Here is a 72,089-nt window from a genome sequence, read left to right on the forward strand (position 1 = left end):
AAGAAAATCTGAGGTCTGGGTCTGGGTGAGGAACCACACAGATGAGTTCAGCTCTGGAAATACTTTAGAAAGAGATGAGCACGCTCCTGGATGGGAAGAACGAATATTGTTAAAATGTCAACACTACCCAAAGCAATTGACACATTCAATGTAATCCCTATCAAAATAACACCAGCATTCTTCACAGAGCTAGAACAAACAATCCTAAAATGTGTATGGAACCAGAGAATATACCAAATAGACAAAGAAATCCTGAAAAAGAAAACCAAAGCTGGTGGCATCACCATTCCAGACTTCAAGCTGTATTACAAAGCTGTAACCATCAAGACAATATGGAACTGGCACAAAAACAGACATTCAGATCAATGGAACAGAATAGAGAACCCAGAAATGGACCCACAAACATATGGCCAACTCATCTTTGACAAAGCAGGAAAGACTATCCAATGGAAAAAAGTCTCTTCAGCAAGTGGTGCTGGGAAAACTGGACAGCAACATACAGAAGCATGAACCTGGACCACTTTCTTACACCATACACAAAAATAAACTCAAAATGGATGAAAGACCTAAACATAAGACAAGAAGTCATCAAAATCCTAGAGGAGAAAACAGGCAACAACCTTTTCGAACTCAGCCACAGCAACTTGACAAGTCTCTGGAGGCAAGGGAAATAAAAGCAAAAATGAATTATTGGGACCTCATCAAGATAAAAAGCTTCTGCACAGCAAAGGAAACAATCAGCAAAACTAAAAGGCAACTAATGGAATGGGAGAAGATATTTACAAATGCCATATCAGACAAAGGGTTAGTATACAAAATTTATGAAGAACTTATCAAACTCAACACCCAAAAAACAAATCATCTAGTGAAGAAATGGGCAAAAGATATGAATAGACACTTTTCCAAAGAAGACATCCAGAGAGCTCACAGACACATGAAAAAATGCTCAGCATCACTCATTATTAGGAAATACAAATCAAAACCACAATGAGATACAATCTCACACCTGTCAGAATGGCTAAAATTAACAACTCAGGCAACAACAGATGTTGGCAAGGATGCAGAGAAAGGTGAACACTTTTGCACTGCTGGTGGGAATACAAACTGGTGCAGCCACTCTGGAAAACAGTATGGAGGTCCTCAAAAAGTTAAAAATAGAATTACCCTATGACTCAGCAATTGCACTACTAAGTATTTATCCAAAGGATACAGGAGTGCTGTTTTAAAGGGGCACATGTACCCCGATGTTTATAGCAGCACTACCAACAATAGCCTAAGTATGGAGCCCAAATGTCCATTGACTAATGAATGGATAAAGAAGATGTGGTATATATATACACAATGGAATATTACTCGGTGATCAAAAAGAATGAAACCTCTCTGCCCCTCCCCTGCTCGTATTCTGTCTCTCTCTCTCTCTCTCTCTCTCTCTCAAAAAGTAAATAAACATTAAAAAAAAAAGGAATTTTGTTGGAAAGTCAATAAGCAGTATTCACAAACTCTGGAAGGCTGTGGCTGTCCTGGAAGAGTTGGGCTCGAGATCGGTGTTGACTTACAGAATCAGATATTCCAACAGAAGCTAAATCTGTCTTCTTGTGTTAGGTTGGTTTTGTGTTCTCTGTTTCAAAGAAAAGGATGCCTGAAGGTCACCCGGGTGTCGTAGGGAAGGCAAGTCCTGAATGTGGGCCTCTGCAGGAGTGAATGTAGGGACCCATGAAAGGTTCCAAGTTTAGCTTCTTTTGGGACAAGGTAGTGCCATTGTCCCAGGGAAGAAGTGAGATCACACATCTGGTGTTCTAAGGTTTGTAAAGGAAAAGCTGCCAGATCTTGAGGGGAACACTCTCCTTCCTCCTCAGGGAAAGAGACAGTGAGGGAGTTCAGAAACAAGGCTAGTCTGATGTCAAACCCCAGGTTCCCCGGGGTAGCTGGTACCCTGGGAGATGCCTTCACAAGTCACTGAAAGAGCTTCACCCAACTGCAGCATGGGCAGTGGAAACAGGACAGTATCCTTCAAAGGACAGCAGAGCACAGACCACTTCAGTAACAAGCAGGCAGGATGTGGTTGGAAGGTACAAGCCCCCAGTTAAAAGATACATAAGGGGTGGGGATGAAATGTACATGATCACTGTAATTAATACTGCCCTCTGGTTATGTTTGAAAGCTGCCAAGAGAGCAAATCCTAAAAGTTCTCATTACAAGGGAAAAGACGTTTTTTTTCTTTTTTTAGACATCTATACGAGAGGATGTGTGTTAAGTAAACTTGTAATCATTTCACATTATGTCTAAGTCAAATCATCGTGCTGTACACTTTAAACTTATATGGTGCTATATGTCAATAATGCCTCAATACACTGAAAGGAAAAAAAAACTATAGAGCCTGAAAAAAGAAAAACAAAGTCAAGTACTTACAACAGAAACTGTCCTTCCCTGCAATGTCTAACATAACCATCTGGCTCCTGAGATAAAAGTTTGCAAACCCCTGCGTCAAAATAACAAATATACCTTTAATACCACAAAATTTAAAAAATATGTGCAAATTCTGGCTTTTATATAATGGCAAGTAAACTAAAGCGTAAAGATAACTAAATTCAATTATTATGTCGCATGATTAGTCTTGTGGTTGTGGCCACCAACATTTGGATGAGTAATGATAGAGATGTATTACATTTATAAGTTTTTTCATAAATATTCCATTGATGTGTTTAATAAAATTAACTTTTATCACAATTTAAGTAAAATCAATATGTTTTATAATCTAGATTTCTTTATAATACTTTATGTTGATAGTAAAGATTGGAGGATTAAAAATACAATAGAACTGTAGTTAAAGTATTCAATATTTCTGGGGTTCCTGGGTGGCTCAGTCCATTAAGTGTCTGACTTTGGCTCAGGTCATGATCTCGCAGTTTGTGAGTTCAAGCCCCACGTCCCACTCTGTGCTGACAGCTCAGGGCCTGGAGCCTACCTCAGATCCTGTGTCTCCCTCTGTTTTTGCCCCTCCCCCACTCATACTGTCTCTCTCTCTCAAAAATAAAGATTAAAAAAAAATTTTAAGTATTCAATATTTCAATAAGTTTTCATAAAACTTGCAAAGTCAGTGTGAATTGTAAATTCTTTTTCATATTTTGCTTCAAAAACTTTTTGTTCTAGAATATTCAAAATGTGCTCGATTTTTAAAATTAGACACGTGATTAATTTCAAATTTAAAACTATATAAAAGTCAAATGCGTGTTTACTTTTTAAAATTTAATAACACCTTTAAAGATATTTTTATAACATTAAAAAAAAGGTTGACCACGGTGGTCTGCTGAACTGTTTACAACCAGCTTTCAAACTCCTCCCGTGGCATCATGGGAATCAATGGAACAGTTAACAAATTACCAGTGTTTTTTCCCTTGGGAAAAGACAGAAGTCAGACTGAAGACTACATCCGTTCCACCAGGTCTGAGCAATACAGAAAGGAGAGAAACCCGAGATGGAAATCCCAGATTTCTTACTAGTTTTTCGTGTATCATATACCTGGGGAAAAAAGAAACATGATCCTTTCTGGACCCCAAGGTTGCACCCTCAGTCATGCCTACTGCTTTGGGAAAGAGACTTTTAAAAAGGTTTGTTTTACATTTTATTATTTATTTTGAGAGAGAGAGAGAGAGAGAGAGAGAGAGTGCATGAGCAGGGGAGAGGCAGAGAGAGGGAGAGGGAGAATCCCAAGCAGGCTGTGCACTGAAAGTGTGGAACCAATGCAGTGCTTGAACTCACCAATCGGGAGATCATGATCTGAGCTGAAATCAACAGGAGCTTAACGGATGGAGCCACCCGGCGCCCCAGAAAAAGACTTTCTAATTAAGGTTAGGAATATAGCTTCTGTTTATTTTTTCAAATGTCTATTTATTTATTTTGAGAGAGAGGGAGAGAGAGTGCATCTGGGGGAGGAGCAGAGAAAGGGAGAATCCCAAGCAAGCCCCACACTGTTAGCACAGAGCCTGGGGGGGGGGGGGGGTGGGGGGGGTGGGGGCGGGTTCTATCTCACAAACCATGACTCCACCCACAAAACGTGAGATCATGACCTGAGCTGAGATCAAGAGTTAGACGCTTGACTGACTGAGCCACCTAGGCTCCCTTAATTTTTATTATTAATTGAATTGTTAACAGTGATGAGTGATAAAAGGGCCAAATTATATTTCCTTTGTTTAAGTGTTGTTCAGTAAGTATATCATTTGGACAGGGGGAGGGGTGGAAATAAAATTCATTTTGCTTAGATTTAAGAGTTTAAGTACATAGATATGTACTTATTCTGATATGTTTAATAGCCTAATGAAACAGAATAGTCCAGGGTTATGAGTGCAGATTAAAATTAGCCTTGGCCGAATACCATTTACCTGACAGCCGCCAAATCTAATTCTAAGGATGGTAAATATCCAAAGAACTTGAAGTTGAAAGCCCACAGTAAATACATATTCCCAAGGAGTGAAACAATATTGTGACTTTCTAAGTACACCTCACCATTTCCACATAATGTCTGAGCATGTATTTTCAGGATTTTTAATATTTTTTCTACGCTTTTCTTTTGCAGCCAAACCCACGGTTAACCAGCTTACATCCTGCTGGGTTTAAATGGATCCCCGTTCGATTCCCCTCTTTGACCCAGATGTATTACATTTGTGAAGTTTATCACTAGTGTTATTTTCTTGTTTGTTTGTTTCATTTTCCACTCACTTTTCTAAGATATTAAGGCGTGAACATAGAATTAAATATTCAGATAAGTGAGGTGCCTGGGTGACTCAGTGGGTTAAGCGTCTGACTTCAGTTAGGGTCATGATCTCACAGTTTGTGGGTTCGAGCCCCATGCCAGGCTCTGTGCTGACAGTGCAGAGCCTGCTTATATCTTCTGTCTCCCTCCCTCTCTGTCCCTCCCCTACTCATGTTCTCTCTCTCTCTCTCAAAAATAAATAAATACTGGGGCACCTAGGTGGCTCAGCCGGTTGAGGTCTTTGAGGACTTCAGCTCAGGCCATGATCTCCCAGATGGAAGGCTCGTGGACTCGAGCCCCACCTCGGGCTCTGTGCTGACAGCTCAGAGCCTGGAGCCTGCTTCGGATTCTGTGTCTCCCTCTCTCTCTGCCCCTCCCTCACTGGCACTCTGTCTCTCTCTCCCTCAAAAATAAATAAACAATGAAAAACTAAGTTAAAAAAATATAAATAAATAAATAAATAAATAATGTTAATAAAAACAATATTCAAATAAGTGCGCAAATAGTGCAAGGAGAAAACCCTAACAGCTCTGTGGAGACTGAGCTGGCTCCCGGTGGGTGGCCCCTATGCGATGTAGTGCACAATTTTCATTGGTTCGATGATACATGCAAATCCCATGTGCGGTTTGTAAGGCAGTCTAAGGGCATCAATGCATCATTTTCGGAAGAATATGTCCTACAGCAGTCAAATATGTGAAAGACAACAGACGAAATATGGAAGGACCAAAAAAGACCTCTGGAAGGTTAAAATTATAAAGTGAAACACTTTACAGAGAGGCATGTGGTTAGGCAGGGGGAAATCTCTTCATTTCTCTAGACTGTTCTGGAAGCCAGTAAATACCTCCCGCTCCAGACTGAGAGTGGTGGGGAGTTAGTCCGCCCTTCCCCTCCCGCCTCTACAGTCCCCTTCTGTTTCTCTCCTGGCTCAAAGCCAAGCCGAGGGAGCAAACTAAGGAAAAAGTAGGATCTGAGGCTCCCAGGTATACCTGTGGTGAATCCAACTTGAGCCTGACAGTAAAGTTCATGTCTTAGAAAGAGCAGGAAACACGGAACATTTGCTCTGGCTTCCCTAGCAAAAAAAAGAAAAAAAAGAAAGAAAGAAATTGGTAATGAAGCAGAAGCACCGTGTCAATTGCTTAAAGTTCACTCACATTTAACATTTCACACACCATTTGCATTCCTGTTCTCTCTCCACCAAGTGAAAAAGGCAGCGGTGCCCTTTGGGGCTTAGCGGCCTGGTTCCTTCCCTCCCTCCCGGATGTGCCTCTCTCGCTCCGTCACTGTCTTCCTTCCCCCTTTTCCTGCCTCAGCGGTGAGAGGACTCCACGCCAGTGGAAACCGTCTGTGGCTCAGGGACACCCCGCCCCAGACCGAGCACCAAGAAATCACCCAGGCCCTTCCCGCCTGAAAGAGACACCATCCAACACCAGGGCCCTGGTTAGCTTTGCAGATGCCTTTGCGAACTCGGCAGAGCCTGCTTCTGAGTTTCGGAGCTGTGATCGCCAGTCTCGATCAAGGAGTCTCACCCACAGCGCTGGTGTCACGTGCCAGGCGTTCCATAGAGACCTGACACATAACTTCAACACTCACTGAGCCCCTTCTCTGTTCCAGGCTGTTGTCGGCGGCATTATGCCCCTGCCCCCAATTTCTGTGGTTGAAATCCCAACCCCCCCCAAACTCAGAATGTAACCGTATGTGGAGATGGGGCTTTAAAGCAGTGATTAAGTTACCAATGAGGCAACTGGGGCGAGGGGACCCTAATCCAATCTGACTGGTGTCCTTAAAGAGGAGGGAAGTTGGACACATGGCGAGATACCCGGAATGCGTGCCCTTGGAGGTGAGCCCATGTGAAGAGGAAGCAAGAGGGGAGTTATCTGCCCGCCATGGAGAGAGGCCTCAGGGGAAAGCAACTCTACCGGCACCTTGATCTTGTGCTTCCAGCCTCCAGAGCCCTGAGAAAACGTCTCTTGTGTAAACCACCCAGTCTATTATACAGGCAGTGTTCTGAAGAACATACATATATGCACTCAACTCAGTCCTGCAACAACCTGTGTGTGTTTGGAGACGGAGGAACATTGTTATTTTTTAATTGTTAACATTTATTTATTTTTGAGAGACAGAGAGAAACAGAGTGCCAGCAGGGGTGAGGCAGAGAGAGAGGGAGACGCAGAATCGGAAACAGGCTCCGGGCTCCGAGCTGTCAGCACAGAGCCCCACGCAGGGCTCGAACTCACCCACCGTGAGATCGTGACCTGAGCCGAAGTTTGATGCTTAACTGACTGAGCCACCCAGGTGCCCCTGGAGGAACATTATTAATATCCTTTTTGCAGACAAGGAAACTAAAGCCCAGAACAGTTTAAAAAAAGAAGTTAAAAATAAAGATTAGGTGGTAAATAAGTGATTGAGCTGGAATTTCAATGCCTATACTCTGGCTCCAGAGACCACATACTGAACGAACCACTATCCCGGATGTCCCTCTGCCTTCAGAGGGGCCCTTCCTTGTGCAGCACTGTTTTTCTTGCAATGTTTAAGGAACAAAGAAAATTTTCTTACTCAATAAAGGAATGGATAATTGTGTCTGAAAATAAACAAGTAAACCAGCTCCTCTGTTTTCTCACTTTATTTTAAAATTCCCCACAGATGAATTTATCTTCATATTGAAAGAGAAACCCCAGCTCAGATGGGCCTAAATTTAAAAGAAAAAAAAAAAGTGCCCCCTCACCTTCAAACTTTCCCTGAAGGAGACAGAATGGCTGTTGGGATTCCAGACTTCGTGTTTTCACACCATGCCACTCAAAGGTGACACCTTGTCTTTCTGCTTTGCTTCCCAGAAACCTCAGCAAAGATTCCTTTCCAACGTTGCAGCTTTCAGTTTTATACTCATGACTGAGACACTGCAGCCAGGGGTATGGAATAGAGTAACTGATTTAAGACCATAAGGTTCCCACCCAAAACACAAGAGCTGAGGGTCTCAGGATAGAGATAGGAGAGACTCCTAACACTGTGTTAAATAAGTTTCCAGGGGCTCGGGGGAGGGGGAGAATGAGGAATTCTTTTTCAATGGGCACAGAGTGTCTGTGTGGGCTGACCAAAAAGTTCTGGAAATAGCCGGTGGAGACGGTGAACAACATTGTGGATGCGCTTAATGCCACTGCACCACTTAAAAACGGTTATAATGGCAAACTGTATATTATACATATTTTGCCACACAAAACTAAAGTAATTCAAAAATAAAATTAAAAAACTTTCTTAACGCATTTCACTTCCACGCCCTCTGAAGCCAGTCAGTATTTCATCCCCAGCGTGCCCCTTTGCCTTTGAAATTAGCCCTCGGGAAGCCCCCCTCCCCACTGGGCCAGCGCCGGGCCCAATGGGCTAAAAGGAAACCTGCCAAATGTCAACACAGGAATTATGCTTGGATTGTATTGAACACCAGCCTGTGACAGGGCTCTGGAAATACCATGCTATTCATGAGAGCAGAGAACCCTTATCTTAGACTGCCAGAGATTTCACGCAGGGAAATAATTAAGGTCAAGTCACTGACTGGTGGTTTGAATGGGAAAAAATAGTGGGCTTTTTAACAAATATTTTCCAGTGGCATTTTTAGTGTGGAGAGAAGGGAACAGTTCCAGCGGGGGCAGGTGACAGCTATAAGCGGGGAATGAGCTGAGGCATCTGTTTTGTCCTGTGACTATGTATAGTGAGGTACATACCCAGAAGTCTCAGCCAAACCTTCCAGAGAGCAGGGATCTTGCCTCCCGACAGCTACAACAAAGGTGAGCAGATTGCTCTGTGATAAAAGCCACGCGCCAGTGCATCCTGTCTCCAGCAAGTGGAGGAAAGGTCCAAGGTAGCCATCTAGCTGCAAGGTGAGTTCACAGTAATCTGATGTTCTGTTGGCTGTTGCTTGAAAACAATGAATTGACATCCATTACGCCCTGTGTCAACTTCAGAATGATTTTATCATGCCGGCTCTTGTGCAGCTAAGCTGCAAAATGTGGACTGTGACATACTGAAGTAGCAAAGAAACAAATTTGCATGTTCCTGGGCTGGAAGAGCCCTTTGATTGTGGGAGACTCCCGATGATGCCATCAAGCTCTGGCAGACAGGGCACTGGGGACGCACCAGATCTCTTCTCTCTCATACAAATCATATTGTATGATAAATATCTTTTGCTGGCTGACAGCAAAAGATTTAGAGTCAGCACAAGATCAAAGAGTTGGGACTATCTCAAGTAAACGTGCTAAAAACACAAAGAAGGCGGCATCTTGATGAGAGGACATTGAGAGGAGAGAAATGCACAGAGTGAAGGAAAACGACCTTGAGTTTATAATATGTTACAAGCCTCGGAATTGTAAAATGCCCAAAACGAAAAGAAAATGTGTAGCTCAAATGAGGGTTTCGGAGACGTAGAGGTTGGAGGTTGTATGCTTGTCACGGCAGAAGAAGAGACAGGGGCACAAGACAGTACTGTAGGATTATGACTGAGATTACATGTCTGTCTGTGTTCAAGGCTGGTCACTTGTTGCATAAATAGGTCTGTGACTTAAAGCTTCAACACATATGGTTTTAGCTCAGTGTGCCTCTTTGGTGCCAAGTGCAAGACTTTTGAAATACAGATACTCTTTTAAGAAGAGAAGAATGGATCACTGTCAACAGTCAAGTCAAAGCTTGTTATTTAAAGAAGCAAATAAAAATATTGGAAATGAGGCTTTCAGTGGAAACGTTAATAATAAATTTGCCGCTTTGAGAATTAGGTTTCCAGCAACATGTGTCATATAATAACATATTTATCAATAGGGCACATATTAATGATTCCCTTCAAGAGAAGCCTTCATCCTCTGGCAGCTTTCTAAGTGTTTCAAATCTGACTCCGCAGTTTTGTTTTGTTTTGTTTTTTGCCTTTTTCCTACTCCCCACAAAAACAGCTACCATCACTGTGTCTGGCATCCCCCTTCGAGAGAACCACCAAAGATAGAGAAAACAGGTAGATTCAGCTGAAAAATTTTGAACCCCCACTTTTCTCATGTAAACAAAACCCAGAATAAGGTGGGGTGGGGGGAAGCCTTGCCCTGTATTTCTCCCTCTAATCTTTACCTGGGTATACATACTGGAAGGGGAAGCTTTACAAAACTAGATAGAAAGCTTGGTTTCTTGGGGCGCCTGGATGGCTCAGTCAGTTAAGCGTCCGACTTCGGCTCAGGTCATGATCTCACGGTTCGTGGGTTCAAGCCCTGTGTGGGGCTCTGTGCTGACAGCTCAGAGCCTGGAGCCTGTTTCAGATTCTGTGTCTCCCTCTCTCTCTGCCCCTCCCCTGCTCATGCTCTGTCTCTCAAAAATAAGTAAGCACTGAAAATAAATTAAAGAAAGCTTGGTTTCTTTACTACTTAAGTCCCTTTTTCAATCACCTAATATAAGCTAAGCCACTTGTGGGCACCCAAATAAGTATTTGCTGTTGGTGCCATAGTGCCAATAGTCTAGTCTTGAAAAGTGAATTTTCCATAGTGAAGGATATTTCCTGACCCTGTTCACACCCTCACCCAAACTCAAGTATTTACATCTGGTTTCAATTCATTGATCCAGTATTTTTTCAGAAGACCCCTAACACCTTTTCCAAAATTTACCAGCTTCTCGGTAACAGTTTTTAATTGAAAAAGAAATTTCCCCAACCTCCAGCTGTAGTATGATCCTATAAATCATATTGTATGATAAATGATAAAATATCCCCTGTGTATGTTTGACAAGCATAAAAGAATTTTGCCCAGCAGCTGAAATGTTCCCTGAAACTTTTATAGTTTACTGTTGAACATTTAACATTTCAAAATCTGTTAAAAGGGAAATTCTAAGAGCCTTAATTATCATTACCTTGCCTCCACAGGAAATAATTTCCTTCTAAATATTGTGCTTTATCTGTCCTGATATCTGAATTCATGGCAAATCTTTTAGCGTCTGGATTGTTTTGTTTTGTTTTGTTTTTCCCCACCCCAGGCAATTAACCACAGTACAGAAAAAAAAAGCTAGGACTTTACCACACAGTGCAATTTTCTAATAAAACACAAGAGGGCAGTTTTTGCTTTATTGTCAGCCTAATTCTACTCTGCTGTTAATCAGGATGGTCTGCTAATTACAAATTCAGAAATGCTTAATAACATACAAAGTGAATGAGTAGTCAGAGTGGCTACTCTGGCAGTGAAATATCTACTATTTTAATAAAGGACAAGCTTAAGTCTTTCTATGAGGCCTTGTTTACAACACAGAGCACAATTCCATGTGGGAGATGAGGTGATAGTTATAGCAGAGAATGGCTTGAGAAACGGCCAAATTCAGTCATATTAATTACATTCATGAAGTCTGACTTGAGTCGGTGGGGCAAATAACACAAGTGGGTTAACGGTTTCTGCCAAATGGACATAATCTTGATGAAAATGGAGAGACGTACATGTCTTCAACAGGAACCTTGAATTTTGTTTTGTTTTGTTTTCTTTTAGAAAACTTTAACTTATCCCATTCCTCATCATTTTCTTGCATGCTGTTTTCAAGATTTCATTAAACTACCTGCCAAAGCGTAATTACATTCACAGGGGTTATCTTCAGCTTGAATTGCCATTGTAGCTAAAGTCAAAGTATCATGCCATCTTTGGGGAGTTTCTGCACAAACTCCTGGGTCTATCTGCATAAGAAAGGCACTAATTTGCCACTAACACCTTCCGCTGAAAGAAAGCTTTTAAGACATCAGATAGTCCAAGGCCCTAAAATGATACCACGAAGTCTTCGCTTTCTATCCTTGTCCCTGTAAATGGTAGAATTGGGGCCTGCCAACAGTGGGGACAAGAAAATACAGCTGAAAGTATTCCCTTGCATTGGGTTGGATGGAATAAAGTTCCATACAGCGTATGTACAACTCAGAATCTGAAAGAGAGGTTGTTATTAATTTCATGGCAGGGATTCAAGATCCCACTATCTTATGTTTTCTCCGGCACATGTTAAAACAGATGCCAGAGGCCCGGAATGAAAAGTTCTACTTTGAGAACAGTTTATTCATTAAAAATATTTATAGAGCACTCAGGAGGAGCAAGACTCTGCAGAAATAGGAAGAGGTCAACTTGGGGTTTTGCCATTGCACTGAGGAGAGTAATTATGTCCCCACTGGGGAGCGAATTGACTCTTTATACGCCTGTATCAGTTAACCACCCACATTCTCTGAGCACTTAAAGTGCTTTGATACAATGGCACTGAAGCTGGACAGAGAGGCATCCAACCTGACCTTTGGAAGCTTAGATTCTAAACATGGAAGCGAACACCACATACTTCACTGACTCTAACTCCTTTCTTCTGCGTCCCCAACAAAATGATCGCAAGTTTGCAAGAGGATCAGCAAGTTAGCTGCTGCAGGACCTTGCCTCCCCGGTCAGTGACTTCAAGTAGCCACCCTACTCCCCTACCTTACCCCAAGATCAGTCTTTAGACTGTGGAGACATCGAGTGTAACTTGTCACCTGGGAGTAGGCTGCTGTCTGGATTCTCTAGCCCTGCAATTGAGAGCCAAGAAGTAGCAATTGCTGAGAAACTCAGACGATAGTAGAAACATCAGTTTAAGAACTTATTTTCAAAAGTGAAGTAGTTATTATGTGTTTTATACACACACACACACACACACACACACACACACTCACACACACATATTCCAATATATGTATATTGAGTGCGAAAAAGATGGGAATTGACGTTCACAAATTAAAAAACAATAGCCCCCAACAGATGGACAAAAGTCTGCAAAACGTGGTTTTTTTTTTTCATTTTTCTCTTTAATAATTTTTTTTTACTTCTTGTTAATATGAGATTAAAATTACTCATTAGGATTACTACAATTAACAATGTTAAATCCTAAGCAGAACACAAATTAATAGCAAGGAATTTTACAATTAGAAGAGAGTTTCATTCACAAAGGAAAGGTAGCTATTAGGTTTAATTTCACTTCAGAATGTTTGCTTTATAAAAGCATTTCTTTCGAAACCATAATTCATTTACATACAATTTTTCTAATACTGAGGATAGAAGCATATACAGTGATCTATTCATTTTCTTCAAGGTTGGAGTTTTTCCACTGTTATTGAGAAATACAACCGTACAATGCTTCCTGGTATTTTCTGACTTTATTTGCATAATATTCAATGTAAGTAAATACCAACTTTTTCATTCCAACAAGTTCACTCCACCTTTAAATTTCATAAAAGGCATTCATCATTGATTTATTGTGATGTTAGAAAATGTTAGAAAATTTTATTCCTCTTCTACGGACTATAAAATTAGGAAATCGTTTCTCTTAGGAAGACATTATAAAACATAATGTTTGTAAAAAGTTGCATTCACTATAGATAAAAGTAGCTAAGTGTAAGTGATTACCCTCTATTTCTACCTCAGATAGATCTTGCTTTAAATAAATCGTGTGGGAATATGATGAATGAAAATTCTGATGTACCTGAAAAGTAAGCTAGAGGTGGTTATTTGCTTTGTAGAATTATTCATATAGTTCATCTATAAGAAGTAATTTCCCCTGGTACTTTTAACATATCATTGATTTAAACGTAACTTTTCAGAAACACACCTACCATGCACAATTATGTCTCATTTTAACGTTTCTCTTTTAGCTTAAAAACAGGATGTAAAACTGTGTTCCTCAACAACCCCAAGTTCGGAGAGTAAACCTTCCGGACTAGAGTACGTTCATGAAACTTTGCTGAATTTTCCATAGATACTGTTAAAGGCAGGAATGAGATCTATGTGTGGCTGTGGTTAGAAAAGGTCCACAAAGGGCCCTGGGCTACCTCGATTCTCATGTGCTGAGCCCACTCTCAGATATACCTGTAGCTTTACGAGACTCAGGCTCAAATTCAGTTCAGAATGGGCCTTGTCCATTTCTCTGGCTTTCACAGTCTCATTCCAGGGGATAACACTGCGTCTTGATGAATCTTACACCCTTTAGCACCACACCCCCTTATGTAGAAAGTATCTAGCTCCAGGGTCCTCTTCCCACCCATTCTTCACACACATCCATTCCAGTAAAGAGGAGTTGAAATGAGTGGACACACAGGCTACCTTCTAGAACTCTGGCCTCACTCCTGAAGCACAGGTGCCAGATATGAGCAGAGGAAATTTACCTTGAAATCTCAGTAACTGTTAACTTCTCAGAAGTAGGGGTCATCTTGGTAAGTCTGTGTATCTTAGTAAAGATTGTCCATTCTTATGTCTCACGATACAATGATTACTTAGTGGAACACAACCATTTAATTCTGCATTGTCGCATTTTGTATGAATGGTTTGCTTTTGAAATGATAAGACTTAATTGATTAGCATCCATAGGTCACTGTCAGTACAGCGCAGCATTAGTAAATCTAAAGTCAGCTCTTAAAAATAAACCAACGGCATTATACATGAATAATTTCTCATCTGAGAGGCTACTTGGTAAAGTAATTCATTCAGGATCAGCCAAATGAGACCTCAGAGTAATGAAACTCTAATCAAATTGTCCCATATCCAGGATTCTAGCCTCACAGCCTTTTCCAGTCAGCCTTTCCTCGAAGAAGTGTTTCTATACTTGTTAGTAGACTTAAAACAGTATATTAATTAGGAAACTCTATAACTTAACCCTTCATCTATTTATCACTATAGGATCAATGTTTATCCAGCTCTGGAATCTCATGATATGTCTACTGTTAAGAACTGCAGGTTTTGACAAATTCTGGAAAGTCTAATTTACGAAAGAGAATCAAACTGATCATTCATTCATTCAGTCAGTCATTCTCCATCCTATTTGGAAAATAGGATCTTCAAGCACATTGTAAAGGCTACAGAAGAAAAGACACAGCAGGCCTCGGAAAGACAATCAGGAAGGCACCTAAAAGCATTGATGTTTAGAGCTAAACTCATGGAGACTCAGGAAGCACCTGCCCCCCCTACCCCCACCCCATTACAAATGAAGACACTTGGGCTAAGAAAAAATCGAACCACGATCTTGCCCAGGTCTCAAATTACACTGACCTGCAAATTAAAATGAACCAACTCTATCAATTGTGTGTGTGTGCGCGCACGTGCATGTGTGTGTGTTCTCAGAACATGAGGAGGCTTAATCAGTGTGGAAGTTATTATCAGATACCATAAACTGTTAGCTCTACCTTAGTTTGGTGAGAGAAATAGCCTCAAACATTCCAGTTTGAGTCTGTTAAACAAGTAAACCAGCAACTACAGCTAAGCGTCTTCTGTGTTTGGGATAATCACTACAATAGGAAGAACCGTGTAAAACATCTTCAACTAAAGGAGGGACAGCGAGGATTCGTTTGTACATCAGCAGGGTCCTACGGCCGCTTCTCTAGGGAAAGGCGTGAGCTCTCTAGGCTTCTTCTGTGTACTTCTTGTTGCTTAAATGTGTCTCCACTAGGGGTGTGTAGCCTTTTCGAAGTCTTCTATACTGAAGGAAAAACAGCAGCACAAAAAGGCCAACCAGAGCCACCAACATTCCCATAACCACCAAGAGGGTTGTGGACCAACCTGGAGTTTCTTCAACTGCAATAAAAGCAGAAAAGAAGGGTCGACAATGGGGATTTTCATCAGCTGAATACTCTTAGAGAAGAAAAGAATACACCAATTTGTTTTTCACGTGCATTTTTTGTTGATAAAGCAAAACTCTACCGGCCAGGATAAAATTTATCTTTCCCTTCCCCACCAACACTTTGTCATATCCAGAATTGTCTTTCTTGAGGAAATGGCATTTGATTATCTACATACAGCTGATTGCATTTTTAAATTTCTTACGACAAACATTTATGCAGAGTAAACCCTCCAAGGAAGTATGTAACTACTTTCGTGAGTTAGAATCTCATTTGTTAACGTGTATGCTAAAATAGTATCTGGGGAACTGCAAAATATACAGCCCTCAAATGGAGAATTTCAACTACTTCTCTACCTGTAAATAGGATGATAAATGTGTGAGACAGGTCAGATTGGCTATTATAACAGGAGACATTCAATAGCAGAAGCAGATGAAGTTTGCACCCATTTAAATAGTTGTGAATGTAATCTGAATCTTCCACATGATAAATCTAATACTTGACTTAAATCTATTTTATAAGCACTCTCCACAAAATTAATGGATTTCATGTTAATATACTTATGCCAGTTTGTCATTTCTTTAAAAATCCCCTTCTCCTTGGTCAGCTATTCTTTTTTTTTTTTTTTTTTTTTATTGCTTGTGTTTATTTTTGAGAGACAGGGAGGGAGGGGCAGAGAGAGAGAGACACAGAATCTGAAGCTGGCTCCAGGCTCTGAGCCATCAGCCCAGAGCCCGACGCGGGGCTCGAACTTGTGAAAGGTGAGATCATGACCGAGTTGAAGTCTGGCACTTAACTGACTGAGCCACCCAGGCACCTCATTGGCCAGCTATTCTTAAATTCGATTTCTCTGACCCGGGTTCTTACTCTACATCCTGCATTTGCCTAAATGTAAAATCCTCCTTCTAGGATTTTCCTCCAATTCCACAGATGGCCCCTACTCACCCTGAAGCAATTTCTCCAAGAAGATTGTCGGTAACTTTTCTCCTCCTGCTACCATCCAACATCTGTTGCCAGAACCTTATTCTTAAAACACAGATTTTATTCTGCCATTTCTTTGCTCATGAATAAAAAAATGATCGTTCTTTTAAATTGTGGTAAAACACATATGACATGTATTTAACCATCACAACTATTTTTAAATGCTCAGTTCTGTGGCGTTAGTGCATTCACACTGTTGTGTGACCTCACCAACATCTATCCACAGGATATTTTTCACCTTGCAAAACTGAAATAATATCTCCCCAATCCCCCAGCCCCCAGCCCCTGTCTCTATACACTTGACTACTCTAGATACCTCATATGGGTGAAATCATACAGTTTTTGCTGTTTTGTGACTGGCTTATTTCATCTAGCATAAGATCTTCAAGATTCCTTCATGTCATAGCATATGACAGGATTTCCTTCCTTTTTAAGGCTGAGTAGTGTTCCATCGCATGCATAGGCTACAATTTGTTTATCCATCTAGCCCTGGGTAGACATTGAGTTCTTTCTTTTGTCGATTGTGAGTAATGCTGCTATGAACAGAGGTTTACAAATAGCTGTTGGAGTATTTGCTTTCGAATCTTTGCTGGATCATATGGTAATTTGATACTTAAGTTTTTGAGAAACTGCCATATTGTTTTCCGCAGAAGCTATATACCACATTACATTCCCCCCAGCAGTACAGGAGGGTTCCAATTACTCCACACAGCCTAAGTGACACTGGTTATTTACTGCTTTGTCTGTAATAGCCATCCTAATGGGTGGAAAGTGGCATCTCAGTGTGGTTTCTGCCTAGCTTTTAAGGTCCCCAGTAATCAGATTCGAACTTAATGCGGGTAATCTTCTCCCCAAGCCTTCTTCTCCGACCAAGCGTCTTCACACAGTCCTTTATACAGACTGCACCTTTCACAGCTCTGTCCCTGCCCTTCTTCAGTCGAAAATGCTCCCTTCTTTCCACCTCACCTTCAGAAGATCCCCCACATCTTTGAATCTGATTCAAGAAGCCTTTCCCAAATCTTCCACTCCCTTCTCCGACCTTAGGTTACAGTTATGTCTCCTCAGAGAGGATTGTAAATTTCTTTGTCAGACCATTAAGTGAAACGTTAATTTGTGTCTTCTAATGAGTTAATGCCTTCTGGGCATATTTAGACTCTCAATCTATACCTGTTAATTAGCTGATGTCAGAGGAAATGGAAGAATGGGCAAATGCACATCCCAAACTTTTTGATTATTACTATGTTCAATTCCAGAGAAAAAAATGAAGTTTCAAAAAGATATCTCAGCTGTCCAAAGAAAGGAAACTTCAAATAAGTAAGGAGAACAAGTAGGCAAAGTTGCAGGACTAGAAGGAAAAACAAGGGACAGGTTCCAGGGCCTGAAAGACTCTGAAGTCAGAGAGAGATGTGAGCTCAGAAGTCATTGTGATTACATCGTAGGCTGAGATTTAGGGAAGAGAAATAGACACAAACAGGGAAAACTCACCAGCAGATGGGCTGTGTGTTTTGGGGGATTCTTGACAAAGTAAGATATTTTTTTATTGTTTTACCTTTTCTCTCTCAGCCTGTCCTAAGATGGTTTAAATGGCACGTGGTGCCATACTGGGGTCTCAGCAAATAGAAAAATAGGTGCCTGTGTATAGACACTTATCAAAATATCCTCCCATATTCTGACAAGTGGGAAAAGCTAATAAAAAATCTGAAGCTTAAAAACATGACTTAAAGAACGGCGATGAAGAACACAGGTGAAGCCCCATGTAGTCCAATGCGTTGGCAGGCCAACATCAATCTCATAAACCCACCCAGCACGGGTGATATGGGCTAACTGGAAGCAATTGGTGTTGTCACAAGATAATGCAGGAGTGGATGAACAAACAACACAATCCTGTCTTTAATAAAATTTTGATAGTGTATTCATCTTTTTTGCATTAACTTTGATTTCTGAAAAATATTGCATTGCATTATTATTTATCTCAATTCCTGAATTTTTTCTGTCTCCCCTTGAACTCTGCGCTCAGGGCAAGTATTGCACTTGCCTAACCCTGTATGCAGCCCTTCTTTAAGTGACGGCTAAATCCTGCTAATCCCTGTCCACATGGGCCTAGTGCATTTTGATTTTATTGGGTAGACCTTTCAAACCATGGCTGGTATTTTATTGATTCGGATTACTTATTTATTACATATTATTATTTATTAATTCAGTCATCCAACCAGTCCCTTTTCTGATGGTTAATTGGTCATTCCAAGGCACATTTTGCTAAATATATATATATATATATATATATATATATATTGTAGAAAATTGCCAACTGACTTAACCAAACCTGAGTACATCAGTGTAAGGTCTTGATTTATATTTTGAAAAAGAAAGAAAAGTTCTTTAGAAGATGCATGAATTACCCACTTAGAAGTTGCATTCATTACCTGGTAGATCGATGGCATAGCTGTAGCCAAGTTGGTCTGCAGTTAAAAAGAATTCCACATTAGTCACGGGAGGGAAGAAAGGAACCATGTTGTACATCCGATTGTGGCCAATGGGCGCCAGTTCCTGAGGCCAGGCATCCACAGGAGGATTGGATCTTTTCATCCACTCATCAAAAATGGCATCAGTAAAGGAATGAAGTACCTACAAGACAGTTGGACACATGGCATTTGACATTGACCTGTCTGTTCCAATCAGGCCAATCAGATTGGAGCTTTCTTTAAAATGGAATGGTGTTCTTCTTGACATGAGGAACTTCTTTATACCCAACTTTATCTTAGTGGCATAACCACTGATATTTTTAATTCAGTTTTCAAGGCTGCATGGCATCTCTCCAAACAGGATCACAAACCTCTTTGTCAGTGAACAAACGAAAGTTCATTTGCAGATTTAACACTCATTTGGGAACATCTGATGCCTTCAGTAAATAAGTGTTAATTATTAAGTTGAGAATAAAGGCAAGTATGACAAGATAGATATCCTACTCAATATTCAGAAGCTTTGGTTTTAACAGAAGAGAAAGAGGCTGTGTTTAACAATGTTGCAACACAGACAGGAAGGAAGGAAGGAAGGAAGGAAGGAAGGAAGGAAGAAAAAGAAAAGGAAGGGAAGAAGGAAGGAAGGAAGGAAGGAAGGAAGGAAGGAAGAAAGAAAGAGATAGAGAGAAAGGAGAGAAGGAGAGAGGTGGAGGAAGGAGAGGAAGGAAGGGGAGAAGAAAATCTTCAAAATAGGTTTTCAAATTATTCTCACCAGGTCCAATCTTCTGTATACTCATTTTGTAACCCTCTCATTTGGATTTTGGGTGTTATGCTAGCAAAAGAGAATCTAAAAAATGTTATGATGTGCACAGTACTCATTTTTATTTCCTCAAGGAAACTATTAAAGTCCTTTTCAAATACAGCAATTATTTCATGTTTTAAAATATTTAGTAGCAAAGTTTCCACGTTTATAGCCCCAATTTTGCAACAGGACATAAATGTGAGAGTTCAGCTCAACCTTTATGCTGGGTTCCTCTTTTTATTCTCAGACTGTAAGTTCAAGGACTTATGGACACTGTCCCCTTCTTTTCCCCTGGGTCCCAAGTGACTGTCATCCGAGAACCTGTCACATGGGCGCAGGGAGGTACTTACTCCAATAAATGCTTATTAAATGAATTCATTCACCCAACCACCATTATTCCTTGTACTCCAATTAGAACACTAGCCAAATTTTACTATAACTTGTTACTTATTTATCTATTTTCCTCAATAAGACCCTTAATTCCTAAAGGTCAGAGATCAGGTCTTTCTACCTTTGAAGCATGACCTTAGCATGCAACCTGGACAGAGGTGATGTTTAATAAGGAGTTGTTGCCTAAAGACTGTGCCAGGCAAAGTAGTTTTATCTTTTGTACAATTCAACTAAACTGGCCCCTTTCTAGCTGGTGCTGTTTCCTCAGCTTGCAATGCTGTTTCATCTGTTTTCTGACATCGGTTCATCAAGGACCAATGCAATGGTTCCTGCCCTCGAGTATCTTCCCTCATGGCTCCCAGTCTGAATTCATAGCTCTTTGCACTTAGCACCTTTAACTGCATTGCCCTCTTGGCTTATGCTACTGTTGTTAATTTAGTCAATAACATTTTCAAACCTTACCCAAGGTTCCTGGTGGTTAGTTGTCCCTATCAGGCAACAGCAAGAACTTTCTGCCTGTATTGTCTCACATGGATACAGAGAGGGTAGTTAAAGGAATCAAGTCATTTACTCAAGGGATAGTTTTTTCCCCTGAATGGATTTTTTACAGTTCATGGCAAAGACAATCATCTTAAAAACAAAAACATCAAATGTTAAGACCCAGGCCGGGCTTTTGCAGAGATAAAAGATTTTTGTGAATTCTGAAGTCTCAGCTTTGAGTAGCAAAATTGAAGTTTCAAAGAAATAAAGGCGTAAAGTTTAAAGCAACAGCTTTGGAAGACACGTGATTTTGCAAATGTTCAATGTTTCCTACAAGTAGAGTTTAGTAAAAGTCATCTTTGAGAAGGGGCATCAGCCCTGGAAAAAGGACTATGTGTTAGCTTTGGTGTAGGTTCCTGAAAAGGTTCCTCATGTCCTGGGAATTCTGGATAAGGTTAGAAGGTTCCCAGGGAGAGAAGTTGTGCTTCCTCCTCTAGCTGTAACCTGGGGAGCCTGCCAGGCTTAAACACAGCTTTCACTGCAAGTATGGAGCCCACGCAGTAGGGGTGGAATGCCTAAGGACAGCAAGCACTCCTGGTTGCTTACCAAACATCCATTCTCCTCTTCTTCCGTTGTAACTTGCTTTGTATTTTGAGTGAAGCAATGTATCAAATTATCCCTGAGATTGAACTAAGTGTCTCTGGATCTGACTTCTAGGAAAGCTCTTTAAAGGTCATGGTCTCAGCTTAAGAGTGTCCCCCTTTCCCTTTCCATTTGCCTTTGCTGCTTCATGGAACATGGATGTGACGGTTGAAGTTGCCGCAGGCATCTTAACAGCCAACTAACAAAGTTAGGAAAAGAGGTCACTCACCAAGGAAGGTAGAGCAGAAAGACAGAAGGGTCCATGATGACTGTGGAGATACTACACCAGCCCTGGACTGCCCGCCACTGGGGCTCTTTTACATAAAAAGAAAAATAATCCTCTTTTTTGCTTGGACTTCTATAACAGGTTTTCTGTTCTAAGCAGCTGAACCAAACCCTACGTGATACATAGAAAAAGTATCTAGGGGTGTACCAGAGTGCATTTTGCAAAGAAAGCCACACAATATCTCGAGCTTTTAGATACTGTCTGAGTTCAAGTCAGAGATCAAACTGTGATTAGGAAAAGAGAGAAGGGATTCTCAAGACATGGAAAGATCCAGATTTAGTACTGCAAGAGGCAAATAACTCTTGGAAAGCACCAGAATTCACCCAGTGCAAAGTGTAAATAATTAAGGAGGAGACAAGACTCTGCAGCAATTCATAATTTGGGGAGATAAAAGAACAGGAGAAAAGTAATAAGGAGAGATTATAGGTCTCAGCAGGGCTATAAAAACATTATACAATAAATGCTCTAGTAGGAGCTATACACAGAGTAGCCAATTTATAGAATGTAGTAAAAACAGGCGAGTGTGTGCTAACGAGATGCAAAGAATGCGATAAACACAATACCACAAGCAATAACATATCCCCCACAATAAGAAGTCATGCAAGCTGTAGAATAGGTATTTTTGTTAGAATTGTGAACATTGTTCTTGAACAAGATGCCTTCAATTGCTCTTGAGAAGCTAATAGTATCTTTGTTTGACACGAATTAAAAGTGAGCTCGGTTAATCTCTCTTTAAGGGCCAAATGTAATTTGAGGGTAACAAACAAAAGCAAAAGTAAACTAACAGTACACTGATATTGCCTTATGTCTGCTACGGAGATACATAGCTATATTTCCGAATTAAAAATGGAGCGCTTCAGGGGTGCCTCAGCAGCTCAGTTGGCTAACTGTCTGACCCTTGATTTCAGCTCAGGTCATGATCCGAGGGTCATGGGACCAAGCCCTGTGTTGGCCTCCTCACTGAGTGTGGAGCCTGCTTAAGATTCTCTCTCTCCCTGTGCCCCTCTCCCCTACGTGCACACACACACACACTCTCTCTCTCTCTCTCTCTCTCTCTCTAAAAATAAAAAAACAATAATGATAAAATTAATTGAGTGTTTCAGAAATGAGGTTACAAATTTTGGTACACAAACCTAGTCTCTCTCGCTCCAACAAACTAAGGATAGGTACAGGAAGAAAAAAGTTTCACCTTGGAGGCAGTATTGAAGAAAATGTGATTCTGTGGGCTTTCAAGGTAAAAATTTTTAAATGCAACCCTTGCAGAAGAAAGCAATCAATCAACGGCTGTTGTGCTTATAGACATAAAGAAACTGGGATAAAATACAGGGAAAGCTTCTCTTTTTCAGGATCACTGGAGGATAAAGTTACTATCAAACCTAACCTTCATTTAGATGTCTACATGTTCGGATTCCTGCCACAATGACCACAAAGACACTGGTACGTCATCAAAGACCAGCACACTGGTGCTGGTGATGTCCAGAAGACATCAGTCATGGTCAAAGTGAGTATTATTGTGACAATGCTCTGCTCGTCTGAGAACTCATATGTAATCCCTAGGAAGTCACACAATAGACCCTGAGTTTCATATGGGAGGTTCCAATTTAGAACTTAGGGTAGAAGGCACAAAGAAAAAGTCAGGTTGGGGGGCGTCAGGGTGGCTCAGTCGGTTGAGCAGCTGATTTCGGCTCAGGTCATGATCTCACAGCTCATGAGTTGGAACCCCGTGTCGGGCTCTGTGCTGACAGCTCAGAGCCTGAAGCCCGCTTCAGATTCTGTGTCTCCATCTCTCTCTGCCTACCCCCTGTCCCTGCTCACACTCTGTCTCTCTGTCTCTCTCAAAAATAAATAAACTTTTAAGAAAAAATAAAAGTTAGGTCGGAATTTCTAAATAAGACAATTCCTGATTGTAATTCCTAAAAAAATGAGATCTCATCCTGCTTACGACTTTATGATAATATGTATGTATTCTTGCCTTGTTCTAGCAAGAATCTGAAGCAATATGCGATCAGAATGTTGGTTTCACACTTCCCTAAAGAAACCATATGTAACAGGCATGAAATAGTTCAACAACACCCAGCTTCCACTGAGACTACGCTGTGCCACAAGGAGACGGATATGCCATATGCAGCACATTTAGTGAGACAAGAAACAGTCATAAGAAAAAAGGACTTTTCAGCACTAATAGTCTTGCAGGCAGTGCTCAGCCAGGATGTTGTGTGTTTTCCATTTTGCTCATACCTCTTCTCCCTATCCTTCCCTAGCCACTTTCTCACTGCATCCTGAGCAGACAGAATGGAAGACATCTTCGGGCATTTTGAAGGAGTCCCGTAGATAGTCCACATATACTTGTATTATAGCATTGTATGCACAGTATACATAAGCATACTTAGAATATATATAGCATAATTCATTTAAAAGCATGTATTTAAAAAGAAATATCAATTATGTATAGTGACAGATGTAACTAGACTTACTGAGGTGACTGTCTTGTGATATATACAAATATTGAATCATTAGGTTGAACACCTGAAACTAACTTAATTCTACCTGTCAGTTATATCTCAATTAAAGAAAAAAGAAATATCAGTTGAGCCCTTGAGGAAGAAAGCTTATATTTCAAGGATTAAACTTGGAACACATGCACACAGAGGACTACAAGAGGTTCTGCTATTAGGACGACAGCTTTAAAAGAAGTCATTGTATGTCATAAGCAGGTGGGAACGAGGGAACCACAGGGATGTTAGAAGAGATTCTAGATAAGAACTGAGGTACTCCCAGGGCATGCGTGTCTAAGGGATCACGAAAGCACTAGGAGAAAGGAACCCACATCAATGGTCTAACCACCTTAGATTTACATAGAAATGTGGTTTGCCATTATGCTACTTAATTTCATCCATAATGAAGTGTATATAGTTCATTTCTCAGTATAGGTTGAGTTCTCAATAGAGCATGGGTTTATCCATATAAAGTATAGAGTTGAAAGGAATTTCTTCAGGTACCTTTTAGCTCCTGCCAAGTTCCAAAGCCAAACTATCTCCCAGACTGAGGGAATAGAAACCCTGCCACCCTGGGAGGCCCAGCTCAAGCGGATGGCCAGCCACCAATACGTCGGCTCTCATAAAACTCACCAAGATGTTACACTACTTAAGAATTAGTGACTTTATCTGAGACGTTTAAAAATACATGTATTGTATAAATAAGTGTAGCATTTAAAAACTGGAACATTTAATCATGATAAAACCAATGCCCTTTCTTTTCAAAAGCCAAGCAAAATTATTCTAACTTGCCCTTCACCAATTAGTGTTAATTCCTATTAACATGATCTAACAGGACTAAATTTCTTCAGCTATAATAAAAGCTATTGTGAAAGGATTAAATTAAGATTGTCTAAACTGACAAAAAGCAGATTGTAGCTAGAAGACTCAACACGGGGAAATTTTTTTTCTTTTCTATAGCATTTTTTAAATTTTATTTAAATCCAAGCTAGGCAACAAATACGTCATAATGGTCTCAGGAGAATTTAGTGATTCATCATGACATATGACGCCCAGTCTCATCCTGACAAGCGCCCTCCTCAATGCCCATCCCCGATTTAGTCCTGCCCCCACCCAACACCCTTCCAGCAACCCTCAGTTTGGTCTCTATATTTAAGCATCTCTATGGTCTGCCTCCTTCTCTGTTTTTATCTCATTTTTCCTTGAACTTGGGGAAATTTTTGAGTAGGAAACTTATCTAAAGATCTCTGTTCAGCCACTTACTGGTTCATACACTCTTGTACACATTTTTTTAGCCTCTCTGACCTTCGTTTTCCCCATATTTAACATGAGGAGGGCAGTCTAGTACACACAGTTTTGTGAAGTTAGAGATTGTGTTTGCATGATGCCTACTATAGAGACTGGCACATTAACAGATGCTTAGCAATGTAAACAGTCTCCTAACAAAACGTACCGAGCACCAACTTAGTGCCAGGTACTGTTCTAGACGCTGGGTGTGGTGTCAATGATCAAAGTGACTTCCCAAACCCTGGTGAAACCTAGAAACAACATTTTTGTATGAACAGAGAATTCGATTTACGGGACAACTAAAATGTCAGAAGAAGATGTGGTATTTTGTTACTGACTTACATAGAGAACAGATCGCTTTCACTAATTCTCTTATGAACCTTTAGTTGTTCTTTTTTGTCTTTCCAAAAGTCATTATCCTACAAGAGCAGATAGATCACAAAAGGAAACGTAAATTCATGAAAAGATTCTGAACTTCATTATGCAAATTAAAGCTCACTGAAATACCATTTTCACCTATCCCATTAGCAAAGATGAAAAAGTGGAATAGCACACTGGATTAATGAGAGAGAGTTGGGTAATTGCCACTCTGCTGCATAGCTGGTTGGAGGGAAAATTATTCAACCTTAAGGAGGGCCATTTGGCAATATCTAGTGACCTTTCAAATACACTTATTTTTTTTTAATTTTTTATTAAATTTATTTATTTTTGAGAGGCAGAGAGAGACAGAGTGCAAGCGGGGCAGGGGCAGAGAGGCAGACACAGAATCTGAAGCAGGCTCCTGGCTCTGAGCGGTCAGCACAGAGACTGATGTGGGGCTCGAACCCATGAACTGTGAGATCATGACCTGAGCCAAAGTCGGACGCTTAACCGACTGAGCCACCCAAGCACCCCTCAAATACACTTATTTAATCTTTGACCTAGCAATTCTGTTCTCACTTACCCTACATGCTCATGCACTGTAGCATTGCTTGCAAAGCAAGAGACTAGAAACCACCTACATGCCCATCGATAAAAAGCTGGTGGAAAATTTCAGGATAAATCTGCACTGTAGAATACAATACAGTCATAAAAAAGGAATGAGAATGCCCTTCATAAATGGATACAGAAAAATTTAGAATAAGTATAAAAAAAGAAAAGGAAAGGAAAAAAAGCCACAAAAAAATGAATTCACAGAATGTTTATAGTATGCTACCATTCAGATAACATATTTGTATATTCATAAATTATATCTGGAAGAATAGGAAAAAATGATAATGGATAGCCTAGAGAGACTTCATTTCATTTCATGTCTTTTATATTTGAACCTCTTATGAGTATTATCTATTTTTAAATTTTTAAATGAAAACATTTAGGAAACTATGTAACAACCTAAAATGTGTGCATTGTAATTGCAATTGTGCAAACATAGACTATGAGAGAAAATAAGCAGAAAATTGAGATGGAATTATGGACATGTAAAAACTTTTTTGCCAATATTTCTGTAACTATAAATCATTAGGAATCATAAGCTATTAAAAAATTTAAAGTTGACATAAAACAACAATAATGTAAATACTCAAGGTATTAGCCTAATTATGATTTTTCTTTCATAAGAAAGATAAATTAAATGGATCCATTTTTAAGTGCTTCACTCTTGGGAAGAGAGAAGCAAAATGTCCTATATACATCTTTTTAAAATTTTTAACTAGGGGCACCTAGGTGGCTCAGTCAGTTGGGCAGTTAGGCATCTGCCTTTGGCTCAGGTCATGATCTCACAGTTGGTGAGTTCGAGCCCTGCATCGGGCTCTGTGCTGTCAGCGCAGAGCCTGCTTTGGTTCATCTGTCCCCTTCTCTCTCTCTCCCCCTCCCTTGCTCCTGCTTGCTGTTTCTCTTAAAGAATAAATAAACATTAAACATTTTTAATAAAAATAAGTTAAATTAAATTACATTTTTAACTAAACGCATACTAACTTAGAAACATTTTATACTTGTTATGACCTATTGATTAGGTCATGATGACCTAATTAATGACCCATTAATAAGGGAATTAGCTTCATGCAGTCCATTAGATTTTTGTTTGGGGAAACTCATTTTCTCTTTTCTTGCTTTATATTTCTAAATTAATGGAGCTATCTTACGCAACCATTACTCACTGTTAAGAAACGCAAATGATGATAAGACTACTTATACATCTTATCCCCTGTAGAATTTTCAGTGTATAAGGTGACAAACACATGAGCTGTGCAGTGAGTATTGTATGTGCAACCTATGAATCCCCCAGCCACTTCAAATTGAAAGTATTAGTGCTTGCCAAATGTACGTTTCTAAAAGGATAACATCCAAATGCAGCCCTACGAATAATAGCTTTGAAATTGGGAAGAAAATGTTAAGTCTCTGACATAGTTTCTTTCTTGGCAAGTAACTCAGCTACTTAACTCTAGGGTCTATTGGATTTCCTCCCTCCCCACCCCGCTGCTTAGATAATATCTAAATTCAGTATTGAAGACAGCACTACTTAGCATTTCCGTGACCTAATCTTATTTTCCATGATAAATGTGTGCATTTCTGTCAATTACCTTATGAATTATTAGAACTTCAGAGACTGGTTCAGAGTTTTTTCCTGTATTTTAACATTATATCTTTTACTCATTATTGTGATCACATACAACTTTGTACCTCTCTTGCTTGAAGAGATTTCATGAAAATAATTTTAATAAGTGTGGTATGCAATATATTTGCATAAATTGCCTCATGAATTTGAAATTCTAGAAGCTATCACTCTTTTAATTGAAATGCTTTAACCTGGATCTCAATATGTGAAAAAATTATTTAAGGCTGAATTGGCTTCAACATGAAACCCTAGGTAAGTAGCCTAAAGAAACTGTGAGTTCTGGAACTCATGCCCAAACATTATTCCTTCCGTGCCTGCAAAGAGAGGCTTTGGCTTTCTGTCTATTTACATGCACATGACAACAGATACCAAAGAAAAACAGAATTTTAAATATTAAAGGTAGTAAAAGTAATGAAGATAAGGATGATTAAACATCTAGTAACTTTGAGCTACATGTAAGTCACAGAATTAGAATTCCTCATCCATAAAGCCATAATGTGAGCTCCCAGCTAGAGCAGGAATGAAACAGACTAAGGAGATAGTCCTACAGAGAGGGGACATTTAACTCCTTAGAGCAGGAGTTGGCGAACTAAAAGCCTGTAGGCCAAATGAAGTTCACCACCTGTTTTTTAAATAAAGTTTTATTAGAACACCACACTCATTCATGTACTGTCTATGGCTGCTTTCACACTACAGTGGCAGGGGTGAAGTAGTTACAACAGAGATCATTTGGCCTGCAAACCCTAAAACATGTGTTATCGATAGGGCCATTCACAGAAAAGTGAATGAAGCCCTACATGCTTACTAGGCATCCTCCAAAGAGGGAGATAAGAGGTAACAATCCTTGAAACTTAGGATGCTGAAAAGCAAATTACCAGCATCGCCTTTATTTCCTTTACTAGGAGAGAAAGGTCATGTGGGGGTGTATAATCCGTAATCAGTCAGAAGATTCTACTGTTCTCCCCTAACATTACCACTGGGTAAGGAGTGGTGTCGCATTTTTCCTCATGAATAGGGACAGTGTGTATGCATTATATTGTTGAAAACGTATGCTCTATAAAATCTTATTTAGAGAAATACAGGATCGGTAACGAGATGTGAAGTTATATACCAGAGAAGGGAGACACAAGAACTCCTTGGCATAGGCTGATGGCTGAGACAAGAGCCAGAAAAATGATGTGAAATATGAAGTCAGAACCCATGAATGAGGCAAGCATCCTACAGAAGAGAGAAGACAGCTGTGGAGGCTTTAAACAGAAGCCCCCACCTTGCTGGAGGTTGGGACTAAGAGTCCACATTTCTGATGACCCCTTTGTGTTTTCCTACACACAAATATGAGGGCAGAAACGCTTTTTGGGAAAAAGAAACAGCTCCATCTACTGCTCTGTATCCAGATCTCCTATAACTCACCCTTGCCAGGAGTTCATCCATCCGGGAGCCCAGAAAGCTATCTAGACCCTCACACCATCATGCAAGCTTAGAGCATTGTGAGCTATACCTTTACCCTCCTTTATATCTCCTTTTTTTTTTGTACCTTGGGTGGAGTAAAAATAATAAATCACCTCTGAAATAACTCTGACTTTGTGCTTGTCAGTAAAATTGCCTTAGGGCACAACTGTCTGCTATGGAGAACAAGATAAAAAACCTTAATTAAGGTTTAGCAATTCAAAGCCAACATATAGTTCTCTAATTCTTTCCCAGCAACAACCATGAAACACATTGTTATTTTACGATAACTGTTGTGTTGTACTTGGCAGTTTCTAAAGCAGCTTCATATTATTCTAATCTATTAAGTGTTCCATTAATGAGCACACCCTCCTCCGACACCAGATCGAGCCCCGTGACCTGCACTTTGCAGAGTGCTCCATATAATTCAGTAAGACTCCCAAGGTTGCACAATTCAGGACTAAAGACAACTTACTTGACTTACAATCCATTGTTCTTTTTGACTATGCCATGTGGCCTTCCAGGAGTCCAGAAAAACAAACTGCTATCAACTGATGGTTTCAGGATACACTGTGATATGGACTGAATTACGGCCCCCTCAAATTCATACGTTGAAGCTCTAACTCCCAATGTGACTGTATTCAGAGATGGGACCGATAAACAGGTAATTAGCGTTAAATAAGGTCATATGTGTGGGGCCCTGAGAGGATGGGACTGGTGTTCCTATAAGAAGAAACACTAGAGAGCTCACTGCCTCTCTTTCCGCTTAAGTACACATCACCAAAAGGCAGTGGTCTATAAGCCAGGAAGAGAGCTTTCACCAGGAACCAAATCATTCAGCACCTTGAACTTGAACTTTCAGCCTCCAGAACTCAGCAACCTGAGCTGGCTAAGACCCATTGTTAAGATTAATACTAAGGTGAGAAAAACTCTAGGAAAAAAATAACATAAAGTTATTGCTACAGCATACAATCTATACTAGATAAGAGTTTAAATTCAAAGCACTGGCAAAATAAAAAAGGAACGGTGGTGAAATTTCTTCTTCTAATTGCTTAGAAACTCTCTCCAGGACACACAACCCTGAAGACGGGGTTAAAATAGTAGATGGTCAGTTAAGTATCTGTAAAGCAGAGACACTGCTTTAGGGGTTCAGCAGCTGAGATACAAATGTTTAAGATGTCTAAAGCTTCTACACCAACGCTGGCAAGCTGTACTGGAGGGGTGGAAAAGCAGCCTCTGGACAACCTGGAGCTGACCTGGCACTATCAGAGAGGCCCGGGTGTTCTGCCGAAGGTAGAACAATCATGGGACATCAACATCAGACAAAGTCACCCTGTGACCCTCCGTGATGGATCAGGACAAAACCAAGGCAATTCTGCACCAGCGTCGGAGTGCAGACAAAAGTGAACAGTGTCCAAACCACAAAATACCTAACATGAACTTTAGCCCTTTCCTGGCTAATACGAGCGACTGCCACTGCTCTCTCAATTACTAAAAATTGTTGGGAGGGGCACCTGGGTGGCTCAGTGGGTTAAGCGTCCGACTTCAGCTCAGGTCACGATCTCGTGGTCCGTGAGTTCGAGCCCCGCGTCGGCTCTGGGCTGATGGCTCAGAGCCTGGAGCCTGCTTCCGATTCTGTGTCTCCCTCTCTCTCTGCCCCTCCCCCATTCATGCTCTGTTTCTCTCTGTCTCAAAAATAATAAAATAAACATAAAAAAAAAAAGAATAGTTAAAAAAAAAAAGGAGCAGCTCATTTGTAGGCAGAATGCTTTGCAAAATCAGGAGGCCCAGGACCAAACGCCAAACAGGGCCGTGGACTTGTGTGCTGCTCCGAAGTTGCCAAGTGGTTGGGTTCCATGCAAGGGTCATGGTGGTCCCACCGTTCATCTTCAACACCACTCATCTGATCATTGAGAAATTATTTCCATTTTACTAATTTATTATATAAATTATGCTAAATTGTGATATGATTTATAATATCATTATGCTAACTTATGAATCCACCTCTGGACTATAAACTCCTGTCTGGGGTCATTCCAAAGCTAATCATCTCTAAAGCATGGGTTTCTAAAGAGGGGACTTTAAATGCCATATAACCACCTGTGTGGTGTAGAGTAAAATGAATTCACATATAAATACATCCCAATGTTCACACAGAGAAAACACACACACACACACAAACACACACACACACACATGAAACCTTAATCTTTCTGAGAAGCAAATACATCCAACGTATTATCTAGAAAATTTTCCATCTATTCTGAGCCTTTGAACATACCACAAAAATGGGATCATTGGCAGCAGAGTGTGGCAAAGCGCTTGTCCCGTTCAAGAAGGAATGAACCAAGTTATGCAGGCTCATCATTTGAGAGTCCAGGATCCCGTTTGCTTTATCAAACCCTTCCAGGGCATTCCTGAGAGAAATCAATATGTCAGCAACGAGAGTCACGATTGATAAAGGTCTCTTTTTATCGTTTCCAACCTAAATAATAGTCTTCTAACTTGAGATGGGGCAGGGAAAGGGGAAGCTCTGAGTTACAGCTCATTAACTGCAACTTAGTCCCAACCTTTAATAATGATCTTAATAAGGGGAGGGAACTCTTGATCACTGCTACTACTGCACTGCTCAGTGGGATTACACCTCTTTTATGTGTACTGTATGACCAATTTTTACCTTCATATCTGTGTCCCATGCCAGGCTATGAACTCTTAGAAGACACAGTCTGTGTTTTCTTGTGATTTTTATTGCCAGGGATCAATACCATGCCCAGCACATGGCCAGTGATCAGAAATATTTTTTGAATTAATATAAAATCTTATATTCCCATTTCTCAACTAAACAGACCTCTGGCTTGAGAGTGAGAAATAAGTATGGATGTAAATAATATTTTAAACAAAGATGAATAGGGCTTCAAAAAGGCATGATGGATAGATTCATGGTCTGTGATCAGTTATATTCAGCCTTCGAAACATAACTCCAAATTTTTCTTACCCTTGTCTTTTTCCCCTCCCCATTTTGCAGGAAATTCAAATTGTCTTCATCCTAACTCAAGGATCCTCAGATTTAAGCATACATGGGAATCACTGAAGAAAAACACATATTTCGTGCCCCACTTTCAGAGTTTCTGGTTCAGTTGGTGTGGGCTGGGTTTCACAATCTGTCTTTCCAACCAGCTCCCAAATGATGCCCATTATGGTGGTCTAGGCACCACACCTTGATAACCACTCCTTTAACTCAAATCTATAAAGGTTACACTCCATTTCAACAGCATGTTTACTACAGGAAAAAAATGAATGCATACTCCTTCTCAAACCGTCTTAGGTGTCAGCCTTTACATGACCTTGGACACTACTTGAGGTCTGTGTCTAATGCCAATGCAGACTCTGAGCTCTGTTGCACTTAGCACAGCCTCTACGTTTACATTCAGTTTACTCCTGTCCAGCCCCAAATAACACATCGGTTGTATAATTTACACACAGTTAGAGAGACTCTGGTTTGGAAGACCATGAATCTATCCACCGTGCCTTTTTGGAGCCCCATTCATCTTTGTTTAAAATCTTATTTGCATCCGTACTTATTCCTTACAATTCTTAAAGTCTTTTTAGAGGGAGAGAATTATTAGTTGGCCTTTAAATTTCAAGTATTGTAATGTCATTGCTGTGCTATAATTTGAGTTGAGTTTAGTCTGTAATACTCCTCGGAGATCTTAGACCTCACTGTTACGGTCTATGGCTGATAAATTTAAAAGAAAAGAAAAAGAGCACGAGCAAATGTTTTTAAATACTATATTTAATGAAGTACCCTGGTTCTGAAGACAGTGCTTATATATGTGCCATAATTAGAAATACAAAAGATGGTTTTGAATAGCTAAGTTAGAAGATATTAAAACCACACTACCCATTAGAGTGGGTGGATGATGAGTTTCCTAACAGTGGCTCCTTGTTATCCTTGCTCATCAAGCCCTTACTTAGCTTTGTAAATGACTCCCAACACTGGATTTCCTTCCAGTTCATTACAACCGCAGGCATGAAAATCTAAAATATTGTAAACTGCCAGTCTAACAGAGCTCAGAGCACCAACCTGAAGCTGAAGGTAGAGTTCTGGAAGAAAGGGGGATTGTCAAACTTCTTGAGAGACAGACAATCTTGCACGTCTTTTAAAGTTGGCAATTTCTCACTGTTTCTTCCCACTTGATTTCTTCTCAACAGACCTTCGGAGGTTCCGTTACACAGGGTGACCCGGCGGTTATAATCATCTAGGCTAAGCGTTGTAAGGAGAGTGAAAATAGTATGTTTTAATTTGTGGCTACTATCGTAACTTTGGGCCAAGCAAACCAAGCAAAAACTTAGTCATAATAAAATCTTATTATAGTTACCTTACAAGGGTCAAAAATATGTGGTAAAAGTACTATCTCCAAAAGTAATTATGGATTAAAGAGTTTCAAAAAACCAGATGCATAAAATATGCATATATATATGAAGATAAAGTACCATTCCGTTGGAAAGTAAGAAAGTTTATAAGCAAGATGGTGACTCCTAGGAGGTGCATTTGAATGATGAGTAACTGAAGAGAGAGCAGGGTGACCTGTTTTATACCCAGCTAAGCTAGTGTTGGCAGAAATGGCTGCGTAAGGCTAGGAGAACATTTTAGGCAAACTGAAGGCAAATGAAGGGCACCGGAGTAAAAACAGACAAAACTAGGTAGAGGAGAGATATTAAGAAAAAAGTTGCATGAGAAAGTGTTCCAAGATGGCAGGGATAGCTATGTGGTAAACACAGAGGCTGAGAAGGTTCCACACCCATAAAAGATTACACTTTACGAGTTTGTTGTGGCCTAGAATTCCACCAGTAGAGCATTATTTCACTGCAGGAAATAAAATATCAAAGATGTTTCTGTGTGGGTTTTAATGGGTAAGGGGATAGTCCTGGGTCTGTGAGAATAGAATCAGCGCACACATGAGGATGAAAGAGGCCAGTACCAAAAAACAAGGCAGAAAGGCCTCCAAGGCAGCATTTCCCAAGTGTGTGCCAGTGACACAGTCTGTGAAGTAAGTGTGTCAGAGTTGGGTGAGTTTAGGCTCCCTCTAAGAGTACACTTCCATAGGAAAGTCTCGGAGATGTTCTAAAATGTAAAACCTTTGTAACTCAGCATTCCTTAAATGTGTTTGATTGGACCACCTATTAATTCCCCAAGGAGCTATGAGAAATGGGGCTTTATGGGAGGGATTATGGCATCATGTCAAAAAGCACTTCTTACATCCCTGCATGTTGTAGGGCACTCTCCACAGGGCTGCAGGAAAAGCTCAGAATGGAGGAGACAGGATCCCTGACAGCTTGACCTGCACCCCTGCAGACACATGCACACCCACACTGGGGGCGTTGACAAGGAAGCTCGATGCCATGTAGCAGGAGAAAGACACAGGGCGGGGGAGCTAGAGCAGTCTGGTTAAAAACAGGAGGATTTGGAGGAAACTGGTGAATAAAGGAAGGCAGAAGAGCCTTGTGGGGAATTTTTCCTGAGATGTGTGCCAGGGAAAAGAAACCAATCTAAGGGATCATGCAGGACAGGGTTCCCCATGGGCGGCAGGTTGCTCATCTGCTTATGTGTTCTTCAGTATTTCGGAGATCATTCTCCTCTGCCCCATCCCTGGTCCCTCTCAGCTCACCATCGCCCGATGGTCCAGCCATACCAGACTGCTTCCAGAGACTTCTATAGCTTCATACATAATGTTCCCTCCACCTAGGACACACTCACCACCCCACCCTACATCTGCTTAAGGTCTGTGCCTCCGCATCTTAGAGGATTTCCCTGCCTCTCTTCTTGGCTTTCCACTTACACCTATCATGATACTTTTCACGCTGTATTGTAATTTGTTTACACACGATCTGCCTTTGTAAACATGAAACCATAGTCAAAAGGGAAGCTCTTTTATCCATCCTTGTATTGCCAGTACTATTTCGCTGCTTGGAATATGATCAGTGCTTAAGAATGTTTGGCTGAATGCAGAAACTACTTCTAATTTTAAAACAGTCGATCTAGGGGCGCCTGGGGTGGGGGGGCTCCGTTGGTTGAGCATCTGACTCTTGATTTGGGCCTGGGTCATGATCTCACAGTTCGTGGGATTGAGCCTCGCATCTGGCTTTGCGCCGACAGCGTGGAACCTGCTTTGGGTTCTATCTCTCCCTCTGGGCCTCTCTCCTGCTCGTGCTCTCCCTCTTTCTCTCACTCTCAAAATAAATAAACATTAAAAAAAAAAGAAGAAAACACTTGATCTAGAAATTATGACCACGCACGTTCAATTCCATACCTGCATTTTTTTTTTATTAAGGGGCTTCGAATTTTTAAAAATCCTACCTCCTTCAGGAAAATAATTTTCAGCAACACGGAAACAGAACTCAACACACATTAGAAATAGAAATATAAAGTACCTCTCCATCTCTCAGACACAAGAAAATGTGGTCTCTGTATTTCCATTGCAGGTATATATGCCATTACCTATCACAGATAACTTCCCAGGTGGAGAATCTTGAGTTCTGACTAATTAGAGTTGGATCGTCTTGCCTTGCTGCCCCAAACAGCTGGTCTGTGCACACGTCACACTCGTTCTTTCCAGTGGCAAAGTTCCAGTAGGGCAAAGCCAAGGACTCGTTGCCAATAAGGCGCTAAAAGCAAAGGGCAAGCCTAGTTATTTAACTCATAATATCTAATACAACAAGAAAGAATGGAAAGCAAAGACTGTTATGGGTCTTGACCAAATGCAAAATTAAAAGTACCCAATGCGTAGTTTTGACCAACCTGGAGATCCCTTTCCAGCCACAGCAAATGGTACCGGTGCCAGGTAACGAAGGCGGGTCCTTGGTGTGAGAAGTCTATGGCCTTGTACGGGCGCCCTGGTCCTAAAGCAATTGGGAAACATGCTAAAGATCGTGGAATAGAATTTTTCAAATGTCAAACCCTTACCCCATTGGGATGGGTCTACAGAGCCAATAAGCCCATGCTGTTTTAATTGAAAACATTGTTTGGTTTTGTCATTTATCCCTCTGAAAGCAGCAACAGCAACAACAGAACAATTTCGGAAGCAACTAACACTTTTAGGATAAATTCTTCTTCATCTCCCAGAAGATTGATTGTCAACAGAGATCGAGAGAAATTCAGGTCACTTTCAGCTTTGAGAGCCCTGACATATATTTAATTTTTAAGCAACATTTCATTAAGATGAAATAAAGGTATCCAAAGGAATAGACCACGAAGCCCTCAATGAAATACGTTTTCAAAAGACATTTATCAACCTGTTCCTTATAAATGCACACATCCATAAGGGAGGGATTAATTAATAGTAAAGTAACTTCAACTGCACTTAGTCCTAATTCAGGCATTTATGAAACTGGGAAGAACTTTCCGTTCTTTTGGGTTTTGCCTCAGCCATTGATCAGTTAAAACCACTAGCTGACAAGCATGGCCGCCAAGACTAGAAGAGAGAGAAATACATCCAAACCAATTTGGCTGGCCATTGGAACTGCCCATTGTAGTGAAAAGCTGTGGGCAATTTAATGAGCTCCTTACTGCCTGTTCTATGCTTCTTTGTCTTTCATGACAGCTTTTAGTGGTTATGTAGAAACTTTAGCTAACTTTAGTTCTTTTTCAAAGTGCCTATCATAACTTCAGAAAGCTGAACAGACACAAATATAAATTTAATTCCTAGATCCAACCAGAAATCATAGTCTTCTGTCCCTCCAGAGAGACTACTCTTTCATAAAGCAAAAATTCCTCAGAGTGATGACAGGAAAACAACACAGGTTTAGAGCCAGAAGAGCCTCCTTATCTATCGATAAAGAAAGACAAATGCTTACCTGAGAGCAAGATTTTAAAGGACTCACACTGGGGAAAGAATGATTGTCACGGATGATGGCTACATCATCCTTTTTAAGTGTTTCAATTCAGAACGCAGTTTAATATTTCCCAAACTAATGACGCAAAATCCAGCAATAGGGAACCAGTGATAAACCCAAAGACAGGCAATTCCCATGGGAATCTGACTATGCAAAGTGAACTTGATGTCTTCATGTGCCCTGACCCTAACCAGGGACCCCAAAAGTGGGGGTGATAGGTAGAGCCAATGTTTCAGAACTGCACCGAGCAGAACTCAGAATGGATTCACACCCCCCTGGAATGTACTGATGTCTGCGGCATTCACTGACTCAATCCCAGCTGGAGTACACCATATTATGGGCACCATGAATGATGATGATCTGAAAGTCTAAAGAGTAACACATGCGAGTTTAATGAAACGCACTCTCTCCGCACACTCTAATTCTGCACAGAGAAGCGTCATGTGCTTTAGCACATGTTCAGTTAATTCCTCTAATTTGAAGAAAAAGGTCAGAGAGGGCTTCCATGGCCAGATTTAGAATGTTTTCTTCTGGAATCAAAAGGAATTTGCCTCCTCCGCTCCACCAACTCTTGCCTTTGAGGAGAAATAGCTTCACAGAGGAGAGTTTAGACTTTGAACCCAAAACACGAACTCCAGGAGAAAACGTTTTCGAAAGTCAGCCAACATACTGGTAGAAACTGCTCCATCCCAACTTCGGGCAGCATTTTGATAGTCTGGTGACTTTCATAAGCCTAACCCTTCCCTAAAGGTTGTTCTCTTGTTAATTCACCTGCCTGATTACTTCCCGCCCACCCACCCCCAGCCCCAAACCTATAGGAATATACCCTAAGCTAAGGGGAAAACCCACCTAATAATGTATCTCTCACAGAGTAATAATGGAGCCACACAAAGAAATCATAAATGCTGGAGTTGGCGATCTGTGGCTGGGTCCCGTTGGGCCCCAGGAGGCCGAGCCAGTGTTGTGTGGTGATCACATAGTCAGGGTGTGTGGTGTTCTTTGCGAGGTCTAAGGCATCCAAGAACTGCTCTCTCTCCTGAAGAGTCAAGGAATGGATATTCTTCCGAACAACAAGGGGTTTCCTTTCGTTGCAATCATGGCCGGTCCAGCCAAACCTGCAGAATCCACAGTGGTACCCATAAAAATGTCCTGGTTTATATTCAAAAGAAAAAAAGAAAAAGGAGAGACAGAAGAGGAAGTCAGTTTATGTAACATGGAAGAAATTTCTGAATCTGAACACTGGGATAGTGAGGAGAAACTGAAGGTGTTTACAAGAAGGCAAGGAAAACCGATTTCCTTCCCTAATTCTCCTCTTGAAATGTTGCTATCTCCAAGTGAACCGAGTGCTAGAGAGTTTTGTAGAAATAGCCCCCGCAGGGGCGCCTGGGTGGCTCAGTCAGTTAAGCCTCTGACTCTTGCTTTCGTCTCAGGTCATGATCTCACGGTTGGTGAGTTCAAGCCCCAAGTGGGGCTCTGTGCCCTGACATCGTGGAGCCTGCTTGGGATTCTGTCTCTTCCTCTCCCCGTCTCACATGCGTGCTCGTGCACCCTCATTCTCTCAAAACAAACAAACAAAAAGAAATACTCCCAGCAAAGAAACAGAATACGAAAGGAGTCACATGCTGTTACAGGTGGACTGTGTCCCTTCAAAATCCCTAAGTTGAAGTCCTCACCCCCAGTTCCTCAGTGATGACTGTATTTGGAGCTAGAGTCTCCAAAGAGGTAATTAAGTTAAAATGAGGTCATTAGGTGGCCCCTATTCCAACACGACTAGTGTCCTTGTAAGAAGAGGAAATTCAGACGGCAATAGGTACAGAGAGACCATATGAAGACACAGGGAGAAGACAGCTGCATACAAAACAGGAGAGAGACCTCAGAAGAATCTAACCCTGACAACGCCTGGGGCTTTGGGCCTCCAGACAGCAGGACGGTGAGTTTCTGTTTGCCACCCAGTCCGTGGCACTCTGTTACTGCGGTCCTAACAAACTAATACACATGTGCCACCTTCCAAGCTCTCCTTCCTCTCATGCAGGCGTCCCCCCACCCCGTGTCCCCCCCACGCCCCCACCCCCAGGCTGCACAGCCATCTCCGACAGGCACGCTACTGAACCCCGCCTTACACGTGCACGCTGCTGAGCCCCGCTATCCTGTGGCACACACAGATGGGCCGACCCAGAGTGGTTCACTGATTTAGAGAAGGAAGGGAATATACACCAAGCTCAGGGCAGAACCCAAATAAATAAGCTGGTTGCCAGGAATTCAGGTGAAATCTAACATTAACAAAGCTGGTTTATTTCACAAAGGAGACAGAGTTAAGACAAAATCAATGGAGGCTGGCAGGTCATAAAGGTGAATTAGCTGCCATGATATCGAGAAGTACAAATCACTGCAGGGCTCCCCGTCTGTGGCACAAATGTCTCTGCTTTATCAACCCAGGGAATGAGTACTAGTCCTATGAGCTAAAGAGTTTTCTGATCAGCATCTACAGTTGAAATTATTTCAGCTTGTTCTTGACTTTGCCCTTTTTAGCCTCAATTATTGCCTTTGGTATGACCAACACCTCATTCCCTAGGTGGTGGTAAATTAGAGGGTAAATGTCGTAATATTTCTGGAGCAAAATGTTGAAGCAAAAGGGGATCATAATGCTTATCTCCCAGTGCATTAGAGGGGTTAGAGAAAGCATTAATGTGGGAGACCAACTCTGCTCCCCTGCCCCTCCTCCCCCTGCTCTTCCCCTACTCCTCCTCTCCTCCTATTCACCGTCCTCCCAGACCTTTTTACTTGCTTCCCCTTCTACCTGCAGCACTTTTCCCTCATCATCTCTTTAAATTCCTCTTTGCCTGGTTTTCTACTACTGGTTTCAGCCTCACAGCGGGTGGTCTACGAGGTCATCCTTGACTCTTCATGTCAAGGTCAGATGTTTCTGCACTGAGCAACCCTGGTGCCACATATTCCCCTTTCATTGCATTTATCACAATTATTGACTTGCTTCAGAGACAGGCAGCTAGACGGCAGTTATCCTGCTGTCTAAGCCTGTGGCTGGCCTTGTACAAAATGACTGTTGAAGAAATAAGAAAAATATAAAGCCCAATTATCACAATGTACACTTTAAAAATCATACACTTTCAGGCACCTGGGTGGCTCAGTCAGTTGAGCGTCCAACTCTTGATTTCAGCTCAGGTCATGATCCCAGGGTTGTGGGATTGAGCCCTCTGTTGGTCTCCACGCTCAGTGTGGAGCCTGCTTAAGATCCTCCCCCACTCCTCTATCTCTTTCTTTCTCTCTCTCTGCCCCCTCCCCAGCTCACGCTCTTTTTCTCTCAATAAAATAAAATAAAACAAAATAAAATAAAACAGAATGAAATAAAATGAAAATTGTACACTTTTATTTGTAGTCATATCTCAATAAAGTTGAATTTCTTTTGAAGAATAATTAAAAACAAAAGCGTACGAAGCATGTAGTAGATAATCCAATACAAGTAAAATTTCTTCTTCCTCTTTCTCCCTATCCTTCTGGATTAAAAAGAAAAGCAAGCCCGGTAAATCATTTGGATGAACTATAAATACCAAAACAGAGGTAAGTAAAAAATATTATGACCATAGTAGAGACAGGATTATTTGAATTTCTAAAGAAAAAGAAAATTTTACAATAGCATGAAACAAAATGATTAGCACTTGTGCTGCATAAGAAAAAAATGCACAGGCCTCCTTTTCTATTAACCCAATGGATTTTTTAATGTTTACTTATTTTTGAGAGACAGAGAGTGCAAGTGGGGGAAGGGCAGAGAGAGACGGAGACAGGATCCAAAGCAGGCTCTGTGACCTGAGCCGAAGTCTGACAGTTAACCACTGAGCCACCCAGGTGCCCCTACACAATGCATTTTTTGATGGTTAAAGAAAATGTTGTTAAAAATATTATAAGTAGGAAGAATTTCTTAAGGTAATTTATTTGGGTTCTATGCTCCTTGGAACATACAAAATATCCTGTCTATACTCGCATAGTTCAGTTATCTGTATGTTTTAACACTGTATGAGAACATAAATAAAAAATACTAAAAAGAAAAAATCCTACTAGTCCCAAGACCAAAACATGTTTTTGAATGGTTTCAATTAAATTTACAAGTTAAATTTACATTGTCAAGTGAAGTTAAAGTTTACACGGATTACTACAGTGAAGCTCTTAAATACAAATTACTTATAAATATTTATTGAGCAACTAGTATAGTCCCAGATGCTAAACAACATATTCCAGGGTTATTTTCCCCTAGGGTACCTACTAAAATTGTAGATCTGTTTCAAAACACCTTTGATTAAAACGTATCACCTCCTCTGGCAACGCTCACAGGATTAGAGTATCTTTTGAGGAGTGAATGAAAAAACTGCATCCAAAAAATACTAAATACCCAACTTTCCAGCTGTTTCCCTATAGGCAGATGATTGGAGATGAATATGTAGTCACAGCTTTACAATAGGGGAGTGAGTCCCTCCTTCAAAATGCTAAGGAATAACACGCCTAAATTTTCTAATAATTCAAGACATTTCTACATTTAAATGCGTAAAACTTGTCTTTGAGTTTTATTGAAATTGAGTAATTCATAACTTATGCCATGAGTTGTAATATTCCTGCACTTCCCTTACCACAGTTATTTTTGGTTGCTAGAAACAAAATTATCAATAACTAATTATCTCCCCCATTTTTCATTCAACAGATAATTTATTAACACCTACTCCCTAAAGGGCAGGCAGAACTCAGCATGCCTCTCTCTGGGCTCCCAACTTGGTATGTTCAGAGAAGCTGCCATGCTTTGTAACTTTGGACTCAACTTCTCCAGACCTGTCATACTGGGATAAGAGCTCTACTTCATAGAGTTCTTATGGGAAACAAGCATGTTAATATATCGAGCACTTAGAACAGTGTCTGCTACAGAATAAGTTCTATATTAAGTGTCATTATTAGTAGATGCCACTTAACAAGCAGTATTGGAACTATTTGTCTTCCTGTCTGTCTTCTCCATCCGCTACACTACGGGCACCTTCAAAATCATGTTGGGTTTCTTCCCTCTTTGTACCTGAAGAGTCTAGCATAACTGGGGCTACATAAACATCAGTTGGGCGGGTAATGAATGAATCAATGAGTAATTGCATAAAAAGCATTGGGCACTAGGAGATACAAATGCAAATAAGGTACAATGCCACCATTCAGGAGATGAAGGACATTGGGGGGATGGGCTAAATGGGTGGGGGGTATTAAGGAGCGCACTTGGGATGAGCACTGGGTATCCTACGGAAGTGATGAATCACTGGTCGGACTCCTGAAACCAATACTACGCTGTATGTTAACTGATTTGAATTTAAACAAAAACTTGGAATAAGTAAATAATAAAACAGAGGGGGGAAAAAGAGGAAGGACGTGTGCGCAGTGAAACACCAACGCAAGTCTAACTACGGGAAAAGTGAAAACGGAGGAACAACCCAAACACCACAGAACACAAAAGACAAAATGATGAATTCTGACTCAGGAGACCAGAGCTGTTTCACAATTATGCTGAGCAAAGACGTTGCTTATTACAAAGCCATACTTGCCTCTGAAAAGCAACACAGAGGTCCTAATTTTCCCAATAAGAAAGAATTGGGGTGGGGGGGGAGGGGGGAGATGGGTGAAGGGGATTAAGAAGTACAGACTTCAAGTTACAAAATAAGTGAGTCATGGGGATGTCATGTACAGCATGAGGAATATAGTCAACGTTATTGTATTAACTTTCATTTTGTTGTCTGGGCAACTGTAGGATCACTATGTTGTACACCTAAAGCTAATATATTATATATCAACTGTACCCCAATAAGTAAAAAAAGAAAGCATCTGTCTGCATCTGAGCTCACCTATAACCCAGAAATGTATTCAGTAAAAAAATTCCTTTTCCAGCATATCTCCCAAAGCTCTGCAGTCAGACCCCTTTGATGTTTTGAGCTTCTAAACCTGGTCTAAAGAATTCGTTAAAATGCTGACGACAACTGAAAAATGAAACAACAGGACAGCCCAGCACACAAAATATTTATGTTTCTAATTTAGATTCCCTAGTGGTTTCTTACATCAATTTAACCTGAGTTCATTTTTTCCCCTAATCTACCAATAGCAGCAGCAAAAAATAGAAGAAGATGGGCCTTTTAGAAAAGATTGCATTATCTTACTGGAAAATGGAGAGGGGAAAAAAATGAAAGGGTCCCTTGATACCAATCTATCTACCATTGAATACGTCCTTGGGCAAAAATTAAATTTAAAAAGACAAAGTCCTAGACCTACTTAGGACTGGGATAAAAATGGAGAGTTAGAAAAACCAAGCCATGCACGTTCCTACATGAACTGTATCAGCTCAACCTCAGAAAGCCATTAGACTAAATAAGCTTAAAGACCACCGATTAGTGAATTTACAAGGAGCTCTAAATAGCCTATTCCTTTTAATTAGAGATTCTATTATTTTAATAACAATACTTCATGCTCACATACAGCCTTTCATCTACAGAGCTCAAAAAGGTTTTACAAGTGTGGTTTCATCATTATCCCCATTTTAGAGATTGGAAAATGGAGGTACTTAGTCTCGTGTACAAACAAGAAGCTCTCAGACAACAGTTCAAAAACTATTCGCTGTGCATGTTTTCCAAAAGTCCAAACGCACAGCTGCAATTGCTATGTTCTAAGACTCGTAAGGTGAAAAGCTAGCGCCATCTTCTCCTGAAATTCAGCTCTTCCTCACCACTAAATTTGGCAACTTTTTGGTTTCCATGTATCCCTACAGAGAATAGAGAAGTTCTCTCCAGAGAACTCGAACACATAATTTAGGGGTTTTTCCCCCTTCAGAGTTTGTTTTTATTTCTCTTTCCTGGGTTAATATCATTTACCAGCTATGAGTTCGTGAAGACTATGGGGTATTTTTTAGTTTTTAACTTTATTTTATGGGGGTAAGAATATTTAACATGAACTCTACACCCTTTACCGCATTTTTAAGTGTCCAGTACATTATTGCTGACCCTTGGTAAATGTGGTACAGTAGCTTATTCATCTTGCGTAACTGAAACTTTGTGTCTGTTGACTAGTAACTCTCTGTTTCTCACTCCCCAGGCCCCTGGTAACTACCATTCCACTCTTTGATTCTATGAATTTGAGTGTTTTAGATACCTCACAAAAGTAGAATAGTAGCCCATTTGTATTTCTGTGACTGCTTCATTTCCTTAGTATAACGCCCCCAGGTTCATCAATGCTATCACGTATTGTGTGATTTCCTTCTTTTTTAAGACGGAATAGTATTCAGTTGGACGTATGTACCACTTGGCTAAAATGCAGAGAAATTGGAATCCTTGAACACTATTGGTGGGAATGTGAAATGGTGCAGCCACTGTGGAAACAGCAATATGGAGCTTCCTCAAAAAATTAAAAACAGAACTACCATACGATCCAGTAATTCCACTTCTGGATATTTATCCAAAAGAATGAAAATCAGGATCTTGTAGAGATACTAGCATCCCCATGTCTATTACACCACTGCTTTCAAGAGCCAAGATGTGGAAAAAATCTAAATGTCCATTGACAGGTCAATGACGCATCTAATTTTCCATTGCATTAACAAAGTTCAGGGTCATCAATAGTCCGCTTTCCATAGCTAAACTACATCTCTTTTTTTAATAAACTTTGAGTGACCTAGAAGAATCCCAGGATCCCTATTTACAAAAAGCTATGAGGATACCAGAGAGGAGGGCTTTTGGGTGTTCAAGGTCAGGTTTAGATTCTGAAGACTGCCTCCCAAACCACAAAAACTTCCCTTGGAAGACAAGCAACTCACTCTGGGGGGAGAATAAGCTGAATGAAGGTCATGTGGCTACCTTTGGGACTCATGACACATCACAAAATGGTGATTACTGTTTATACTAAATTGGTTTCCGGCTCAGCCACTAGGACTTGGCCTGGCCAACATAAGTGGAGCCATCCAATGTTCATATGGAAAGAGCTATGGTCCTCAATGAGTCTACACAGATCAAATCATGGAGGAGGAAACAAAGACCATACACACTGAGAAAACTGCTTCCTTGAACTGGTCTACAGACATGTGATGTCCTTACTGTCTGGACTTATAGGCCAAACCCTGTTTCTGACCTACTGCCTCTCAGGCATATGTTCATTCTCCTCAGAGCAGGAGATCTCTTTTTATGTTAGGAAGCAGGTCACTGTTACCCGAATTTCCTGTCACTTCCGGAGAACTAGTTATAGGCATTTCTTCTGGAAAAGGAAATTAAAATTACCCCTTCTATTCTGCCATTCTCTGTCCTATCCATCCCCCTAAAAAAACAAAAAAACAATACACAAAACAAAACAAAACACTTGCTAGCCAGTTCAAAAATATAAAGTAGATGATGATAAAAAGAAGTAAGAGTTATATGTGATTGCCTAATATCTTCTGCTCCCAGATTCTATAAATGGGGATGCCCAACCATTGTAAGCCGTGCCACTCTATCATTGGTTGGCCTAGAAATAAGTATTCTAGAAGAATTTTTGAGTCATAGACAAAGAAGTTAGTATGTAGTGTGGTTTCAATCACACAGGTAATATGAAACCTGCTGCTTCTCAGACAAAGGCCGTGAGAATCCGTGAAATAATGTCTATAGAAGCAAATGCTCAATTAGCTTAGAAAAAAAGTGGATAGTATATGTTCAATATGCTATTTAAAACTTTTGTCACAATGAATACCAGAGGCAAACCGAACGGTTGCTTTGAATCACAGAATTAGCAAGATGGCTACAAAATGATGTGTACAGCCAGAATTTTTTACAAGTTAGAAAAACTAATATCATTCCTACATTGACATCACAGTCCTTTGTACATTTCCTGAGTTTATGTTTTTATGCTCCTGCATAGCTCAATTATCTGTATTTCCTATGTGCCAGCATCATATGAGAACATGAGTGAAAAATAATAATAAAAAGGAAAGCTTCCTATGCAGCTGGATGCTGTAGAACAGTGGCCAAGGGCTTTGCTAAAGTTACCACTTGTGTTTTCTGTGTTTCAAATGCCCTGCCAGCCTTTGAGTGTTTATCACCGCTGTGCATGGCTGCTGAACACAGAGAGGCACTACTGAAGAGGATTTGGGAAGGCTCAGAAGAGCCAGAGGAATAAGAAATGCCCAGAGATTTCAAAGAAATGAGTCAAAAGAGAGACCAAGGTCTGAAAGAGGGACACGGGGCAAATCTTGAAATGCCCACATCCAACCCAGGCAAGAGCAGAAAAAGCCATTGTTATTTTATGACTCTCCTCCCCCAGCTCACTGAAGCTTGGTCCCACCACATCCCTCCAACTTTGCCCAAGTGACAACCCAAGCATAACCTTAGCTAGCAAGATGTACTCTGCTTGAGCCCCGTTCAAAACATGAGAAACACCGAGACCAGGACTGCGGAACACCTGCCTTTGACTCCTGTCTTCTAGATGCCAAGGTTACCCACCCCCTCTTCTACAAGCGCAAACCCATTTCAGAAGGAGAAGCCACCAAACCAATCTTGAAAGGACTTGCTCTGAGGTTCAAAGCTGACTCTGGAGCTCGTTAGCTTCCCCTTCCAACAGACAAGCCAATGGCATGTTGGCATGAGTTCACATAACCAGGCTTGGCCCATGGAATATTCATTTGGTTTCTATAACTAGATGTCCTAGAGGGTGTGAAAAATATAACCGAGACATCAGTCTTACCCAGTTCGTTGCCTATGAAAAACAAACTTGGCTGGCCATTTAAAGCCTGGTCTAACACTTTCAAGAGCCTCTTCTCTTTCTGAGAAGGAGCTCCCTTCCCACCTGGGGTTCCCTGACCCGGCTCAGAGCATGCCCGCGTCTTGTCCACCTGCCTCACCTCTGCATCTGCAGGTCCGGTGGAAGAACTTCCTTGGCCACCATTCTCGGTCATCCTGGTTCCGTAGGATGTAAGGACCACTCCAGGGCCTGGTGTCAGCTTGCACCTCCACGCACTGGCCCCGGCCCTCCAGATAGCCACAGATGTTGTCCGGGTCCTCACCCAGTGGCGGGCAGCACTCCTTGCTCACCAGGTTGTTCACGGTCATGCAGACCCTGGGGAACTGTGCCCAGGCTCCCGGCAGGATTCCACAGCCCAGGCAACCGAGCAAAAGCCCCCACCCAAGGGGGCTCATGGCTTTATCAGCAGAAGAACCCGCTCTGGCTTTCCACTCCCTGATTCTACTCTGCCTTTCTCCTTGTCTTCCACTCTTAAGCTCTTGAGCATTCATTCCGTTGATTTTGGTTTTGAGGGTGAGGGAGTTGATATTGTTTTGCTTGGCGTTCTAGCGCTCTCCTCCTTAAAAAATACCTACAAAAATCGCAGAGCCCACGTGTGTACACGTGTGTACGTGCACACGCACAGACTATTTTATATGATCCAAACAGCTAAAACAAATTTAAAGCCATTAGGAGCACCTCTAACAGCCAGATTTAATGAGGGTAGCGCTTCTCACCATCTTTCCCCCGTTAAATCAGGCTTTGTCTAATTGAGTTAATTTACGGGGTACTGCAGTCATCCTACTTATTATACTGGTATTTCTAAACCCCCTCCTTTCCTCTTTAGCCCATAACTTTAATTGCCTTGAACTCAGTTCAAAAGCCAAACACCGTGCTGCCTTTATTCTATCTGGCTTGCCAAACCACGGGGCCTTGTGAGGTTTGTTGTAAGGGCTGGGAGAAGCCATCATTAGGGGGATTAGTATTAGAGAAACCCTCATTGTTAGCACATGACCCGAAGTGCATAATGAAGTCCATACAGTTGCTGGCTTTGTCTCAAAAGGGCAAAACCATCTTCATTATCTGGGCTCATGTGCCCCGGCCAAACTTGTGACCTCAGACTTCCCGGGGAGTCAGTAGATGCAGTGAGTTCCTCGTTGTTGTTAAAAGGCCTTTACAGACAAGCGCGCATAGCTAACTACAATTCACTCCTGACTACTCGCTGACGTGCTGGAAAGACCACTACAGGAGGTCACACAGCTTCAGAAATAAAGAAACATTTATTTAGGGCTGACGTACAAGGAATTGCTTTGTTCCACAATTAAGGGCCCTCTTCCCTCCAAATAAGAATGTACTATTCTCCTATTCAGCACATCGAGGCAGCAGATTTTGAAAAATTACACAAAGTAGCATGCCACCAGAAATTCAAAATTATAATGATCTGATTGTAAGGAAGGCAGTGGAACAATTTGGAGCCAGGGGTGGCACGGGGCAGCTTTTGATTTATCTTAAAGTTAAGCATTGTCAAACTTCAACCTAGAACACAATGCCTCCCCCGTGCTCCTGAGGGCAGCGAGGGGAGCATCCTATCAATAATGATGGCTACGGTTAGAGCCTCTGTTTACCCCTTCGTGGTGGAAACAGGACTGACTTGCTGCCCTAAGAGTCTGTGTAGACAGCCAATGTGACACTGCTTCAGACAGTTTCTAAGAATACTTTATATTTGGGCATAAAGATACAGAACGTTCCGAAGAAAATTCCTAAGGTTAAATTTTTTTTTTTTTTTTTTTTTAGAAGGAGAGAGTACGGGAGAGGGGCAGGGAGCGAGCGAGCGAGAGAGAGAGAGAGAGAGAGAGAGAGAGAGAATCTTAAGCAGGCTCCACACTCAGTGCAGAGTCAGACACAGGGCTCAATCCTACAACCCTGGGATCATGACCTGGGCTGAAATCAAGAGTCAGACGCATAACCAATTAAGCCACCCAGGGGCCCCTAAAACAATTTTTGTATAGATGTTCCTCCCCTGTGTATTTCTGTGTCATGCCCTTGACATTGTGACTAAGTAGCAGTTCTCATCTCTGACTACACACCAATGCCAGCCAACCACCCGAGCCCACGGAAGCAGAATGTCTGAGGGTGTGGCCAGGGCAGTATTTGCTATAGGTTCTCTAAGCCATATTAATGTGCAGCCACAGTAGAAAACCGCAGGGTTAGAATAAAGCACAGTTCCTGAAGAAATGTTGGAACTGAGTCAGCTGAGAGACTCCATGTGTGTTAGTTTCCTGGGGCTGCCTTAACAATTTACCACAAACATAGTGGCTTACAATAACAGATTTATTCTCTCATAATTCTGAGGGCAGAAGTCCAAAATCAATGTGTTGATGAAGCTGTATTCTTGGAAGGCTCCGGAGGAGAATCTTTCTTGACTCTTCCAACTTTTGGCGGTTGCCTCCGTTCTTGTTTCCCTGGTTTGAAGCAGCATCACCCCAACCTCTGCCGTTGTCACATGGCCCCTCTTCTTCTGTCTGTGCCTCCCGTCTGTGTGTCTCTTGTAAGGACACTTGTCATTGGATTTAGAGCCCACCTGGATAATCCAGGATGGTCTCATCTTGGCAGTCTTAAGTTAATTACATCAGTAAAGACCCTCTTACCAAATAAGGTCACATTCACAGGTTCTGAGATATGGACATAACTTCTTGGAGGCCACTCTTCAACCCTCTATGTCATGAATATGAAACTTGAATAACATAAGAATTGCAATATCTCAGAGTTGGGAGGGTGTTGTTGAACTCATTTATTCATTCCATGTGTACCTACTGACCCACTTCGTGTCAGCATTGTGCCACTTTGAGATTCCCTTCTGTGTTTTGTGATGCCTTGGCTCCAAAAATATCAGATTCAAAGTTCTTAGATAATGTCGCTGATGGAATCAACAACTCCCATATGGGAATGCCCCCAAGCCTAGGCCCTTGGCTCTCTTTTCTTTCATAACAATGTTTGCTAGGTAATTCACCTAGTCTGTGGCTTTAAATACAGGCTATCATGACTCCCCAAAATTACAACTCTGGCCCTGACCTCAACTGGGAGCCCCAGGCTCATATAACTAACTTCCTACTTGGTCTCTCACTCGGAGACCTAGACATTTCTCACTTAACATTTCAAAGTAAACTTTTGCTCTCTCCACCCAATTTTCTTCCCCGTTAGTCCTCCTCACCTTAGTCAAGAGCACCACCACCATCTCATTAGTGGTTCTGGATTCTTAGAGTAAAATCCAAGGTCATCATAAGGATTTTACTCCAAGGTCCTTTCCATGCACTAATCAAAGGGTGGGCCATGTATCCACAAACATGTGTTCCTGGTCTGCATCAAAATAAATATAATAAGGAGAGAAATTGAGAGTCAGCATTTAGAAACTATCATGGCAATTTGGCATTGGCACAACGTTCAAGCACGTGATCAGTGGACTCATCTCATTGAAGAGGAGGTCTAGTAAGGGGGTTGCCAAGCTTGCGTGGACGTGATCTGGTAGCATAAGCTGCAGACTAGTCACGTTGGATTGCATGTTGGCCTGTGGCTGAAAAAATTTTCTAACTATTTTTTAAGTTCTTCACCATGGACAGTTCGAGAAGAACTGGCTTGTAAGGTCCTCCACGATCTGTGCCTTGCCCACCTCTCTCTCCCTCTTGTTCTGCGATCACAGAACACAGCAATTACTCTAGTATTCAACCATGTTGCATTCATTTCCACATTGGTCTTTCTTCTGCCACTCCCTCCGCCTTGAATGTTCTTATTCACAATCCTCCTTGTCACCCAGGTTGCAGCTCACACGTTAGGATGTGAGAGAGGACCCTCTCACTCTATTGTGTCCACATCCAGCCACCTACTCTACCTGGCACTGTTTTCCTTCAGAGCACTTAGCACTATCTAAAATGAACTTATTGGTTTACTTGCTGACAGTCTGTCTCTTCTATTCTGGTATAAATTCCAGGGGAGCAAGAAACTTAGCCATGTTGTCTTTCCCCCATGCTAAAAGAGAAGTTACTTGATAACAGTTGATGAGTAATTATGCTCACTTCAACTTTTTTATGTTCATTAGCAGAGTCTCACCATTATAGTGACTGGCTTCATACAAGTTACATGTTATGACTATATAAAATAAATGTAGACTACTAAATACCACTGTCATGTTAAAAGTTCCTTGTAAGATTTGCTACACTGCTAAAAATGTCCGATCTAACACTCCACCACTGGTCCCCACATCACCACCAACAACAAATTCCCCCCTTACTATTTCTGATGAGATATCCATCACCAGGGTCTGGTTAAACACCTCTAGGAAGGAAATCCCTTTAAGAAATAGTTCTTTTTTTATTATTAGTAACTTGTTTTATTTTTTATTTTTTTAAATTCACATCCAAATTAGTTAGCATATAGTGCAACAATGATTTCAGGAGTAGATTCCTTAATTCCCACTACCCATTTAGCCCATCCCCCCTCCCACAACCTTTCCGGTAACCCTCAGTGTGTTCTCCATATTTATGAGTCTCCTCTGTTTTGTCCCCCTCCCTGTTTTTATATTATTTTTGTTTCCCTTCCCTTATGTTCATCTATTTTGTCTCTTAAAGTCCTCATATGAGTGAAGTCATATGATTTTTGTCTTTCTCTGACTGACTAATTTCACTTAGCATAATACCCTCCAGTTCCATCCACATAGTTGCAAATGGCAAGATTTCATTCTTTTTGATTGCTGAGTAATATTCCATTGTGTATGTATGTGTGTGTATATATACCTGTGTGTGTATATATGTATATGTATGTATATATACCACATTTTCTTTATCCATTCATCCATCGATGGACATTTGGGCTCTTTCCATACTTTGGCTACTGTTGATAGTGCTGCTATAAACATGGGGGTGCATGTGTCCCTTCGAAACAGCACACCTGTATCCCTTGGATAGATGCCTAGTAGTGCAATTGCTGGGTTGTAGGGTAGTTCTATTTTTAGTTTTTTGAGAAAACTCCATACTGTTTTCCAGAGTGGCTGCACCAGCTTGCATTGCCACCAACAATGCAAAAGAGATCCTCTTTCTCTGCATCCTCGCCAACATCTGTTGAAGAAATAGTTCTAAAGGTTAAGAAATTCTTCCTTTTTAATAACTATTTCATATTTAAAATTTAACATAATTTGAATTTGAATATAAATAGTGAAGATTTCCTTCACCAATGTTTCCATCAAAAGCCCTTGGGAAATAACCCACCCCCCCCCAACCCCCCCCGAATGGGTCCAGTCCATTTTCCATAGAATTTTGTCCCTATCTTCTCTTTTTTCAGACCACATTTCTTCAGTTCCTTCCATTTTCCCTTCATATGACCTAATTTTAAATCCTCCCATTAGCCTGTACTCTTTTTTTCTGGAAAATTCAGTTTGCCATTTGACCTCTTCATGCATGTTTCCCATAAGTTAAATCAATGTTCCTGATACAATCTGAGTAAAGACGACTAACAAATTAGCTCATGGGGTGGGTGGCGCCTGGGTGGCTCAGTCGGTTAAACATCTGACTATTGATTTTGGCTCAGCTCATGATCTCACAGTTCACGCGTTCAAGCCTCACATTTGGCTCTGCGCTGACAGCATGAAGCCTGCTTAGGATTCTTGCTCTCCCTCTCTCTCCGTCCCTTCCCACTTGCTCTCTCACTTTCTCTCTCTCAAAATAAATAAATAAACATAAAAAAAAATAGCTCATGAGCTTTGCTTTAGCAGCCATATCGCTCATCAATTTTGTATCTGTTAGCCCAAGCTAAGTCACGTGGCAGTTAAGACCTCAACAATCTCATTGGCTTGTGAAACAACGTCTACCACCCATCAGCTCTAATTATGCTCCACAATGCCTCCCCTCCCCCCACCCCCACAGGACTCAGGGTAAAGGAGAATCTTTTCCTTACTCCCTTGATACTGTTCATCTTCTGACAAAGAAGTCAGTGATGGGCCACTACCTCGCTCGTTTCTGCTCACATTCTATTGGCAATAAACAGAAATTTATTTCTCACAGTGCTGGAGCCTGGAGGTCCGAGACCAAGGTGCCACCAGGCTGGTTTCATCTGAAGCCTCTCTCCTTGGCATGCAAATGGCTGTCATTTCGCTCTCCTTGTCTCTCCATGGTCTCTCCTTGTGCACACAGGCCCTGATGTCTCCTTGTGTGTCCAGATCTCCTTTTCTCATGACGACACACATCAGACTGGGCTGGGACCCTCCCCAACATCTTCATTTCCACTTTACCTCTTTAAAGGCCCCGACTCCTTGTACAGTCACATTCTGCGGTACTGGGGATAGGGTTGCAACATGTTAATTTCGACAGAACACAGTTCAGCCGGTAACGGGGTCAAAATGCAAGAGTTCACTTTTGTCTCTATTAAACTATATATATATATATATATATATATATATACACATACATACATATATATGTATGTATGTATATATATAGGATAGAGAGAGAGAAAGAGAGAGAGAGAGATAAATAGATAGATGCACACATACTCCTGTGTAAGTCCAAAGGTAATAAACAGGCAGCCAAGTCGTTGTTTGTGAGCAAACCAGGGGTGAGAGAAGAATCCAAGAATTCCTGAGAAGTTGGTGTAAGTAATCAGAAATCTAAGGACCAAGCCAAGATAAGCTAAGACGTTGTCACATCATGGGCATAGCTGTAATTATATATTGCCTTATTTACAAAAGGAAAAGTCTTTGCTGGAAACCAAAGAGCAGAATCCAGGAGGAGATATCTCATGGGCAAATTGAGATCATTTACAGCTAGTGGAAGCCATAGAATCAAGGACTATTCTAAGAAATGTTCTGAAACCCAGTAGAGAGGAAGGAGGCTGTGTATCATAGAGCTAAGTAATCTGAAAGTAGAAAGTACCTTATTAAAAAGCAATTTGTTTTACAGTAGAGGGAAGCATCTTAATGAAAAGAATGTCCTACATATTTCCATTTTGCATTTTGGCCCCTAGAACCTGCTTGCGTGTGAGAAGGATTCCGTGTGTGCTGCTGGAAGTGAATTGAATCAGATGCTTGGGGAGTTTGTGAGTGAATGGGGCAGGATGGGTTCGCAAAACTTTGCAGATAGGATGCAAGCCTGCTTCATACACTCAAAGGAGGAAGACACACACGTCTCTAAGCCTGGTAAGTAATCCAATGGGTCTGTAAATGTTTTTAGAGCTGTTGCTAAGGCTAAGACAGAAAAATTATTCGCATCTTTCTTCTGCCTGTCAGTGAGTTGCCTGCTCTTTTCGGCATGTCTCCGAATGTGAAAATCCTCCCAGTTTATAGTCCCTGCTGGACTCCTCTGCCCAATGCTTTTTGATCTATTCTCTGCTGCCATATCATGCGGGAAAGAAATTATTTTTTCCCCTAGGTCCAAATGGTTTCCTAAATGCTGGGCATCTGTCCTGATAAGGGTTTTGCTTTCTACATCTAAGAGCTTTCCTTTTCTTGGTGGTGTAAATTGTTCTTCAGAGGAATTAAGGGTTAGGAATGAGCTGTGTGGCTTTCTGGTATTTCAGTGGGATGCAGTTTTCCCCTACTGGGTGCATTTTTGGATAGTCTTTCCTTAAGGCTGTGTTTATACATCAAACACATCTTTTCATTTCAGATTTTGCATTGCACATCTTTATATTCATTTGTTATGCACACTGGTGCCCTCCAAGTCCCATTTTATCCTTTGGGTTTTATCCTTCACCCTGGTAACAGGTATTCAACTTAGATTTTTTAATGTGCACCTGTATAATTTAATGACTTACTTAGGTAGGTAATATAGCTACTCCTCCTTCAAAATATGGATCTGTGGGAGATCTGGGTGGCTCAGTTGGTTGAGCATCTGACTCTTGGTTTCGGCTCAGGTCATGATCTTGTGGTTTGTGAGGCTGAGTCTCGAGTTGGGCTCTGCACTGGTGGTACAGAGCCTGTTTGGGATCCTCTCTCTCTCTCTCTTCCTCTCTCTCTCCCTGCCCCTCCTCCACTCACGCTCATGTGTGCTCTCTCTCAAAATAAATAAACTAAAAATCATAAAAATACGGATCTCTGGAAGGAAGGGAATCACTCCCTTTCCTGCGCACTTCTTATCAAACCCAGCAAATACCACTTACAAATTTGCAAGAAATTATACAGGCTGAAAATGTAAACTTTTCTGGACAACTCTAGTACTAACAAATCCACCAGAGTTTATAAATGTGTGACTAAGACTGTTTGGGCCCTAGAAGGATCACCAAAATATATTGTCAAGTGAAAAACATGAGGTACATAACTGTGAATTCATTGTGCTGGCATTTACATGTGAAGGTGTTGGGGGGAAGACAGAGAGAGAGAGAGAGAGAGAGACTGTGCCTGTCTATCTGTGTGTAAATGTAGTGTATAAACACTGAAAACAAGGTGAGTGGCTGTCTCTGGGAAGGGAGCTTAGAAGGCTGGGAAATCAGAGACGAAAGGAGACTTATTTTATTTTGTTCTTTTGTACATTTTGAATTTTGATCATGCCTATACAGTACTTATCTTTTTAATCATACATTAAAAATCTTAAGTTAAAAAATTTAGAATGATGGGCATTTGTGAGGATGGCATTATGTAGAGGAACTTTTTCTGTAAGTAGTAAAGGCACTATGGCTTTGGCACAACCCAGATTGGTTTTATTGATCTTGACCCTGCTACTTCCTAGTTCAATGACCTTGGACAACATAGTTACCTTCTCTTAGCCCCAGCTTCCTCATCCATCAATCCAAGATGATAATATCTACCAAGTTTAATTTTAAAGGTTAAAAGTGACCCCACATATAAATTGCCTTGCAGAACTTGGCACACAGTAGGTACTCAGCAAAGAGTGACTGTAATTACTATTATTTCCATAGAAGAATCCATTGGTGCCAAGGCCAACCTTTTAAATTTCTGTACTGCAGTCTAACCTATTATGTCATTTTTAATTTGGAGAACCATTACCTTCTAAATCAATAGCCCATAATTCCTCTATTTCAATGGACAACCAGGAAGGTGGGGGGAAATTCCACTAGGATACTAAAAAGTCCTCCCCACTGAATCTTTATCCCAGGACTTATCAATTAATACACACATATACATACACACATTCATACATATACACATACACACATTTAATCCAAGAATCTAATTATAAGTACTTTTCATAATATGTTTCCTTCTGGAAACTACATCAGTGCTTCTAACTTTGGCATATGGAAAATGTTCTCATCCATAATGCAATGTTACTACCTAGAAATGAAATGAACTGTGTTTTTTTTAAGTTTTTTTAAGTTGTATTTATTTAAATAATCTCTACACTCAGCCTGGAACTCAAACTCATGACCCTGAAATCAAGAGTCACATGTTCCTCCAACTGAGCCGGTCAGGTGCCCCAGAACTGTTTTTTCTTAGAGTCTGCAAGAGTAATTAAATAATATGTTGTGTTTATAGGTATACTAATTCTCTTAGCCTTGGAATTTAGGAATCAATTATAACAAATATATGTATGAACAAATCTTAAATAGGCCACATAGACTATGGGTAAACCAAATTTGAAACCATTCTTACTAGTTTTAAGAGCTGATAAAAATGAGCTATCATTAAAAATAAGAAAAATAAATAAATCTTCTTCAAAAAATACTTGACCTGAATTTGGTGCTTCATACCATGCTCATTATTTTATAACTGCTGTCAAAAACATCTAACCATGATGTCTGTCTGATATTCTCTTTGAAAATGACCTCCTCGGGGTGCCTGGGTGGCGCAGTCGGTTAAGCGTCTGACTTCAGCCAGGTCACGATCTCGCGGTCGGTGAGTTCGAGCCCCGCGTCAGGCTCTGGGCTGATGGCTCGGAGCCTGGAGCCTGTTTCCGATTCTGTGTCTCCCTCTCTCTCTGCCCCTCCCCTGTTCATGCTCTGTCTCTCTCTGTCCCAAAAATAAATAAAAACGTTTAAAAAAAAAGAAAATGACCTCCTCATTTAATCTCAGCTGCATGAATTCAGCTACTTTTAATAAGCCAAGTACGCATGCACACACACACACACACACACAGCCTAAAAGAATAACTCTAAACTTCCAACTCATTTCATGAGCTATAAAAAAATATATATGTTCTTACAAATCATGGCAGACAGCTGCCTACTAAATGTAAATTTCTCTGTTATGAAGTTTTCATTTCTAAAAAATGTTCCGGTCTAAGAAGGAAAACAGACAAAACAAGATAATTTCATGGAGGTTTTGGTTTCACTTTAGTTATGAAAGAAGCTTATAATAGCATTATTTTTACAGTCCTGAAATCTATTGAGTTAACGCCATGGAAATGGATTCCATCTTGAGCGCAGAGATCTGAAGGCCAGGTCAGAACTCAGCAGAAGATGCAGAAATGATGGAGGGGTGAGCACTGTTGTCGGTGGAAACATGGTTGTCCTCACTGAAGGCCTGAGGAAATATAAAATTGCACTTGAACAAGCCAAGTCACGGTGCATAAGGGGATTGGGAACCATGGAGGGTGAAGAGTTAAGGAGTAAATAAAGTACATTAAAGAAAAATACTTACATCAGGATGACTGGGTGGCTCAGTGGGTTGAGTGTCCGACTCTTGGTTTCAGCTCAGGTTATGATCCCAGGGTCGTGGGGATCTAGTCCCACACTGGGCTCCACACACAGTGTGGAGGCTGCTTAAGACTCTCTCTCTCTTCCCCTCTGCCTGCCCCCCTTTCCCTCTCTGCACTCTCTCTTTCAAAAAAACAACACCTTATATTAAAAAAAAAATGAAAGAAAAAACAACCTCCCTATCTGTCTTCAATTTCCACTGAGAAAATTTGAGCTCATAGAATTTGTATGAGTTGCCCAAGACCGCACAGATGGTATATTAGTTTGCTATGGCTGTCATGAGGAACTATTGAAAGATAAACTGAAGCATTTAAAAAGTTTTAAGAGTTTATTTGAGTCAACATTGATTCAAATTGCAAAACCCCAAACTGGAAGTAGTTAGGAGCACTCCCTCTGCAGGACCTAGGCACAAGGCATTTACATAGAAAATGGGGAAGCAAAGCAAGGAAATCATTTGATTGATTATAGCTTACGTGGTTGCATCCTTTGGGAAAGACCCCTTGGCTATCTGTGACTGTTTGTTCCTAACCTTTTGCAGGCATTTGCTCTGGCTTAGGTTTGCGGTTGCTCACATAGACTACCAAGGCATTAGAGCCACCTCAGCCCAATGACCTCTTTGTTTGACTACTGTACACTAAGTACTGCAGACTGAGCGGCTCGACTCATAGAAGTTTATTCTCTCACAGTTCTGGAGGCTGGAAGTTGGAGATCGGGCTGTTGGCAGAGCTAGGCTCCTTCTGAAAGCAACGGGGAAGGATCTACTCTGGGACTCTCTCCCAGCTTCTGGTGGTTCCTTGGCTTCCGGCAACACAACTCAGTCTTCACATGGCCCTCTCCTCATGTACGCGTCTGTATCCAAATTTCCCGTATTTATAAGGACACCAGTATATTGGCTTAGGGGCCCACCCTACTCGAATACAACTTCATCTTACATCTCAATAGATCCGCAGTGGCCCTATTTCAAAGCAGGGGTGTATTCTGAGGTACTGGGGTTAGGACTTCAACATATAAGTTTGGTAACAGGGGACACAATTCAGTGGTAAAACTGGGCGTCAAAGCTTATAAGCTCATTCTCTTTTCACAACTAGGTCACCCTCACCACATGCTCAAACTTTTGGGTTTAGATGGAGAGTTGGTGTGGGTCACATGGATGGGGAAGAGACACTAAAGAGAAGTCAGGGAGACACCATGATGCAAGCCTTAGCTAATTTCTAGTGACATGTTGAACTCTGCTTAGTCTCATTGAAAATTCCAAACTGGGTGGAGGGGAGCTACTTCTGTAAAGGTGAACCTGAGTCAGGCAGTACCAGGAGCTCCTTTTATTCTACAGTTAGTGCTACCCATGGTCTCTGCCCTATAGCTTCTCATCAATTATAGATTTGGATAAGAAGTTTAAAAATCATATAGACCAAGACTCTCAATTGAGAAAACCAAGGCCCGCCCATCTAGTTAGCAACAAAGCCTCCGTCTCCTGGTCCACAGTGCAGTGCTTTTTCCTGACACTAGGCAATCAGGATAAGTAAAATATGAGATATCACCTTCCTGATAGGGGTCATTTTTCTCTCTCATCTTTGCCTCAAGCATCTCCTATTTAAAAGTCACTCTTAATTCTTGTCTCTCTGCCAACTCAACAGTTAGGGATGGACAGATAGCATCTGCTCAAGACTATTTATTAAATACATTTGTGAATGAGAACAAAGATGCGCTGTGACTTTAAAACTAAAACTCCCGCTGAGCATCCAAGTGGCCTCCTGACTTGCTTTCATCTCCACTGCTATAGAAAGACCAAGGGACTTCCTTTTACTTCCTTCTGAATTGGGAGGTGGGTAGGCCTCCTCCTGGGACCACTTTCCCTCTCTTCCCCTCCTAGATTTTTGCCTGGAACTGAACTCTTTAGAGTCTCTAAGTGTGGCTTCTCATCTTCTTGCAAAAGAAAGAGCCACTCTCTTGTGTATGGCCCCACAGCAGTGGCTGGAGACTGGATCCCCTTCTGGCTGCCACTGTTAAGGCTCCCTGGAGACTGTGCACAGCTGAATGATCTCCTTCAGGAATATTCCTTCCATCACTCTCCTTCCTTGGAACATACTAACTGTTCACAGGTGAAGTTATTCTTTCCAGGGTCCCCAGAACCTGGTGTTCTTTCACATTTACATGTTAACTTCACCCAAGAAAAGAATCCAGATTGCCACATAACCCTTTAAGGAAATATTTAAATGTTTTAAGATGTAAAGAAAAATCTGTCTTGAGGGAGGCCTTTATTAAAGCATGAGAGAAAGAGTCAGTGCTGCAGAATCCTGCTAAGAAAGGAAGAGGCACCTGCGATGTTTGAAGTTTGATGAGGAGTCAAAGCTGTCTCTTTTCCCCTTTTCCTAGCATTAAACTCTCTAGGATGTGTGATACTGTACTAGACTTCTGCAAGATGTTACCAGTAGGAGAAATTGGCTAAGGGGCACATGGAATCTCCTTGTATTATATCTTACAACTGCATGGGAATCCACAAGTAGCATAAAGTAAAAATTAACTTTAAAAAATCCCTAGAATAATGGAGTGGTCATGCGCACTGATAGAACAGAAGTTGCCATTGCCCGGAATCACTGTGAAGGCCCTTCCTGGTGTTTGCAGTTGACCGATGGAAGCACCAGCATGATCATCATACAGAACACCACTTGCCATCGCAATGGCTTCACACCCTTGGGAACCTAGAGCAGCACATTTTTCCTTCCCGTTCAAGGCCAACTTCCTAGTTGAAATCTTAATCACCTCTCTTGACTGACTTGTTCAAACCAGTGATGTGACCTGGATAATTGATTGACTAACTCTAGAAAGATCTTTCCAAGGGAAAGGGGTAGCTATTTTGTTCATCTTTATTATATTTAATTTTTTTAATGTTTATTTGTTTTTGACAGAGATAGAGAGATGAGCAGGTGTGAGCGGGGGAGGGGTAGAGAGAGAGAGGGAGACACAGAATATGAAGCAGGCTCCAGTCTCCGAGCTGTCAGCACAGGGCCCAATATGGAGCTTGAACCCATGAACCGTGAGATCATGACCTGAGCCAAAGTCGGACACTTAACCGACTGAGCCACCCAGGTGCCCCATCTTTATATCCAACATCTAACACAGAGCCTGGCACCCTGCAAGTGAATAAAAAATATTTGTTGGAGGAGTAAGTGAATGAATGACTGATGGATGATAAGTAATGATTCTCGTTGCCTTAGGGTTCAAGTTAGTTGGAGATGGGAGCTATTCCAAATAACGTGCTGATTTCTTGCAAATCAAAAGCCCAAATTTGGGGTTCGGTATAAAATTTTTTTTCACACTATTTCTGACAGCACACAGTCATTTCAGAAAATTTAAAAAACACACAAAAGGATGAAGAAGAAAATTTATATCACTCATGTTTTCACCATTAAGAAAAATGCTAATAAATCTTTTGCTGTTTATCATTCCAGATGAATATCACTATTCATTTCCTCAATAGTCTTTTTAATCAAATTGGAATTACAGTACACACATTTTAATAATCCGTTGTTATTCTCCATTTAATTATACAACAAAAAAGCTTTTCCACAATTTGCAGTTGTCAAAGTACAGAGCTAAGGAAGGGCTGAAAGCCTCACTCAGTCAAAATCATGTCAGTCGTTTCAAAACATGGCAGTCACAGAAAGTGGCAGCATCCGGAGGGTCCACTGCGCTTGGAAGGTTCATTGTATTAGACTGAAAATGCTTCATGTCTGTACTAAAGAGAGTGGAGACTCTTGCAACATGACTCGGAAGGAAAAAACAGTTTGGGCTATTTTCATAACTAAAGGCGAATATAAGGAGATATTTAATGAAGGGATAGTTGATATTAAGGCAACTCTCTGGCTACATATTAGTCAGCATCCTCAGGAGACTTGCCAACTTCTTGAAATTTAGACTTCTACAGAGTCCAGGGGAAATGCCTCCCCCTCCCTTGTGCTTAATGAAAAAAGTCAGACCAAATGGATTCATACTGTATGATCCCATTTATATAAACTTTAGCATATGCAAACTATCCTCAGGTGACAGAAATCAGAGTGTTTGTCTGGGGACAGGGTGGCAGGTAAGGGTGTGAAGAAGGAATTATAAAAGGGTGTTGGGGGAGGCGCCTGGGTGGCTTAGTCGGTTAAGCATCCGACTTCGGCTCAGGTTACCATCTCACGGTCCGAGAGTTCGAGCCCCGCATTGGGCTCTGTGCCGACAGGTCAGAGCCTGGAGCCTGCTTCGGATTCTGTGTCTCCCTTTCTCTCTGACCCTCCCCTGTTCATGCTCTGTCTCTCTCTGTCTCAAAAATAAATAAACATTAAAAAAAATTTTTTTAAAAAGGGCATTGGGAAACTTTGGGGTAGTAGATACAGTCATTATCTTGAATTTGGCAAGTCTCGCTGGTATATAGGTATGCAAAAGTCCATCAAATGTCAGACTTCAAATGTGTGCAAGCTCATTATATAGCAATTATATCTCAGTAAAGCTGTAGAAACAAATAAAGGTGCTAGAGGCAGCCAAAATGTCCTCCAATAGATGTATGCATAAACAAACTGCGTTGTATATCCATAAAAATTTTGGTCAAAAAATTTTTTTAAATATCAAGCCAGAAAAGACATGTAGAGACCTAAGTGCATGTGGCTCAGTGAACAAAGTCAGTTGAAAGGCTATAAACTATATGACTCCAACTATATGTCATTCTGGGAAAGGCAAAACTGTGGAGACAGTAAAAAGATCCCCCCAGGGCTCAGGGGAAGAGAGGGAGGAATGAAAACAGGCGGAGCCCAGAGGATCATTGGGGCAGTGAAATTATTCTGAATGACGCTGTGATGGCGGATACTTTTGTCAGCACCCATAGAATGCATAACACAAAGACTGGACCTTAATGGAAACTCTGGACATTAGTCATACTAACGTACCAGTATTGGCTCATCAATTGTAATAAATGTACCTCACTAATGTAAGATGTGAATGATAGGGGAAACTGGAGGCCGGGGTGAAGGGGTGCATGGAAAATCCCTCTACTTTCTGCTCAATTTTTCTGTAAACCTAAAACTACTCTAAACAAATAGTCTATTCATTTAAAAAAAATCTTTTAAGATGCCAACAGGTATAAAATGAGGAGATTGCACCTCAAAGTTCAAATCTCAAGCTCATCCCAAAAGACCAGGAACTCCAGGAACTCCGCATTAAATCCACCCACAACCCCCCAAGCTCTCACAACCAGTTCTTGCCCCACATACCCTGCGCCCCCGGCCCCTGTAAGACTTACAGTCCGTGACACCTGCCTTGTGGGGTTGGGGTCCCAGCATCCCGGCTCCTGACAGACCCCAGGAAACATCATCTTGGAGATTTGGTCTCCTTCCTGTGTCAGCCTGTGTCCAGGCTCCATCCTTCTGTTTGGGTTCTTTTAGGTCTATTTTAGGTGCAGTCTGACTCATACATTTCATTGAGGGTTCCCTGAGACTTGTTTCCCCTCTTTACATTTGGAGATTTCCTAGGCAGCATCTTACTCAAGAACGCCTCATTGGGATTATTCATTGATCTTCCCTTCCTTCCCCCCTTCCTCATGCACACCCACCTCTCCCTGTGCAGCAAAATCAAGGCATCTGTGTATGAAATCTTGTCTAACTTTTTGCCATCTGGCTTCTTGTGGCCTTCTCTAGCACTGACCTCACATTTACCCTCTTAGGAAGGAAGGCTTCATTTCACAATAGAAAGGTTATAATGTATTAAGGAAGTCAAGGGAGAAGGCATTCACCCATTATTCCTTTATTCAAAGATAACTGTGGTTTACATTTTGATATTTATACTTTCAATCGTTTTTCAGGAAATAAACATAATTTTAAACAAAACTGTGATCATATTACATTCTGTAGTATAATCTATTTTCACTGAACAATATATTATTTGCACTTTCTCATCTGATTTTAAGGGCTATGCAATAGCTCACGGTACAATAAATAATTGTGATGTTATCATAATTGCTTTAATTGATTCCCCTATAACACTTAGTATTGTTTGCAGTTTTTCAACCCTACTAATAATTCTGCAACAAACATCATTATCAATTAACCTTTATATTCATCTCCGATCATTTTCAAGGTTGAATGCCTAGAGGTAGGACTATTGTGTTGAAATATATGTTTGTTTTTAATGTTTTTGTTATATGTTTCCAAATCAATCCTGAATGATTGCATCATCTCCACTCCCAAAAGTGGAGCACACAAGTGCCCAAGAAGTGATTTCATCCTTAAAGCCAAAACTCAAAAAACACATCAGAGTGTAAACTTCAGTGCGTTGGAGAGTGCCTGTCAAAGTGTAAGATGCAAAAATTTGGAGAGAAAGTAAGAACATAAAATGAGACTCTAATAGAATATGTCATGACATTGATAGTATAATATTTCCATTAAATGTGTATTGTTAGCCACTCTACATTAACCACTCTACAGCCGTAGAGAATAGAAGATGTAACTGTGCCTCAAAGCAAGAGGCAAACATGGTTTCACTGTCTAAGCCTTTCTTTTAAACCTGTTTATAAGTAATGTAACATGGCACCTTCTCAGAATCCAGGCAAAGATTAGTCTGAAAGGCCCAGGGACCTTGCATGGTGAGTCTGTGGTATGAAAGAAGGCTTAGACAGCAGGCTTCTCCCAGAAGGGTGTAACACACCTGCATTCCTCTGAGCATTGCCAATCAACTCTTCTCTCTGCCTTTCTCCTTCTCCATTCATTCTGTCATCAACCTTCACTTACCTTCAACGACATGGTGCTGTTACCCAACCCTATCTTCTGACCTTGTTCTGAACCCTGTAAAGTGCAATCCAGATTAATCAAATCAGGGCTTAAGAGGTGTTTTCTATGCTAGTTGTTTTTGGAACGGGTTCTGGCATGTTATCAACACTTTCACCCGTCTCAGAGATGTTACAATGGCATGTACAGATCTGATTCAAGGATCTCCTTCAAGTATGAGCTGGTGGTAAGGTGCATAATTTGAATGTGCTAAGGCATAGAAACAGTAGCCATGAAGGAGAGAAGATATTTGCATATGGTGTATTTTGGATTTGATGTGTTGAGCATCCCTTTTTAACTTCGAAAGCATTAAGATGGCAACGTTGTGTGAAATCTGGTTGGCAATCAGTTACCATATAAATCCAAAGTCCTACTGCTACCTTCTACCGCTCATGGATTTCCAAAGGTTACCAGTTCAATGGAATGGCCAGTTGTATGCCAGCCAAATCACCCTAGGCTGGTTTTCCAACAACCCCAGGTCACCATGATCCCCAGTACCTTGGGGCAGTGGGTCAGGCTCCAAAACACCCCTGCCAAATGTTGGCTTGTTGTTTGCCAAAACATAGGTGGACCTTCTAGATTTCAAATAAAGCTAAATGCCCAAGTTTTACAAATGAAAACTCCCAAGGCTCCTAGGAATGATTCAAAGTTGCAGAAGTGTTAGAAAATCTGATGGAAAAGAGAAGAAAAGACCTCAGCGGGGCCAGAACCCAAGAAAATTATCCAGAACCAGAATGGTCTCAAAAATGGAGCCAACCAGATTTACACATTGCCTGCATTTTTCTTTTGCTTCACTTGTTTCCTTCTAATTACTCTTTTAACAAAATGCTTCCTGTGTAATTTTCTCCCCATTATACCCATCTTCTCCCTTGGTAATTGTAAAGAGAAACAGCAGACGCCAACATAATTAAAACTAAATTTCACTTCAGCATGTCACAAGATGTCAAAACAACCTCAGTTGATAGGCCAGGGAAAAATAAGGAATATGTATCTCTACTAAAATGGTGAACTTTGAGTAAAGCAGATTATTCTCCATAGTGTGGGTGGGCCTCATCCAATCAGCTGAAGGCCCTAATAGAACAAAGACTGACTTTGCTGAGCAAGTAGATGGCCTTTGGACTTGAACTGCAACGTCAGTTATTTCCTGAGTCTTCAGCCTGCTGGCCCACCCTACAGATTTTAGACTTGCCAGCCTCCATAACCATGTGAGGCAATCCCTTACAATCTCTGTAGATAGGAAGATAAGCAGGGAGATAAATAGATAGATAGATAGATAGATAGATAAACAAATGATGATAGATGATAGATAGATAGATAGATACATAGATAGATAGATGATAGATAATAGATAGATAAGAGACTGTGTATATAGATATAGATATAGATATATGTATATGTGTATCTGTATATGCATGTATATATGTATAGAGAGAAATATACACATCTCTCTACATGTATAAATGCACACACATACACACACACATTCTATTGGTTCGGTTTCTCTGCAGAGCCCTGACTAATGCACCTGCTTTACACTTTTCAGATGGGAAGATTCCAAAATTGTAAGAACAAGGTTATCTTTTGGAGGCCTAAATAGAGCCCCCATTCTCAGGAAGCAAACATAGGCTAGAGGACAACAGCAAGATAGTCACAAGTCTCATTTCCCCCCAGGAAGGGAACAATGTTGGACGAGTCAGACCACCAAGGTTGGCGTATCAAGAGCTGCATGTAGATAAGTGTATAGGGAACCCTACCAGACACTAAGTGCCATGTTTAATCCATTAGTGAGAGAGAGCAGGTGGGCCCAGCATAATGAGAGGGACTTTGTTGATTATCCGTTCAATCCCCTGGTTAAAATTGTCCAAGAAACATAAGCAAATAAGTCAGAGGAGAAAATCTTGGGAGCTGTACATTTACCCTCCTGAATAAAATTTAGCATGAAGAAAGCTAAAAGCGCGAGGTACTTATTCCCATTCCAGAAGCAGGAAGGATACTGAAGAAGGACTTTTTCCCTCCGAAGCACTAAACAGAGGCTGTCGATAGCAACATAACAGAAAGAACAACATTTTCTTCAGGAGGCTCAAAAGCCAAACTGGCTGCAGGAATTAGAAACACACAGAACACTTCTGATTCTTACTGAAAATTAAGCACAGAGTAGCATTGGTGGCTAAACACCATTCCTATTTTACACTGGAAACAAACAAACAAAAATGAACTGACAAGTCATTTGACTCCTGGGTCTAACCTCAAACTTCACAACACAAAGTACGTGAAACTACTCTCTCCTTGCAACGCTGGCCCGTCCTGTGTTCCACACTTGCCCCCTTTCCATAGGAGATGATTCTACCCCCCTGTGGTCCAGACCAAATGCAGTTGCCTTTCGCTTGTGAAATATTCTTTCATTTAAAAAATCATTAAATGAGGAAGGAGAGCAAAAACTTCGTAGCACAATCCATCACTCAGGGATAACCCTATTAACAGTTGATGGCTTTCCTTCCAGACTTTTCTACCACAGCCAGCCTCACACAATTCATTTTTTAGTTCTTTCTTTCTAAATGATTGTTCCAAAAAGGTTTTAAAGCAGTTTGGACACATGCATCTCCCTGAGCCTCTACTGTCACCATCTATAAAATGAAGATAGTATTCCTAACACCCATCTGATCCAGCAGTTGGGAAAACTAAACAAGTTAGCACATCTAGTACATAAAAGTAACTTGACCTTCCCGCCCCTCCATCTGTTCTTCCTTCCTTATTCCTTTCCTGCCTTCTTATTGATTCGTTACTTGAAAATGAGTTTGCTAAGCACCTGCTGTACGCTGGGCCCTGCAGTAGGCACCAGGCTCACAGTAATGAAGAAGAGGAGAGCCGTGATTCCTGCATCCGCGGCACATGGACATACTGAGATAAAGAAAGTGACAGGGCTATGGGAACAATGGCAAGAACATCAGAACTTGGGGGTGAGGAGGGAGGTGGTGTTCCAAGCATAGGAAACAGTATTACAAAGGTCCTGAGTCAGACCATTGGAATGTGTCTGGAAAAGCAAAGAGTAAGTTTCTGTTGTTATAAACCACCTAGTCGTGGTCATTTGGTATGGCAGCCCTAGGAGACGATACATATTCATTATTCTCCTTTTTAAAATTGCTCATATAATTATCTAGCGGAGGCCCTGGCTTTCATAACTATTAGAATCATCCATGAGTTACGCGTTTGTTTTATACCTGTAAGATGAGTGACGTTGATCGTGTGTAAGTGAGGTAAACATTTTCTTTCTCTGTTGTTTATGTTTTTGCTTAGTGAACTCATTCATCAAAGTCAAAGCAAAAACAAACACCAGTCTACCCGGATCCAAAGCCAAATTTGCGAGATAGGGAATTAAGAACATGCCACTGTAAAATGGTGAGATCTTTGCTATTTTTATAGAATGCGATGCTTGTGTTTGTGTTTGGCTAATGTAGTTAATCATCAGCCCAAATCATCTGCTCCAGATTTACACTCCTATTTTCAGTGCTTCAAACCATTTGGAAAGCACCATTATGCTTCTGTTTGTTTCTCAGAGCGAGCTCAGCCGCGTTACTGCAGGTAGACGCTTGTTGTCTGTTAGCTTAGGCAGGGTTTCTCAGCCAATGCCGCACACGCCATCGCTGGTGCTGGGACTTTGTTTTTGATCCGGGAGATGCCGGTCACTGGAATTCGACGGACAGGAGCCAAGACTGCCCAACTCAAAATGCCCATAAGCACCACTGATAGGGACTCCCAACGCAACCAATGCAACATTTGTGACATGCCAAAGAAATGCCATCTGTCTTTTCGGTGTGAGAAAAACAATAAAAAGTGACTTGTATTGGCTTCCTCCCTTTGTATCCAGGGTACCTTGTGCATCACCCCCTTAGACCCTTTTCTTGTCAGATGGTGTGTTCACGTGTCCATCTTCCCCTAGTCTCTGTGTTACATCAGCATTGAGACACCCTTCATTCATCTTTGTATCCCCAGCACGTGTTAGGAACAGAGTGACTGCTCAATTCAGTTTGATGAATGAAGGAATGAAACCTTAGCAAACCTAAAAGTTTAGAACAAACTGTCCTTTTGGCTATAGAAGTACTCTTTGGGGGAAAGAACACAGGATTTATCCTTTTCTAGGGTTTGTGACATACCAGTTCTACCATTATCTTACGAGGTCTCGGTTTCTTCATCTGGAGAGTAAGGAGAGTTGGACTTTGGTCTCTGCATTATTCTAAAGTCTGCTCCAGCTTCAGAAGTTCTGCGTCTTTGTTAAATAAAGATAATAGCACATCAAGAGTAGACGCCCTAGCCCTATCGCCAGGTGCAAACAATTTAAAATCCTCTACTAATCTTCTAACGGCAGCCATTATCACATTCAATGTCAGAGATTTGGCCAAACATCCATTGTAGAAACTACCTTTCAAAAAAAAATGTGGCTAATTCTAGAACGTAATCTATGTGGTCGTGTGTCATCTTGGTTTCCATGGTAGAATATTTTTCTTGTCAGCCCTGAAGTAAGAAAAGGAGGATACCAAGAGCCGTTTTAGGTAGTCAGAGGCAAAAGAGAATGAGTATGGCACAAAAGCAGAGAGAAGAGAATATGGAAAAAATGACAGGATGCCACTTTGTGATTCGGTTGTAAAAGACTGACTTCCATCTTGCTAACGAACTCTCTATTGCCTTCTCAGCTTGAACCATTTATGAAGCAAGCAGTCTTGTTCGCGAGGCCCGTGTGGCAAAAAGTTGAGGGCCGTCTCCAGCCTATAGCCGGCAAGAAACCAAGGCCCTCAGGCCAACAACCCACAAAGAAGCAAATCTTGCCAACAAAAACGTGAGCTTGGAAGCAAATCCTTCTCCAGTCGAACCTTAAGATGACAACAGTCTGGTCTATGCCTTGATGGTGGAGTGATAGGAACCCTGACAGAGAGGACCCAGTTATGCCATGCCCAGATTCCCTGACCCACAAAAGCTGTCAGATAATAGTAAATGTGTGTTGTTTTAAGCTGCTAAATTTGGGGGTGATATGTCACACAGCAATAGATGACTTATACTTGGTGTCAAGAATTCACATACAGTTTGTTCCCTGACACTAAATGCCAATGACTTATTTTTTTCTCCTCTCTGGTGGTCACTTTGTTGATTAAAACTCCATCTGGTCCCCAGCACCCAGATCTTGGTTCTTCCATTAAAATGAAGTAGAGCTCTTTCTTAGGTAAATAGTTGACTCTAGCACTGAAGCAGAAAAAGCAAACGCAGAAGCTGAAACATTTTGTGGTGCCGGAAAGTAAAAGGATAAAAGAATCAACTCGAAGGAGACTGCAGTGTTCAACCTGGAACAAGTCGAACAAGTAAACAAATGATGGTAATGTATTATAGCCCACAGAATAAAATGAATATTCATGAATCCCTACAACATAAATAAGCATGGGGAAAGGAACAGTAGAGCTTAATTAATAAACATAGAAAGAACGATGCGAATAGAAAATAACCAGAGACAAATTCCACAGGAGTCATTGTATGATAAATGATGTATTGACATAGTCTAAAAATAAGATATTTATTAGTTATAAAAGGGGGGGGTGGAGAGAAATTGGAAAAACCTGTGAGATACCATTTTAACAAATGATCAAATCTAACATCACCAACAAGAAGACATTACATGGAAACATCACATACCTCCTCCTGAACGCATACCATCAAATAAAGTTCAAGGTTACTTTGGTAGTATTCTTGCCAAAAAAATGCTTAACTTCAATTTATTTATGAAAAAAAATTAGACGTGCATTGAGAGTTTTACTATTATCTTACTGTATTGTACTCTCTTGGTCTTAGTTTCTTTTTCTGGACGATGAGGGGGTTGACTGGCCGGTATTCTTCCAAAGTGTCAAAGTCATGCAAGACAAAGAAAGACAGGATTTTCACAGTTCAGAAAAGACTAGAGACATGACAACAAAATGCCATATGGGATCAGAAAAGGGACATCAGGGAACACTGGTAAAATTCAAGTAAGATCTTTAGATTGGCTAATATTGTATCAAGAGTATATTTGTATCAATTGTTTATTAATTATTAAGTCAGTTAAGTGTTTAATAATTAAGGGAAATAATTTATTAAGTGTAACAATTAAGCGTAATAATCTATTAATTATCAAGTCAATTAAGTGTATCAATATGTCCTGGTTTGATCACTATACCATGTTTACACAAGACGGTAACACGAGAGTAAACTAGGGTGAAGGGTACGCGGGAAGTCTCCTGACTCTTTTGCAACCTTTCTGCAAATCTAAAGTTATTTCAAAATTCAGAGTTTAAAAATAAGAAACTCCACCTACCATCCTAAAATTGGGGTCCTGACAGTCTTTGGTCTCACATCACAACTTAACAGGTACAAGACCTTTGATCTAAGTTACAAAGGAGTCTCTCCTTAGGAGATATTTGTCCACCCATATCAAAAGACACCCTGCTTTTGGGCAGCAGGGGGTGCATTTCTGCTACATTGACAGTTTTAATTAATCTCTTTTAACTTTACAGAGTCAAGAACCCACAGGTGTTTGTCTCTGTCCTTCAAATCACTGATGGTAGAATTGTTGATACAAATCATCAACAAAAGAAAAAGTGTGTATATCCTACTCTTTAGTCATGTTTTTACATGCTTTTCACGTGGCTTACTTAGTCGAACCTCAGTTACCTGCAAATGTGTTCAGAACATATGACGCAAGCAACATTTCATAATGATCTGAGGAAAAAGTGATTCTACTAATCATTATGTATATTATGTTGGTAGTAGAAGCTGTGTAAAATTGCCTTAGTTATTTCTCATAATAACTAACCTTTTATTCTTCCTGAGTATCAGGCACTGAGCAGATCACTCTATGGATTACTTCCTTTAATCCTTCAATAGCCCTGAGGTAGGCGTAGATGCAACAGCAAACAGACATTCGTTGGTAATCTCTGGCTTCAGAGAAAGACCAGGGTGAATGTCATTGGGCCCCGTGGAACTTCTGTGCAGGGGAAATAACTGAGTTGCCACCGGCGTCATCGTTTATTTGATCCCTTTTTATTTCTTTCTTTTTTTTATTATTATTTAAAAAAAATTTTTTTTTAACGTTTATTTATTTTTGAGACAGAGAGAGACAGAGCATGAATGGGGGAGGGTCAGAGAGAGGGAGACACAGAATCTGAAACAGGCTCCAGGCTCTGAGCTGTCAGCACAGAGCCCGACACGGGGCTCAAACTCACGGAGCGCGAGATCATGACCTGAGCCAAAGTCGGCCGCTTAACCAACTGAACCACCCAGGCGCCCCTATTTATTTCTTTTAAATCAGGTTACTCTATTAGCACTGGGGTGGAGGAAGACGGGAGAAGGAATTGAGGGAAGGAGAGACAAAAGGAAGGAAGAAAGGGAAGAAAGTAGGAAAGAAACATCTCAAATTGTATGAAGAATCTCAATGTTGTCACAAACAAAGAAAACTTTCAGTTTGATGTGTTTTAAATTAGAGAAGTTTCCAGCTGGAGAAGGACTCAGGGGGAACATGAAAGCCATCTTTAAAAATGTGAAGGGCTGTTTCGGGAAAGTGGGATTCGACTGTGGTCTGAGAAGGAAGTTTAGGGAGACATATTTCAACTTATTATCAAGAAACTCTTTGTGGCTGCAAAGCCCAATTACAGGTGAGGCTGCCTGAGGACTTGGTGAGCTCCTGGCCCCAAGAGGTGCTCCAGAGGACTCTGGACATCCAGCCCTCAAAGAACAAGGATAAAAGCAGGGACTGGCGCTTAAATTAGATGACCTTAA

General features: G+C 41.0%; 1 protein-coding gene across 1 annotated transcript; it reads right to left on the minus strand.

Annotated features, from left to right (window-relative positions):
* Nucleotides 1-12,554: 12,554 nt before the first annotated feature.
* On the minus strand, nt 12,555-47,792 carry DCT (dopachrome tautomerase). Its single transcript, XM_015082429.3, has 8 exons — nt 46,991-47,792; nt 37,957-38,256; nt 36,014-36,114; nt 35,714-35,880; nt 33,299-33,478; nt 31,496-31,631; nt 18,758-18,959; nt 12,555-15,309 (listed from the first exon to the last, which is right to left on the minus strand). The coding sequence occupies exons 1-8, from the start codon at nt 47,379-47,381 to the stop codon at nt 15,137-15,139; spliced, it is 1,650 nt and encodes a 549-aa protein (XP_014937915.2). The 5' UTR covers nt 47,382-47,792; the 3' UTR covers nt 12,555-15,136.
* Between the last annotated feature and the right edge of the window lie 24,297 nt (nt 47,793-72,089).

The sequence above is a fragment of the Acinonyx jubatus genome, chromosome A1 (genome assembly GCF_027475565.1).
Source record: "Acinonyx jubatus isolate Ajub_Pintada_27869175 chromosome A1, VMU_Ajub_asm_v1.0, whole genome shotgun sequence".
NCBI classification, from domain to species: domain Eukaryota; kingdom Metazoa; phylum Chordata; class Mammalia; order Carnivora; family Felidae; genus Acinonyx; species Acinonyx jubatus.

What these genes read in the sequence shown, in the direction of transcription:
- DCT (XM_015082429.3), bottom strand. Translation starts at nt 47,381, where the DNA reads ATGAATGCTCAAGAGCTTAAGAGTGGAAGACAAGGAGAAAGGCAGAGT. An exon ending in CCGGACCTGCAGATGCAGAG is followed by an intron (nt 38,257 to 46,990) that starts GTGAGGCAGGTG and finishes AATATAAACCAG; the next exon opens with GACATTTTTATGGGTACCAC. An exon ending in TGGGAAGTTATCTGTGATAG is followed by an intron (nt 33,479 to 35,713) that starts GTAATGGCATAT and finishes TACAACGCTTAG; the next exon opens with CCTAGATGATTATAACCGCC.